Source organism: Scyliorhinus torazame, chromosome 4 (genome assembly GCF_047496885.1).
Source record: "Scyliorhinus torazame isolate Kashiwa2021f chromosome 4, sScyTor2.1, whole genome shotgun sequence".
In the NCBI taxonomy this organism is placed as follows: Eukaryota; Metazoa; Chordata; class Chondrichthyes; order Carcharhiniformes; family Scyliorhinidae; genus Scyliorhinus; species Scyliorhinus torazame.
Genome location: NC_092710.1, coordinates 142,586,564 through 142,658,652, shown reverse-complemented (window position 1 = coordinate 142,658,652; position 72,089 = coordinate 142,586,564). Strand labels below are relative to the sequence as shown.

At 45.8% G+C, this 72,089-nt stretch overlaps 1 protein-coding gene across 1 annotated transcript; it reads left to right on the top strand.

Annotated features, from left to right (window-relative positions):
• The first annotated feature begins 20,486 nt into the window (after nt 1–20,486).
• rnaseh1 (ribonuclease H1) lies at nt 20,487–45,094 on the top strand. Its single transcript, XM_072498695.1, has 8 exons — nt 20,487–20,664; nt 33,406–33,527; nt 35,116–35,277; nt 37,791–37,890; nt 40,947–41,001; nt 41,276–41,360; nt 42,596–42,720; nt 43,942–45,094. Exons 1-8 carry the CDS (start codon nt 20,561–20,563, stop codon nt 44,026–44,028), a joined length of 840 nt encoding a protein of 279 aa, XP_072354796.1. The 5' UTR covers nt 20,487–20,560; the 3' UTR covers nt 44,029–45,094.
• The last annotated feature ends 26,995 nt before the right edge of the window (nt 45,095–72,089 follow it).

Genomic DNA, 72,089 nt, shown 5'->3' with positions numbered 1-72,089 from the left:
ATAATTTCTGTTATTATCTTGCTTAAGATCACGTCTGTCTGTCTGTCCTTTATTGCCAATTCCCCTTTATAATTGGTCACCATCTGTGACTCCCCATTTTTATTTTAAACCGAATATTTGGATAGACATCTAAGAAAAATACTGACGTACTGCGAGCCGTCTCGCAGCCTGTGTGATTTACCATCCCAGTGTCTGAGGATGTAAATAGCATAGGGAAGCAACCTAAGGGTTGCCAAAACCAAACAAAAGAATTTCAAAAGTAATGAGCCAAAATGGGGTGCGTATAGTCCGCGGCAGGTAAGAAATAGGTGGGATCCCCAGGTAGGACAGTGAACAATGCCGTTTGTGCTCTACCCGAGCGTACCTGACCAGAGGGGGATCCTCAGGCAGGGCGTGGACCAATGCCGTTTCTCCACTGTTTGAGCAACCGGCAAGAACGGGTAAGAATGTGGTCGTCGTGGGGGGCTGTCTCTCGAATTAGGAGAGCAACTATGAGTCGTGTTGGCGACAAACTAGTTCCTCTGAACTATTGTCTGGGGACAAACTTGTTCCATTAACTGCCAGGGGGCGTTAAAGCAGTGGTGACGTGGGGCAGTGAAAAACTTTCGAGTTTACGAACAACACTTAACATTAACACTAACGAACAAACATTCAACAAACATGGTGCAGGTTCCATCAGAAAGGACACCGTATCTCTCCATCGGTTCCTTTTTTCTCCATCATCTGGACACCTCACTGCTCAATAGCGAACAGGGTCGCAAAGGGATTTGTTTGGTGGGAGTCAGACTCTAAGTCATCATCTTTTCCCGGCTGCCAAACTCTTGTCTGTAGTAACCGTGTAAAGCTGCTTGGGGCGAATTGGGGTCCATCTCATCATTCCGGATGAGCCTGAACGGATTGTCTTGGTGCCAGAATCGTGTGTCGTGGTTGGAGCTACTATGCTTCAATCCGTAAACGTCGGGCGGTGGGTCTGGGTCAGGGGCTTTGATATAAGTGATCTCAAATGGGTCAGTAGAATCATGCTCAGATTCGCTGGGAGTGGGGCCTGGTGCAGGGGTATAGTCGTAACGTGGTGTGCTGTGGCTATCGTCATCATGAGTGCTATCACTGTCGCTGCTGGTTGAAGGGAGAGGCGGAGTTGTGCCTCTGGGGGCGGAGTTGAAGTCGTGTCTGAGGGCGGGCCGGAGTGGTTGGGGGAGGGTAGGAAACCGTCATCTGTGGGCGGGGCGTGATCGTCTGCTGCTGCGAGCAGGATGTGGTGTGTGTGGTTATTCTGCGAGCCGTAATCCTTGAGCTGGTTTATATGAAACCATGCAGACTTACGATTGGGATAGGTTATTTTGTATACGGAGGGGCTGACTTTGTCCGAAATGGAGTACGGTCCGGAAAGTTTTGGGGAAAGGAATGAACTGGGGTTGTAAAGGGAAAGCATAACTTGTTGCCCTACTGTAAACTTAGCGGCGTGTACTGTTTTGTCGAAACAAGCCTTGCTCGGTTTCTTCCTGGTTCCAAGTCTCACTGCTGCATGCGAGTTGGGGTGCCTTTATGTTCTGTATCAGTTGTTTTACCGCATTTTCATGCGTAAGGGTTGTAACTGCGGGGCTGGCCAAATCCAGTCCTAATAAATACTCAGTGCCTTTCATGGGGCGTCCGGTCATGAGGGTGTGGGGGATGTATCCTGTGGACGTGGATACCGTGTTTCTTAAAAACATGAAAGCAAATGGGAGTACTGAATCCCAGGTGCTGTTATTTTGCTGTACCATTTTCCTGAGGGTGGCTTTCAATGTCCTATTCATTCGTTCTATAATACCACTTGACTGGGGGTGGTATGTGATATGGAACTTTTGTCTAATGCCAAAAATCGTGAGGACGTTTTTCATTACACGTCTGGTGAAATGGGAGCCTTGATCGGACTCTATACTGCGTGGGAGGCTCCATTTGTAAAGATGTGGTGTGTTAATATTTTAGCCGTTGTCTTGGCCGTATTAGTTCGCGATGGAAATGCTTCCACCCATTTTGTGAAGCTGTCTATGACCACCAACACATACTTGTAACCATTTCTGCACGGGGGTAGGGGTCTTATATAATCTATCTGGAGATTTGTCCAGGGTCCATTAACAAGGCGGGTATGACTAAGTTCAGCCTTTTTCGCATATCTGTCCGGATTGTTCTGGGCACAGATTAAGCAAGTCTCTACATGGTGCGTTCCATCGATTTTTAAATCAGGCCACCAGCAGAGCAGTCTGAGGTGGGCTAGGGTGGGTTCAATTCCTTGGTGTCCATGATTGTCATGGAACTGACAAATTATCTGGTTCCTGTCCTGGCTGAGAACCATATACATGCCATCCTTTAAAATCACACCGTCGTGTGTGGTGATTGCGTTTCTGTATTTATCATACGGGGCTGGGAAGGTTCCCTTTAAAATTTCCCTGAGTTTCTCGTCCTCTTTCTGGGCCTTCGCTAAATCCTGAATGTTGGGCTGTGAGACCAGAACTGCGTGTACTGGGGTGCTCTCGGGGGAGTTCCAAAAATAACCATGCCTGGAGCCTGCCTTCGCTAGGGCATCTGCTTCAACGTTACCGGGGGGGGGAAAGAATGGTGATGAGTGCGAACCTTAATTATGCCGTATTTCCTATCCTTCGCTGTCTCTAAGATATGGCGGAGTAATGGGACTGAGGGTAAGTGTTTACCGTCCACGGAAACAAATCCTCTTGTTTCCCAGAGTGGTAGGAATTCTGTCAAACTGTTACAGACATACAAGCTGTCTGAATAGATGTTCGCTGGGGTCGGGAACGAGTCTGGGTGGTCTACAATGTATGTAATTGCTGCTAGCTCTGCTGCCTGCGAGCCCAAGTGTCCTGGCAATTTTAAGGAAATTTCATTTAGGGCGCGTCCCTGCGCGTCCTCCACGTATATACCGCAACCGGTAATTCTCTCTCCATTTAACACTGTGGATAAGCCATCCACATAAATCTTCAGGGGTGCGCACGTGTCTGTGGGCTGGGGTTTTATCATAGAATTTACAGTGTAGGAAGCCATTCGGCTCATCGTGTCTGCACCGGCTCTTGGAAAGAGCACCCTACCCAAGGTCAACACCTCCACCCTATCCCCATAACCCAGTAACCCCACCCAACACTAAGGGCAATTTTGGACACAAAGGGCAATTTATCATGGCCAATCCACGTAACCTGCACATCTTTGGACTGTGGGAGGAAACAGGAGCACCCAGAGGAAACCCACGCACACACGGGGAGGATGTGCAGACTCCGCACAGACAATGACCCAAGCCGGAATCGAACCTGGGACCCTGGAGCTGTGAAGCAATTGTGCTATCCACAATGCTACCGTGCCTCCCCTCTGGGTCTATGGGGTGTATGACATGTTTTCCTGGGGGCTGTCTAGGGAATAAATGGGCCTGTGTTCTGTTTCGTGGTGATGATCTCACATTCATGAGGGGTGCCTGCATACTGTAAATTATCGGCAAGGAATGTGTGGGTTTTGGTTCTCTTTACCGTGATGTCCCGTCCCTGCAAAAGAAGGGTCCAACGGGCTGCGTGGATTTGGCTGACTGTGCCATCCTTAAGTCGGCCGTCTAACAATAGCTGTGTCGGGGTGTGTTCTGTGAGAATGGTGATGGGGTTGAGTCCTGTAATGTATGCAAAGTATTGCACTGCCCAAAAAAACTGCGAGCAGGTGCCTTTCACAGGCAGAAAATCCTTGCTCCACAGGGTCTAACATGCGTGAGGCGTATGCTACGGGGCGTAATTGGTTGTGGCGTTCCTGGAGGAGCACGGCCGAAAGGGTGCATGCTACTTCGATAGCGTACGGGAAAGTGGATCTTTTTAAAGCGTCCACGGCATCTGTATGGTGTGGAAGCCATTCCCAAGGTGCCTGCTTCTTGAGAAGTTCGGATCGGGGCGCTGCTTTAGTGGCGAAACCGTCAATATGGTTTCGGCAGTAGCCAACCAGTCCTAAAAATGACCGGAGGGCTGAGACATTGTGGGGAAGGGGCAATTTGACGATCAAGTCAATTCTCTTGTGCTCGATCTTGCGTTTACCATGAGTGATCACTGTACCTAAGTACATCACTTTTTCTTTCAAAATCTGGGCCTTCTTGGGTTGACTTTACAACCAATTTCTTTTGGGAGTGCAAGGAGCTCAGCGAGAAAAAAATGTGCTCTCCCTTTGTGTCTGTCTGTAGTAACAAGTCATCTACGTACTGGACCAGACAGTCGGGGCGGGAAAATTTTGCTAATCCATTTGCCAGCTGTCGGTGGAAAATGGGGGTGGGGGGGGGGGGGGGGGGGGGGAGTTGTGGAAGGCACGTCCACTTTTATTGTTGCCCTTGGAATGTAAAGGCAAATTTGTACTGGCACGCTTTAGCCAATGGAATGGACCAAAAGCCATTACTAATGTCCAAAACCGAAAATAATTTTGGCTGGAGTCCCTGTTTGAGCATGGTCTCGGGACTCGTGGCTGCGGTGGGGGCTGCTGCTGGGGTTACTTTGTTCAGTTCCCGGTAATCAATGGTCAGTCGCCATGATCCATCCGGTTTCCTGAAGGGCCAAATCGGTGCGTTGTTTGTGGAAGCTACTGATCAGAGTACGCCTTGATCCAACAAACTCTATTACTTTGGAGATTTCTCCCTCTGCTTCTTGGGGAAATCCGTACTGCTTCTGGGGTTTAGGGTCGGGACCTGTAATGTTCACAAAGCCAGCCAAATTGCTACAGTCGTGCTTGTGCTGTGCAAATGCTGCTTTATGTTCCTGCAGGACTGCCCTAACCCGTTTGTCTGCACTAATGGCACGAGGGTCGATCCAGAAGTCTCCTACTGAGCTAATCCTATTTATGTACTCTCCTACTGTGCGCGTGGCGGGGGCTCGTGCTGCCTTTGCCATTTTCCAAACACACTTGTTAACTGGGTCGAAAGAAAGGTTATGGAAGCTCATGAAATAGATCCCAAGGATATGTTCTGCTGTCTGGGGCAGATCAACTAAAACTACAGGGTGCTTAGTCGTGATGTTCCCTATTTGTATTGCTACAGGGGCTGTGATGTGTCCCTGTTGTAAATGACCTGTAAAACCGCTGAGTGTGATGGTGTCTGTTGTGGGCCACGTGTCTCGGTGAACCATCGTGGAGGAATTGAATGTGGTGCGGGACCCTCCTGTGTCCCAAAGAAATTCTACAGGTTGTCCCCGAACTTTGCCTGCTACTACCGGTCTATCGGATATGTCCCAAAGGGTGTTGCAGACCCAGGTTGGGGAGCCCGAACACAGTCTGTCGGTGCCGTTCATGTCTGCATTCTCTGAACGGGCGCTAACGCGATGGATCGGCTTTGCCCTATTCCTGTTTAGGGTGCCTGTCTGTTGGTTTCACTGCTGCTTCTGGGGCGCTTTGCACTCTCGTGTAAAGTGTCCTAGCTGTCCACAGTTGTAACATTCATGAGCCTTGGGTTGTGGGCTGTTCCTGCCCTCATTTACCCATGCGGGGTTCTGGTGTGCTTTAACTGGGTTCATTTCTGCCTGCTCTTCATCGGGTGTTATAAATGCGGTTTTGCCTGCAATTGATTGCTCCCAAGCGCGGGACAATCTCTTTAAAACCCATTTTTCATTGTGGGCCTCATCTGAGCGGTCATAATTTGTGCAAGCTTTTTGTCCTGCTTCTGTGGCGTGGAGACTAGAATTCGGGTCCATTTGGCCATATTATCTGGGGACAAATGGGCGCGGGCTAACTCCAAAAACTGCGGTGAAGTGAATCCACAAAAGTCCAGCAAACGCTGTGGGATGCTCTTATCTTTTGCCTACACTTATTTAGGCCTTCTACGGGGACTCCTCTGTTAAAGCCGATCGCATCAAGGATCGCTGTGTGCATCTCTTGGAGTGTGCCTCCTCCTACATTCTGTGGGTCGGGAAGGGCTGCTACGACTGAAGGGACGAGGCTTAAAACTTCACTTGCTCCTTTTCGTCCAGGCCTTACATGGTTGCCTGTTGTTTGACTTTCGCAAAAAATTGGTGGGGGTCTGATTTGGGAAGGAACGGTGTAATTTTTCCACACGCGTCCCATAATTGGGTCACGGTTAGCAGGGTTGTGTAAAGGAAATCTGCTTCTCCTTCTCCTGCGGCCCTGCGGTGTGTGGTTACAGGGTTCATGGGGGTGTGTTCTGCCTGTTCGGTTGGGGGTTGGGGGCGCTTTCCTTTTCTGGGGTTTTTCCTGCATACATGTCCCATGTACGTATCTATGGGCAGTCTCGTTTAATTCCTGCCAGTCGGGGCCGTTTTCCTGTTCTAATTGGGGTCCGAATGTACTTTGAAATCCATTTTGAACGGAAAGCAGAGATTGCAATTCTGCAATTTGCTTCCGCCACTTGGCATGGTTTACGGAGCTCTGCCTTTGTTCCGTTGTGGAAGTATGGAGTGCTCGTAGGCTGCTTTTAAATCATTGCATTGTTTCTGCAATTTCTCCACTTGCTGTTCTGTTTCTTGTCTTACCAAGACCGCATGTTGCGTGTCCTGGTAGGCCTTATCATATTGCGTCTGAAAACTGTTCAAATGCGCGAGACAAGACTGCCCACTTGGCATCATCCACCCCTGTCCCTTGCTGCTAACTGCTCTTTTAAATCTCGATTCTCCTTCTCTACCTCGCTCACATCTACCTCACTACTTATGTCTCTCTCCTCTATCTCTCTACGGAGTGCCCGAACGACCACCTCTGTGTCTCGCAATTGTGACAAGCAGGACACGATTGCCATCAGCTTGTGAGCTTTCCCTAAGCTCTTCTTGTGGATGTCTGACAGGTTCTCCCACCAAGTATGTCCTATACTCCCGGGTCCTGTTTCCTCATTATCGCAGAATTCACTCCAAAGGGGCCATCCTTTCCCTTGAGATATTTCCTGATCTCATCTTCCCAAACGGGACACTGTCCTACTCTACTGGTCGTTGCGACCTCGAATTCCTGGGGGTTCACAAGGCGTTCCATTGCCTTCATTGCCATTTTCTTTATCTAGGTTCTCTTCTGAGTTTGGAACAGGGGTGATAAAGTGGTGATGTAAATACGGGTATGGCTTACGCTAATTTCTGGCCTACAAAACCCCCGACACAACAAAATCTCTCAGGTTTACCTTATATCCCTGTTAGTACACATGCATTAACACACTTCCGAATCTCAGAGGCTTGATCAGTACTGTTTTGACGCTTGTGTTTTTTTCTTTTTTCAATTGGATTCTCAATTCAAATTTGGGTTCTCTCGGCATGGTTAGGCCACTTCTAAGTCGAGTTCCAACAGAGTCGCCAGTAAATATTGCTCTCTTTGGTTGGCTCTTAATTTGGCTCGGTTTAATTAGGTTTGCTCAAGAGTCGCCAGGTATCTTTCGACACTGCCACAAGGTTCAGAACCGAATACTGATCAATGACGTGATACACCAGTTAGTAAGTTCAAAAGCAATGCTCATTTATTTACACAGTCAAATCTACTCACGCATAAACTCTACAAACTAAACTACCACTATTACTAAAGCTTATACTTAGCTTCGGGTGCCCACTCAGTCAAAGGAACAATGGCCGTTGCTCGGTTCTGAGGCTGTTTACAGGATAGCAACTAGGAGCATCTATCTCGTAGCATGCGTTGACTTGGAAATTACTTGGTCTGGTGCAGCTGCTAGGCTGGTCTCTCCGCTGAGAGCCAAAGCCAAAGGAGGAAGATTCGCCCTTGGGGAATATCTTTTATACTAAAAAGGGCTTTGCGCGCTTTTGGGCAGGCCTTGAACTTGGCCTCAACTAAATGGGTCTTTCCCAATCAGTCGTATCGATCTTCCTCCAATAGAGGGGTGGTTCCTGATAGCTGGGCGCGTCCTAGGTGACTGTTGGTCTGCTTTGTCTTAGTCTCTTCTGGCGCCGGGGAGTCTGCCTTAACATTGTGTATCTAAATGTTTCTCTTTTCTCTCATTAGTATGTAGATGGCTCATTAGTATGTAGATTGTTTGGCAGTTTCAGTCCTGTCTGAGAGTTTAAGGTTCTAATCAACAGACAGCGCTTGCACCTGCTTGTTTTTTAGTATTGTCCAATTTTCCCTGCATTCTTTGCAAATGTCCATTTTGTAATCGTGACGTGGCCATCCCAGATGGCTACATCACCAACCAGATCAATGCAACAGCTCAGGCTCATCTTCACTGGCCCAACAATGCTCGCTGTACAAGAAAGCAGCTCTTACTCACTCCAAAGTCAGCAGGCACCTTTAACCAGTCATGAATCTGAAAGCACATATTTTTTGCTTACTACCAAGTTAATCGCAAAGGTACAATTTAATCTAGAGACCACATGTTATTAACGAGACTCCAAGTTGCCTCCCTGGTGCTTGGGTCAAGGATGTCTCATAGCAGTTACAGGACATTCTGGAGGGGGAGGGTGAAGAGCCATTGGTCGTGGTGCACATCGGTACCAACGACATAGGTTAAAAAAAGGAATGAGGTCCTGAAAGCAGAATATAAGGAGTAAGGTGTCATGTGAGAGTACTTTTAAGACATGGATGTTTAAGCAATGTACCTTTAAGAAAACAGTGATGTCAGAGAGTGGGTGGGGCTGAGGTCAAGGAAATAAGCTGAGAAGTCAGACCTCAAAGAGTGGTCTCAGGATTATTACCAGTGCCACGTGCTAGTCAGAGTAGAAATAGTAGAACGCATCAGGTGTATACTTACCTGAAGAGATGGTGTGAGGGGGGAGCATTTCAGATTTCTGGGGCATTGGGACTGGTTCTGGGGGAGATGGGACATGTACGAATTGGACAGGTTACACCTGGGCAGGACAAGGACTGATGCCCTGGGGTGTAGGGCCGGGAGAGGGGGTGGGGGGGGGGGTGGGGTGGAGAGATGCTAGAGCCGTTGGGGAGGATTTAAACTAATATGGCAGGGCGATAGGAACATATGTAAGGATTCAGAGCAGGGGGAATCGAGAACAAGAGAAAAAGACAGAAAAGTGATAGGCAGAGAAATCAAGGGCCTGCATCAGATAATAACACTGTAAAAAATAGTAGGGACGGGACAAGATAACTTTCAAGGACTAGCCTTAAGGTTTTGTACCTGAACAAGCAGAGCATTTGAAATAAAAATGGATGAATTAGTTGCGCAGGTAGATGTAAAGGGATATGATATAGTTGGGATTATGGAGACATGGCTCCCTGGTGAGCAAGGATGAGAACTAAACATTGAGGGCTGTTCAGTTTTTAGGAATGACAGACAGAAAGGAAAATGTGGTGGAGTTGCATTGTTGATTAAAGAAGATGTTCATACAATATTGAGGAAAGATATTAGCACAGATGATGTGGAATCTGGGTTGAGTTGAGAAACACCAAGGGGCTAAAAACATTCATGGGGTGGTATACAGACCACCAAACTGCAGTGGTAATGTTGGGTATAGTATTAGACAGGAAATCAGAGATGCATGTGATAAAGGAACATCTGTGATTATGGGTGACTTTAATCTGCATATAGATTGGGTGGCTCAAATTAGTCACAGTACAATAGAGGAAGAATTTCTGGAGCGTATACAGGATGGTTTCCTGGACCAGTATATGGAGGAACCAACAAGCGGACAGACCATCTTGGACTGGGTGTTGTGCAATAAGGAAGGCGTAGTTGGCAATCTCGTTGTGAGAACCCTAGGGGATGAGTGACCATAATACGGTAGAATTCTTTATCAAGGTGCATAGTGAGGTAGTTGATTCTGAGACCAATGTCCTGAACTTCAATAAAGGTAATTATGATGGTATGAGGCATGAGCTGGCTATGATGGACTGGAAAACATTACTGAAAGGAAGGACAACGGACAGCAATTGCAAGGATTGAAGGAGCTAATGTGAACTCCAAAAGTTGTTTATTCCTATTTGGCGCAAGAGTAGAAAGGGAACTGTGGCCAAACCATGGCTTAGAAGCGAAAGAAGAGGCATACAAATTAGCAAGAAAAAGCAATAAACCCGAGGATTGGGAACAGTTTAAAATTCAGCAAAGGCAGACCAGGGGATTGATTAAAAAGGGGGAAATATAATTTGGAAGTAAACTAGTGGGGAACATAAAACCTGACTGTAAAAGTTTCTCTAGGTGTGTAAAGAGAAAAAGATTAATAAAAATTAATGTTAGGCCCCTTAGTCAGAAACGGGGGAATTCATAACAGGGAACAAAGAAATGGCTGAGGAACTAAATTCGTACTTTGGTTCTGTCTTCACAAAGGAAGACATGAATAATGTACCCGAAGTTCTGGGAAGCACAAGTTTTAGTGAGGGAATGAAGGAAATTAGTATTAGTAAAGAAATGGTTTTGGAGAAATTAATGAGATTGAAGGCAGACAAATTTCCAGGGCCTGATAATCTTCATCCCAGAGTACTTAAGGAAATAGCCCTAGAAATAGTATATCCATTGGTGGTCATTTTCCAAAATTCTTTGGACTCTGGAATGGTTCCTACAGATTGGAGGGTAGCGAATGCAACCCCCGCAATTCAAGAAGGGAGGTAGAGAGAAAACAGGGAACAATAAAGGGGCGGCACAGTAACACAGTGGTTAGCACTATTGCTTCACAGCACGAGGGTCCCAAGTTTGATTCCCAGCTTGGGTACGGTCTGTGCAGAGTCTGCACGTTCTCCCCGTGTCTGCTTGGGTTTCCTCCGGGTGCTCCGGTTTCATCCCACAGTGCAAAGATGTGCAGGTTAGGTGGATTGGCCATTCTAAATTGCCCTTAATGTCCAAAATAGCACAGTGGGCTAAACACCTGGCTTGTAATGCAGAACAAGACCAGCAGCACGGGTTCAATTCCCGTACCGGCCTCCCCGGACATGTGCCGGAATGTGGCGACTAGGGGTTTTTCACAGTAACTTCATTGAAGCCTACTTGTGACAATAAGCAATTATTATTATTAAAATGGTTAGGTGGGGTTACTGGGAGAGGGTGAAAGTGTGGGCTAAAGTAGGGTGCTCTTTCCAAGGGTCGGTGCAGACTCGATGGGCCAAATAGCCTCCTTCTGCACTGTAAAATTCTACGATAGACCAGTGAGCCTAACATTGGTAGTAGGGAAGTTGATGGAATCTATTATCAAGGGTTTCATAGCACAGCATTTGGGAAGCAACAGTATAATCAGACAAAAAAAGTCAGCATAGAAAGGGAAATTATGCTTGACAAATCTACCGAATTCTCTGAAGATGTAATTAGTAGAGTTGACCAGGGAGAACTGGTGGATGTGGTTTATTTAGACTTTCAGAAGGCTTTCCACAAGGTATCATATGATCATAATAATCTTTATTATTGTCACAAGTACATTAACACTGAAATGAAGTTACTGTGAAGATCCCTTAGTCGCCACATTCCAGCACCTGTTCGGGTACTCGGAGGGAGAATTCAGAATATCCAATTCAACTAACAAGCACCTCTTTCGAGAGCAGATTAATATGTAATGTTAAAGCGCATGGGATTATGGGTGATGTCTTGAGATGGATAGAAAACTGGATAGCAGACAGGAAGCAAAAAGTTGGGAAAAATGGGTCTTTTTCTGATTGGCAGGCAGTGTCTATTGGGGTGCTGCAGGGATCGGTGCTAGGGCCCCAACTGTTCACATTATATATTAATAATTTGGACGAGGGAACTAAATGTATTATCCCCAAATTTGCAGATGATATGAAGTTGGCTGGAAGGGTGAGCTTTGAGGAGGATGCTTCAGCAGGATTTGGACAGGCTGAGTGAATGGACACATGCATGGCAGATGCAGTGTAATGTGGATAAATGTGAGGTTATCCGCTTTGGTCGCAAAACTAGGAAGGCAGATTATTTGAATGGGTGTAAATTGAGAGAGATGGATACTCAGTGACATCTTGATGTCCTCATGCATCAGTTGCTGAAAGTAAGCATGCTGGTACAGCAGGCAGTAAAGAAGGCAAATGGTAAGTTGGCCTTCATAGTGAGGATTTCAGTATAGGAATAGAGATGTTTTACTACAATTGTATAGGGCATTGGCGAGGCTACCCCTGGAGTATTGTGTGCAGTTTTTGTGTCCTTATCTGAGGAAGGATGTTCTTGCTATGGAGATAGTGCAGCAAAGGTTTACCAAGCTGATTCCTGGGTTGGCGGGACTATCATATGAGGAGGACTAAATCGGGTAGAATTATATTCATTGGAGTTTAGAAGAGTGAGAGGGGATCTCATAGAAACTTACAAAATTCTAACAGGATTAGACAGAGTATATTCAGAAAGAATGTTACCGATGGTGGGGGAATCCGGAACTAGGAGTCATAGTTTGAGGATAATGGGTAAACCTTTTGGGACTGAGGTGAGGAGAAATTTCTTCACCCAGAGAGTGGTGAATCTGTGGAATTCGCTGCCACGGAACGTAGTTGAGGCCAAACCGTTGTGTAATTTCAAGAAGGAATTATATATAGCCCTTGGGACTAAAGGGATAAAGAGATATGGGGGGGGGGATCAGGGTATTGAACTTGATGATCAGCCACGATCATAATGGATGGCGGAGCAGGCTCGAAGGGCCAAATGGCCTCCTGCTTCTATTTTCTATGTCTCTATATTACGAGTATGCACGATATCTCAATACATTAAAAATAGGTTCCCAATGTGCGCCGTCAAGAACCACAATCCATCTTTAATCTGCTGGCAACTTAATTTCCAACTTTCATCCTGCCGTCGGAAAGCTGACATTTTGCCACCTGCACAATTAAGTATCGCTGTCTTCATTGCAACTTCCGCCCATGTAGTAGATCAATGATTTGAACATGTGGCATTCAGCTCCAAAGTGAGATTGCCTATGTTGCATTTCTTCTTCACAACCTTAAATAACTCTCTAAAAAAGGGAAGATCCTTTCTAAAAAAGGGAAGATCCTTTCCCAAAACTGTGATTGCACACATTTCAACAAAATTACACATCCACTGTAGCAATGCAAATCCTTCGATAGCCAGACTTATTTTGAAAAACTGTCTACTCCACTTTGGTGTCAAACAAAAACTGTGCCCTTGCCTGATCTTGCATTTTTCATTAATGCAGGACAGACATCTCTGCACTGCCAGAATATATGGAAATTGAATGGAGAGGGTACAGTATAAAATACGGTCAGGCCAATCTTGCCTAGCAGTTCATGGCGCAAGCCTGCTTTACCATGAGTGAGCATAGTTACAATTTTGACGATTTAGCAAAATTGGGGATTCGTTGACACAGCGAGTATTATAACGGTGAAATCTGTCATAACTTCAAGAGATAAATTGGTTTAAATATAATTCCTTCCATTAAACGACAGGCCTGAAAACCGATATTGATTGCATTTCTCTAAAACCTAGGCTGTCGGAGTATGGAAGGTCTAATTCACAGGCCATTATGAGTTTTAAAAACATTTGTTTGCAGCTTGAAACACGGTCATCCACACTTTCCTTTGCCATGCTTATCCTCGGTTGTCCAACTCAGTGATACTACCCTTGTCTGGTTCTCATAGAATCATAGACTTTACAGTGCAGAAAGAGGCCATTCGGCCCATCGAGTCTGCACCGGCTCTTGGAAAGAGCACCCTACCCAAGGTCCACACCTCCACCCTATCCCCATAACCCAGTAACCCCACCCAACACTAAGGGCAATTTTGGACACTATGGGCAATTTAGCATGGCCAATCCACCTAACCCGCACATTTTTGGACTGTGGGAGGAAACCGGAGCACCCGGAGGAAACCCACGCACACACTGGGAGGATGTGCAGACTCCGCACAGACAGTGACCCAAGCCGGAATCGAACCTGGGACCCTGGAGCTGTGAAGCATTTGTGCTACCCACAATGCTACCGTGCTGCCCATTCTTATCTTTTTTTTAAATAAATATTTTTATTCTCCTTTTTCACATTTTCATCCAAATTTACACCCACCAACAAACAATCAACGGTAACAAACACAATGTCAATGCCCTGGCCAACAATTCCACCCTCCCACCAACCCCCAAACAACCCTCAACATTTTAAATACAAACATCAAAGAAAAGGATTCAGGAATCCACCATCCACTCGTATATAGTCTCCAACAACATACACAGTCCAACACAAGCCTCCCCGCCCCCCCCCGGCCCAACCCCAGGGCACAAGGTGGAGAAACTGACATCCACCCCAACATGATCCGCCTTCCGGCGATCAGCGAGGCGAAGGCTAAAACATCTGCCTCCGCACCCGCTTCCAACCCCAGCCGATCTGATCCCCCGAATTTGGCCTCCAGAGGACCCGTCTTAAGTCTCTCTTCTCCCAGAATCGCCCCATAAATTGCCGACACCATCCCCTTCTCGGTTCTACTCTTACCTATCCATCGTCAGAGGACCTTCAGGAATAAGGGTCTCTTCTCCCTGTTCTGTCTTTGCATTGTTAACTCTGGATTTCACCACACAATTTTCTTTGGTTCCCTTCTCTTCTTCATCTACATGCTGCCCCTTGGTGACATCATCTGTAGATGTGGAATTAGCTTTCTCATGGCTGATACCAAATCTGATTGTCCATCATCTCTCTTGACTCTTCCACTACCTCTGAGCTGTCAGACTGCTTCTGTAACCTCCAATGTTGAATATGTCACAATTCAAACAAACATACAAATTATGAGCAGGGGTAGGCCAAAATCAGTCCCTTGAGCCTGCTCCGTAATTCAATAAGATCATGGCCATTCGTCACGATCCACATTCCAGCCTACCCCAGATAACCTTTCATTCCTCTAATTAAATATTTAGAAGAACAAAGCGTTTTTTTTGCATTTGATTGGTATTTCAGGCTGAACCACATTTTTTGCAACTTCAGATTGGTAGTCAACCCAAGCCAAGCCTCTGACCCTATATCCATGTGGTGAAAATACTCCCACAGTGAAGTTAGGTAGGGAGTTCCACGATTTTGATTCTGGCGATGAAGGAACAGCTGTACATTTGCAGGTCAGAATGGTGTGTAACATCAAGGGAAACTTGGAGATGATGGTCTCTCTGTACACCTACTGCCTTGGTCTTTGTAGGTTGCAGAGATCACAGGTTTGCGACATTTTGTCAAAGGAACCTTAGGAATCTGATGTCTATTTCTACTTTCATAACATTGCCTGGCCCAAACCATGTGTTTGCTGTTGAAACTCTCAGCCATGTCCTTGTCACTTGTCCTTGTCCAGTGTTTAGCTCACTACCACTTCTCTTCGAGGAATGCCTACCCTGAAGAAGTACTGCTTTTCTCTCCAACAGGATTTCCCTATGTTCCTCCCCCCCCCCCCCCCCCCCCCACCACCCCCCACACACACTATCCACCTTCACTGCTTTCCATTTCTCTCAATGTTGGCTGTGGCTATGACTCATCTTTCATTCTCACTCCAGTTTAATAGTTCCCACTTTGTCTTTTAGCTTTGACAAAGGGTCATCTGCACTCAAAATGTTGGCTCTATTCTCACTCTACAGATGCTGCCAGACCTGCTGAGATTTTCCAGCATTTTCTCTTTGGTTTCAGATTCCAGCATCCGCAGTAATTTGCTTTTATCCTCGTCACTTCTTGGCTCGACTATTCTAATGTTCTTCTGGACTGTCTTCCATCCTCCATAAATTTCAGCTTATCCAAGTTTGTTCTCCAAATCCTATGCAGTGGTAAATCCCACCAAATCCTTCTACTTCTGTTAGCATTAGCTTTTAATTATCTCAGAATGCCTCAAATTTAAAATTATTTTCATGTTCAAATCACCTCATAACTTTGTTGCTTCCTATCGCTGTAACATTCACCAGCCCCACAAACTCCATCCAAGTTGTCTGCAACACTAATTCCAGGCTCTTGTGCATCACTTCCTCCTTTCACCTCATTTATTGGCAGTCCTGCCTTCAGCTGCTTTGGTAATCCCTCAATTAACCTCTCTCCTTCTGTAACTCTATCTCACCCTAAGGAAAGATTAGGGCCAATTAGGGACCCTATAGGTAATGTGTGTGTGCACCTGGAAGACTTGGTACAGTCCTCAAATGAATACAGAAAAGGACAATGCAGGTGTGGACATCAAGGTAGAGGAATGTGAAATATTAGAGGTAATTACCATGGAGAGAGGTTGAGCAGCCCTAAAAGTCACCAATCTTCACAGTCATCACACATTGGATCCAGAATTGACTGAGAGGGAGGAAGCAGAGGGATGTTTCTGTGACTGAAAGTCGTTCTAATGGGGCTCCGCAGGACTCAGTGTTGGGGCCTTCACTATTAATGATTTGGACTTAAATGTATGGGGTATTATCAAGAAGTCCAATGTGTGATGTATGTAAGAAATTGGTACATATAATATTGTATTATATGCATCTGATACAGTCATGTTTTTTAAATCCTGGGTTAGGGTGTGTATGCGTTGCCTGCTGTAATATTTTTTTTAAAATCCTGGTTTGAAAGACAGCCAGACTTTGTGGCTGCAAATGGTGATTATGATGTCATAAAAGTGAGATCATTCTACTTTCCAACCTGTATATTATTTTTAAAATACATTTAGAGTACCCAATTATTTTTTTACCCAATTATTTTTTTCCAGTTAAGGGGCAATTTAACGTGTCCAATCCACCTACCCTGCACATCTTTGAATTGTGGGGGTGAGACCCACGTAGACATGGGGAGAATGTACAAACTCCACATGGACAGTGATCAGGGGCTGTTAGGCAGCAGTGCTAACCACTGTGCCATCATACCACCCTCCTGTATGTTATCATAAAGAGGGATGGGTTTTCCAGAAAGTGAGTTATTCTTTAACTGAGTGATTTAACGTTCAGTCTTACTTTTCAATTGGCTTCCAACTATTTTGTTTAACACAAAGAAATGGGTAAACTGAGGGACCAATTAAAGGGACAGTCCCTTAAAGGGAAACTGTCTTGAACAAAAAGCAAATCACAAATGAAAGTTAAGACATTAAATCAAAATGTGATTAACAGGGTCAATAAGGCATCCCACACCCTGCGGTGGCCAAAGGGTACAGAAGATCTCGAGGGTGCCCATGGACACCACATGTTCCCTCTCCAGGGACACCCAGCCGTAAACATAGCCGTGGAAGAGGGACAGACAGTCGGGTCAGACAATCCCGTCCTTCCTCCCCGCACCGGGTGAACATAGAGCAGGAGCGGGGGATTGAAGTGCAAACAAAACTGCAACAAATGGCTTTTTAAAATAACTAAACAGGAAGTGCAGCCTATAGCAACCTATACTGTTGCTAAGCTTGCAGATGGTACAAAGATATGCAGAGGGACGGGTAGTATTGAGGAAGCAGGGGGGCTGCAGCAAGACTTGTAGATGGAATACAATGTGGAAAAGTGTGAGGTTGTACACTTTGGTCGGAAGAATGGAGACATAGACTATTTTCTAAATGGGAAAAGGCTTAGGAAATCAGAAGCACAAAGGGACTTAAGAGTTCTAGTTCAAGATTCTCTTAAGGTTAACGTGCAGTTTTGGTCGGCAGTTAGGAAGGCAAATGCAATGTTAGCATTCATGTCGAGAGGGCTAGAATACAAGAGCATGGATGTTCTTCTGAGGCTGTATAAGGCTCTGGTCAGACCCCATTTGGAGTATTGAGAGCCATTTTGGGCCCCGTATCTAAGGAAGGATGTGCTAGCCTTGGAAAGGGTCCAGAGGAGGTTCACAAGAATGATCCCTTGAATGAAGAGCTTGTGATATGAGGAGCGGTTGAGGACTCTGGGTCAGTACCTGTTGGGAGTTTAGAAGGATGAGAGATCTTATTGAAACTTACAGGATACTGAGGGGCCTAGAGTGGACATGGAGAGGCTGTTTCCACTAGTAGGAAAAACTAGAACCAGAGGGCACAGCCTCAGACTGAAGGACGATCCTTTAAAACTGAGATGAGGAGGAATTTGTTCAGAGGGTGGTGAATCTGTGGAGTTCTTTGTCACAAAAGGCTGTGGAGGAAAAAAAAAAAATCACTGAGTGTCTTTAAGACAGAGATAGATAGGTTATTGTTTAATATGGGGATCAGTGGTTATGGAGAGAAGGCAGGAGCATCAGGATGAGAAACACAACTGCCATGATTGAATGGCAGAGCAGACTTGATTGGCCAAATGGCCCAATGTCTTATGGTCTTATAAACCAGTGACTTGAGCTGATCTGCCCTTGCTATATTTGACCTGCAGGAGTTGATTGAAGCCACACATACATAAGTGGGCCCACCTCAGCTCTGCCTAAATTTACTCACCTGATGAAGGAGCTGCGCGCTAAAAGCTAGTGACTCCAAACAAACCTGTTGGACTTTAACCTGGTGTTGTAAGACTTGTTACTGTGCCCACCCCATTCCAACGCCAGTATCTCCACATAGTGCCTGAATTTAGACAAATAAAAGATTACTACAGCAGCAACTGAAGAGTAGGGTTACAATTCACTGCAAGTACAGGTGGTTAACACTGGATGACTTGACTGGGGGTGCCTATATATGGGCACGAACCGGCTTGAAAACTACTAAACGAGTGCAATCAGCACAATGTCGCCATCCCAAACTGGGACAAGCGCAGCCAATTGTGTAACGTGGGGGACTGCTTTGGTGAATAATTTTAAACCAGCGTAAATTATCTTTGATACCAGTGGCGACCTACACAAATGCAAAATACTGTGGATGCCGGAAAACTGAAATAAAGCAAAATACTCATCAGTAAGGTTCTCTCTCCACAGACGCAACTACGTTTAAAACTCCACAACTATTAGATTCCATTCTACCCAGTGATACGCTATGTCTATGCAATAACTCAGGCAACCCAAAGGTAATAAAAGTCGAATCAGATCTAGCTCTTTGAACAAGTATGAAAAACCCATTATAAAAATAAGTGCCGTGTTGTCTCCTCCCAGTCTCCTGGTAATATTTTATTGTAATCACAATTCAACAGTTACGACAAAGACAATTGCAAGGCACAAGGCCTCAATACACTTCAAATTAACAATTTCACAATCACATAACACAAACAGCGGCGAGGCGAGGCACAAGGCCTCGATACAAGACGACCATTTCAGAGCAAATAAGAACCACAAGGCTCAAGGCCTAAATAGATGTTTTAACAGTGACGTATCAAAAACAATCACAAGGCCTCAAAACACCTTTAAAAGATTAACAGGATAAAGTTCATCACAGGGCACAAAGCTGTGACACACTTGAAAAATGAAACTATGAAATAACAAAAACCGTTACAGGATACGATAACAACGCCAGAAGTTCATCAACATACACAGGCAGTATAAACAGATGTGGAGATGCCGGCGTTGGACTGGGGTGAGCACAGTACGAAGTCTTACAACACCAGGTTAAAGTCCAACAGGTTTGTTTCGATGTCACTAGCTTTCGGAGCGCTGCTCCTTCCTCAGGTGAATGAAGAGGTCTGTTCCAGAAACACATATATAGACAGATTCAAAGATGCCAAACAATGCTTGGAATGCGAGCATTAGCAGGTGATTAAATCTTTACAGATCCAGAGATGGGGTAACCCCAGGTTAAAGAGGTGTGAATTATACCAAGCCAGGACAGTTGGTAGGATTTCCAAGGCGGCCTTCAGGACCCGCGACAACGCAGAATCGCCGAGCAGAAACTTATAGCCAAGTTCCGCACACATGAGTGCGGCCTCAACCGGGACCTGGGATTCATGTCGCATTACATTCATCCCCCACCATCTGGCCTGCGAAATCCTACCAACTGTCCTGGCTTGAGACAATTCACATCTCTTTAACCTGGGGTTACCCCATCTCTGGATCTGTAAAGATTTAATCACCTGCTAATGGTCGCATTCCTAGCATTGTTTGGCATCTTTGAATTTGTCTATATATGTGTTTCTGGAACAGACCTCTTCATTCACCTGAGGAAGGAGCAGCGCTCCGAAAGCTAGTGACATCGAAACAAACCTGTTGGACTTTAACCTGGTGTTGTAAGACTTCGTACTGTATAAACAGAAACAACAGAAAAGAAACAGCATATCAAAAATAAACATTTACTAAATGCGGAGAACCGCCCATGTCCATACTCAATCACCACCCGTTTGTCACCCCCCGAAAGGGGTCCCCAGTTCAACGCAAACAACCGTCCAAAGCCACTTGCCAGAAAACCAGCAAGCAGCTAGTTCATTCATCGCCTCCCCTCCACCCAGCCCGGCAGCCTACACGCCGGAGGAAAGGCCTCGCTGAGAGCACAGTGGGTGTCGCTGTGGGGACAGGGCGGAGGCGACCCACGTGTGACTACTGAGAAACAAGCCATGTCTCCTCCCCTCCTCCGGGTGTCGCTGTGGGGGCGGAGGCCACCCACGTGCGTTTACGTAGAAACAAGCCATGTCTCCTCCCCGCCGCCGAATGTCGCTGTGAGGACGGGGCGGAGGATCACCCACGTGTGTTTACGTAGAAACAAGCCATGTCTCCTCCCCTCCTCCGGGTGTCGCTGTGGGAACGGGGCGGGTTTTAGTCCGGAAGTGGAAAAGCTGACGGTCTCTGACGTAATCTAATTGGCATCATCCAAACAAACAGGCGCTCGCTGGCCACGCGCTGCTCTTCGCCAATCAGCAGCTCCACGAATGGTTGGGTCCTGGGGGTAGCTGCGCAGAAGCGGGTGCATGTGGCGGCTGAGCAGGCTGGTCATGGCCTTCTCGATCAGCATGAAGGGACGGTTTTATTATGCGGTGAGGGCTGGCAGGAAGCCCGGAGTGTACGCAACCTGGTGAGTGAGAGATGGTTTCGCAGCTTGTCCTGATCTCCTCCATTGGGGATTGCAGGTCGCAGAAAGACCATTCGGCCCAGGACGAGCCTCTCCAGACTCGCCCCACTTTGCAACTCGTGGGCCCTTTCTCCTCCGTAAAACACTCGAGGAGGTTGAGAAAAATATCCCACAGGCGACCTCCCGGGCCAGCTCCACCAGCTTTCATTTGCATTGCAAAATACCTCATCAGAATTAATGGGCAGAATGGCGCTGCCCTTGACAAGGCGCCAGCGAGGTGATGTTTATAAACTGGGAAGCTTCAGTTTCATGCTCGGACTCCCAAGTTCAGCCTGTTCCTCTTTGCTTTTATTTTCAGCCCCAAAAGTGTTGAATATCTGATCTCAGTTGTTTGTTGTTGCAGGCACTTGAGAACCGCATTGGTCAGTTTAGGGTATTTGTTCTGTAAATGGGGCCAAAAGTTTTCTTGCCCAATACTGGCTTCAGTGACTTGCCTTTGGCCCAGTCCAGGACTCAGCTGGACTCTCACCCCTGCCTCCCTCTCCCTCCCATGTTCTGAGAGAACCAATGGTTTGCAACACCACATCCAACTATTCTAAATGTGATGAGGGTTATCGCCTCTACCACCCTTAAAGGCAGTGAGCTCCAGACCTCCACCTTCTGGGTGAAAAACATGCATGACTGCCCGTTAATCCTGCTGGTTATTCCTTTTTGCTAAAGGAAATGGGTCGGTCTTATCCACCCTATTTGGGCACATTTTAAGTTTATGCACATTTAAATCTTCTCTCTGAGCCTCCTTTGTTGCAAGGGTATCTTATCCACCCATCCCTTGTCGCACTGGTACAACCAAGTCACTTGTGCGGCAACTTGAATACTTACTAAAAGGACAATAGTGACCCAGTTTGGTTTTTAAACACATCGGGCAGCTTCATGGGCCAGAATTTTATGTTGAATGTACGGGCGTGTGACCAATCAAAATTGTGTGAAAAGATGTTGGGCATGCATCCCAATGTCATAACGTTCGTGGGAATGCGTGGAAGTTGGAAGCAAGCCTACTAATAATTAAGTGGACAATTGAGCTCATTAAGGAGCCAATTGTCGGTAATTGTACATGGCCTATCCACTTTTAGTGGCTGTTTTTTTGCTTTGTCCCTCAGTTTGTTTCCTTCTGTTTTGTTGGTGGACCTCAAAAGAGTGGCCTATCCACTTTTATGGTTGGTGGACAGGTTAATTGGCCAGATGGCCTTCACGTTTTTGCTACGTTTTTGCTACAAACCTATCTAGGGTGGGATACAATGTCCCAGGTGATGTAAAAGAAGTTATTTGAGTGTGAGGTGCTACAGAAAGCTGAATTTGGCTATTCGGCCCTTGGAGCCTGCTCTGCCATTCATTATAATCATGGCTGATCATCCATCTTGGTTTCCGCTTTCCCCCCATATCCTTTGATCACTTTAGCCCTAAGAGCTATATCTAACATCTTTTTGGAAACATACAATGTTTTGGCCTCAACTGCTTTCTGGGGGAAAGAGAATTCCACAGGCTCATCACTCTCTGGGTGAAGACATTTCTTCTCACTCAGTCCCAAATGGTCTACCCTATATCCTCAGACAGCCTTGGTTCTGGACTCCTGCCATCGGGAACATCCTTTCTGGTCTAGCTCTTTGAATTTTATAGGTTTCTATGCGATTTCCCCCCCTCATTCTTCTAAACTCCAGCGGATGGCATCCTAACCAATCTGCGGAGAAGGCTATGGCAGCCAAATCACTGAGTGTCTTTAAGACAGATAGATAGGTTCCTGATTATAAGGGGAATCAAGGATTATGGGGGTGGGAGGGAGGGGGGGGGGGGGGGGGTGGGGATGGGGATGCGAAACATATCAGCCATGATTGAATGGCGAAGCAGACTGGGCCGAATAGCCTAATTCTGCTCCTATGTCTTATGGTCTTGTATATCTCTATATGGGCGGCAGGGTAGTACAGTGGTTAGCACAGTTTCTTCACTCTAGGGTCCCAGGTTCGAGTCTCGCCTGGGGTGACTGCGGAGTGTGCTCGTTCTCCCCGTGTCTTTGTGGGTTTCCTCCGGGTACCCCGGTTTCCTCCCACAGTCGAAAGATGTGCAGGTTCGGTGGATTGGCCATGCTTAATTGCCCTTTGTGTCCACAAATGAAATGAAATGAAAATCGCTTATTGTCACAAGTAGGCTTCAATGCCGTTACTGTGAAAAGCCCCTAGTCGCCACATTCCGGCGCCTGTTCAGGGAGGCTGGTACGGGAATTGAACAGTGCTGCTGGCCTGCCTTGGTCTGCTTTAAAAGCCAGCAATTTAGTTACTAGATCGGGTGGAGGTGTGGGCTTAGGTAGGGTTCTTTTTCTAGGGTCTGGTGCAGACTCGATGGGCCGAATGGCCTCCTTTTGCACTGTAGATTCTATGATATCAGGCCCGCCATCCCAGCAATCAGCCTGGTAGACCATTGCTGGTCTCAACACAAGAATGTCCTTCCTCAGATGGGAGACAAAACTGCGCACTGTATTCCAGGTGTGGTCTCACCAAGGCCATGTATAATCGCATCAAGACATCCCTGCTCCAGTACTGGTTTTTCAAACATTTTTCCCAAGAACCATGCTGACAGACCTTTGAGACCATGCCCTGTTCACTTACCTTTAATGTGAAAGGGGAGCCTGATTAGTCCTCACGATCCCCCTTGAATCAAAAGGAGAGGGCAATGTGCATATCAGGTGCAGATTTCAGCCAGTTCCTTTGTGCCGTCTTAACCTTTCTGAAAATGGAAAATCCAATCTCACACATAGATCGTCAAGAAAGGCAATAGCAACAAAATGCATGTTTTACTCAGCACTGGATACTTCTGGGAGATGCAACACCAGACTGCTGACCACTTCATGGACTTTTTAACATGTTTTAATGTATTATCGATCAACTACAGCAAGGTAGTCTTTTAATTTGGAGTCAGCTCTTAAGTTAATAACTGACTTTGGGGTTTCAACCTCAAAGAAGTTTTCATCCATCACTTCTTTCAAAATCTAAAACCTCTCATGTACCAGTACTTCCTGCATATAACACACATGGGCGTTGCATCCTTACTTGCAGTGGCATTATTGACAAAACCATACTTCAGAAATCATCTTCCCGAGTTAAGTTTCTTCTTTGTAGGCTGTTAAGCAGAGGTACAGAACAATACTTGCATTGCTTTGTCCTACCCTGCCCTGGAGTTCTGCAGCAGATTCTGTTGTGATATTCTGCCCAATAGGTAAACTGCCTACTTGAGTCTCTGGCTGTCCTTTATTTTTAAGAAAACCATTCATCTTCACAGTTCACTTATTTTGCTTGCCGGAAGCTGGAAAGTGGAAGCAATATTGCTTCGTGATTGGGCGCACTTTGAAAAACCTTCTAACCCTGTTCTAACCCTGTCGCTATGAGGCCAATATACCATTTGCCATCTTCTTCGCCTGCTGCACCTGCATGATTAATTTCAGCGACTGGTGGAGAAGGACATCCATGTCATGTTGCATATTCCCCCCTCAATCTATAGCCATTCAGATAATCTACCTTCCTGTTTTTGCTACTAAAGTGGATAACCTCGCATTAACCCACAATATACAGCATCTGCCATGCATTTGCCCATTCACTCAACTTGTCCAAATCACACTGAAGCATCTCTGCATCCTCCTCACAGCTCATCCACCCACCCAGCTGTGTCATCTGCAAATTTGGAAATATAATTTTTAGGTTTCCTCATCTAAATAATTAATATATATGTTATGAATAGCTGGGGTCCCAACACTGATCCTTGTGGTACCCCACTAGTCACTACCTGCCACCGACCGATCTTTGTTTTCCTGTCTGACAACCAGTTTTCTATCTATCTGAATACACTTCACCCAATCCCATACACTTAGATTTTGCACGCTAATATCTTATGTGGAACCTTGTCTAAAGCCTTCTGAATGTCCAAATAAACCACATCCACTGGCTTCCCGTCCTCAACTCTACTCGTTACATCCTCAAAATATTCCAGTAGATAGTGGGGTTACATTAGCTATGTGGTCAGATGCTTGAATTAGCAGTATTGACACAGTTTACAGTATTTTATACAGCTGATTTCATTTTTGAAGCGCTGCAGCTCCCTGTGGCAGCTCCACAGCAATTGTCAGCCTTCAGGGAGTGCCCAGCCCAACCTCCCTTCTCTCAACGCTCTGTTATTTTGTGACTAAACTGAGAAAAACGAAACCCTTTATAATCCTTCTGCTGTCTCCATTTGCCAAATGCTAGCAAAGGATTATAGCATCAATTGTGAATCTGTGTTCTTGCAACTTGAATGATTAAACTAATATTTTGAGCTGATGGACAATTTGTGGTAAACAAGAGACCTTGTTAGCCATACTTTGCTTGGCTTAACATTACAATATATTCGATCTAAAAGTGAAAACGTGTATTGAATAGCCAGTGAAGGTTGGTCGTATATGGCATATAATCTAGTTAATGAACAGGGTTTCAATGAAATTTTATTCTCCTTGCATGAGCATACCTGCACTGAAGGATGCGATTTGGAGTATTTTTCTATCCATCATTGACTGCTCTTAGTTCAGTGATTCAAGAAGATTTCTCTCTACTGTATGCCACAGGTGCACTCCTTATTGTGAAAATGCCAGCTTCTTTTGGCAGTATGCTTGGGCTGTTGCTTTCAGACTAATCGTCACAAAGGCGGGAGGGTGTGATAAAATTGTGATACGGGAATTATAGGTCTCTGGCAGAAAAGAATTACATTGAATTCAAATACTACACCTAATGGGAAATACATTTTTAATCGAATTGATCTAGTCGATCAAATGTGGTCTTCAGATGGAATTGATTAGAAGTTGGAGGATAATTGGTTTAAGTGTGCAGATATAATTCATTCTTTGTTTTTAACATTTTGTTACAATCCCCTTATAGACCAATAACTTTAAAAGAAATGCAAACTCCCAGTTAATAGATCAAAGACTGTAACAAGATTTAGCATTTTAAGACTTTGACTGTAACAAGCCAACCTAGAGCAATATTGACTAATCCATATCTGTGCAAGCAATTCATAATTTAAACTACCAAACAAAAATGTTAATTTTAACACAACCAAAAATCCCACTTCACATTTAAATATTATACCTTTCCTTAGGTAGAGATTCAGTTCTCCCAGAACCAGTCCAAAGTGATTATTTCTTGTGACGGTTTACTTCAGTTTCTTTCCTCTCCCAGCCTGGTAACTTTAACACCAGAATTTATTACACAGTGAGGATTTTCACTGGAGTGTCTGCTTCTAGTTCAACGTAGGCAAATCTAACTTGTATTATATCCTTGCGAATTTGGTCTTTTCAATCCAAGCATAACCTTTCAGCTGCATTCCTGCATGGTGACCTGTTCTGTGTGGTGACCTGTAGAGTCTTTGTGTCCCTAGCTGTTTGTTCTCTCTGATCCTGGCAGACTGACTTGAGTGGGGGATTCAGTAATAGTTTAGAAAACTATTGATGGACCAAGTTACAAGCTTTTCTAAGGATTCTTATGCCCCACTCAAGGCCTTCTCCATGGCAACATGAATCACATAGTCATTGTATTCAAGTAAAAATGCTAATTAGCTTTTCTTTACCCCCCAACTGTATTCTATCATGAAAGTTTAAAGTATAACTGCTTACAATCCAACATTTTCAATTCCTTCCTGGGACTTTGGAGATTAGCAATCTAGCCACTGTAAACTCATTCTGCTGCCATTGTCTCCAAGTTTTGAACACCTTACACTTTCTCGCCAGTGAAATCTTTAACTGCCATATCATCCAGGCCTGTTGTCAGGCAGACAGTTCACATGACCCCCTTCATTTTACCCTAAGTTAAAAGCAAAGTCCCCATTTTTAAACCACATACTTGTAACAATTTCCACTTGCCAGGTTACAGTAACATCCTCCTGTCACTGGCAGCAGTACCTACCCCCTCAGGATTATGTAATTGCAGTCTGTGAAATTTACATAGGCAGCTTTCATAATATGGGTGGAAAATAAGATTTAGCAATGGCGGGGAAAAGAAGTTGACAGTTAGTGTGCAGAAGTAAGTAAATTAATAACCCCACAGCAAACTTGAAATGGGATCAACTCAAAGGATTTGTATTTTTGCACACAATTAAACTGTGGGAGGAGGGTAGCAACCTTGTTCATACAACCTAGCAAACTGTTCATACAGGAAAATAGAGATATACAGTAGAAAGACCACAGAGTAAAGTCATATTGTTTCACGAGGGTCCAGAGTTCAGAACCAAAGACCGATGATATATTCAATGATATATTGCTTCACAGAGTTTTAATTCACTTTTTCAGTAGAGTTGACTTTACACTATGAAATAGGCTTGTGGCGTTCCGGATGCGGCGATGCGGAGCTAAGCCGCGCGTTTCGGCAGCTCCTGCGAAAACAGACTTTCGGGCTCTCCAGAGGAGCCCCAACGGAGCTTTTTTCAGATTAATCCCGTGTGGGAAGGAGCAGTGAGGTCCCCCCCCCTACAATATTTGGCAGGGAGCAGCGGTGGAGCAATGAGGGAAGAGGCCATGGAGCAGAGATCAAAACGAGGGGAAGAAGGCAAGATGGCAGAGAGCGAGCAGCGTGGGGGCCAGACCAGCAGGAGTTCCTCATGAGATGTGTGGAGGTGCTGAAAAAGGAGGTGCTGGCACCGATGCTATTGGCGATCGTGGGGCTGAAGGAGACCCAGAAGACCCAGGCGGTGGAGCTTCGTGAGGTGAACGATAAAGTGAACACCAACGAGGACGATATCCTGGGCCTGGCGGCAAAAGTGGAGGCGCACGAGGCGGTGCACAGGAGGTGGGCCGAGAGAATTGAGGTCCTGGAGAACAGGTCGAGGAGGAAGAACCTCCGGATTCTGGGTCTTCCTGAAGGAGTGGAGGGAGCTGATGCAGGGGCGTACGTGAGTACGATGCTCCATTCGCTGATGGGTGCGGAGGCCTCTCCGACCCCCCTGGAGCTGGAAGGGGCTCACTGGGTCCTGGCGAGGAGACCCAAGGCAGATGAGCCGCCAAGGGCGATAGTGACAAGGTTCCATCGCTTCGTGGACAAAAAGCGTGCTGAGATGGGCAAAGAAGGTGCGGAGCAGCAGATTTGAGAACGCGGTGATCCGAGCATACCAGGATTGGAGCACGGAGGTGGCAAAGAGGAGAGCTGGCTTCAACCGGGCCAAGGCGGTGCTGCATAGAAAAAGAGTCAGGTTCGGCATGCTGCAGCCTGCGCGACTGTGGGTCACTTATCAGGACAGACACCATTATTTTGAAACGCCAGAAGAGGCTAGGACCTTTATACAGATGGAAAAACTGGACTCAAACTGAGGGGATGTGGTTGTATATGGGGTTGTAAATATGGGTAAAGAATATTTTGTGGGTGGGATGTGGGTAGAGTTCTGGTTAAAATTCCTAAAATTTCTTTTCTTTTCTGTAGACAAAATGATGATGATGGGGAATGTGGGCGTCGGTCCTGGAGGGAGGTGAGACGGGGATGTGGGAACTGGGATGATGGCTGCAACAGGAGCTGTGCCACGGGGCGGGGCTGGTTCAGGAAAGAGCGGGCTTTTTTCCCGTGCCAAAAAGGGGGGGGGGGGGAGATGGAGGAAGGTAAGGAGGAGGAGGGACTCCCCCACGGGGAGATCAACGGGAAGGCGGGGTCAGCAGAGGTCAGCTGACTCACGGAAGTAATATGGGGGGAGCAAAAGTGCTAGATGTGGATCTTGGGGGGGGGGGAGAAGGATTCTAGGGTTGCTGCTGCACTGTCCGAGGGGGAACTGAAAATGGAAGAGGTGGTCGGGGCAAGGGTTCCCCGCCTGGGGGACTGGAGGTGTGGGAGGCGCGAGCACGGGACTGGCCTAAGATAGGAGATGGCTAGTCGGCGGCGGGGGGGGGGGGGGGGGGGGGTTAACCCCCCCAATCCGGCTGTAAATGGTCCGGTTAAGAGGGCCCGAGTGTTTGTGCACCTAAAGGGACTGCAGGCAGACGTGGCCATGCTTCAGGAGACATATCTGAAGGTGGCAGATCAGGTCAGTTTAAGGAAGGGATGGGTGGGACAGGTGTTCCATTCAGGGCTGGATGCGAAGAATAGAGGGGTGGCAATACTGGTGGGAAAGCGGGTGTCGTTTGAGGCCAAGAACATAGTAGCGGACAAGGGAGGCCGATACGTGATGGTGAGTGGTAGGTTGCAGGGGACGGAGGTGGTACTGGTGAATGTATATGCCCAAACTGGGACGATGCTGGATTCATGAAACAGATGTTTGGGTGTATTCCGGACCTGGAGGTAGGGAGTTTGATAATGGGTGGGGATTTTAACACTGTGCTGGACCCAGCATTAGATCGTTGCAGATCAAGGACAGGGAGGAGGCCGGCTGCGGCCAAGGTACTTGGGGGTTTATGGATCAGATGGGGGGAGTAGATCTGTGGAGATTTGCCAGATCTTTGGCCAGAGAATTTTCTTTTTTCTTCCACATACATGAGGCCTACTGCCGGATAGATTTTTTGGTTTTGGGCAGGGCACTAATCCCGAAAGTGGAGGGAACGGAGTATTCGGCCATAGCCATTTCAGACCATGCCCCGCACTGGGTGGAGCTGGAGCTGGGGGAGGAGAGGGACCAACGCCCGTTGTGGAGGTTGGATGTGGGACTGCTGGCAGACAAGGAAGTGTGAGGGAGGGTGCGGGGGTGTATTGAAAGATATCTGGAGGCTAACGACAACGGGGAGGTGCAGGTGGGAGTAGTATGGGAGGCGCTGAAGGCGGTGGTCAGGGGAGAGTTAATCTCCATCAGGGCTCACAGGGTGAAGAGAGAGGGCAGGGAAAGGGAGAGGTTAGTGGGGGAGATTTTAAGGGTGGACAGGAGCTATGCAGAGGCTCCGGATGAGGGACTACTCGGGGAGAGACGAAGTCTCCAGACGGAGTTCGACCTGTTGACCACAGGGAAGGCAGAGGCACAGTGGAGGAAGGCACAGGGGGCGATGTATGAATATGGGGAGAAGGCGAGCCGGATGCTGGCACACCAGCTCCGTAAGAGGATGGCAGCGAGGGAAATAGGTGGAGTCAAAGATGTCAGGGGAACTACGGTGCGGAGTGCAGGGAAAGTGAATGAGGCTTTTAAGGCCTTTTACGAGGAACTGTATAGGTCCCAGCCCCCAGGGGGAAAAGAGGGGATGCGGCGATTCTTGGATCAGTTGAGGTTCCCAAGGGTGGAGGTGCAGGAGGTGGCGGGTCTGGGGGCGCCAATTGGGGTGGAGGAGCTGGTTAAGGACTGGGAGCATGCAGGCAGGGAAGGCCCCGGGGCTGGATGGGTTCCCGGTGGAGTTCTACAGGAAGTATGTAGACCTGTTAGCCCCGTTGCTGGTAAGGACCTTCAATGAATCAAGGGAGGCAATGTCGGAGGCGACGATCTCTTTGATCTGAAAGCGGGATAATGACCCACTGCAATGTGGGTCATATAGACCGATCTCGCTCCTTAATGTAGATGCTAAGTTGCTGGCAAAAATGTTGGCCATGAGGATTGAGAACCGTGTCCCGGGGTGATTCACGAGGACCAGACGGGATTCGTAAAGGGTAGGCAGTTAAACACTAATGCGCGAAGGCTCTTAAATGTGATAATGATGCCATCGGTGGAGGGAGAAGCGGAGATAGTGACAGCCATGGACGCGGAGAAGGCCTTTGATCGGGTAGAGTGGGTGTATCTCTGGGAAGTGTTGAGGAGGTTTGGGTTCGGGGGAGGGTTTATTAATTGGGTTAAGCTCCTGTATAAAGCCCCGGTGGCGAGTGTGGTCACGAACCGGCGGAGGTCGGAGTATTTCCGGCTGTATCGAGGGACGAGGCAGGGGTGCCCCCTGTCCCCTCTGCTAATCGCATTAGCAATTGAACCTTTGTCCATGGCGTTAAGGGAATCGGTGAAATGGAAGGGGGTGGTTCGAGGAGGAGAGGAACATAGAGTGTCACTGTATGCAATCGACCTGTTGCTGTATGTGACGGATCCAGTGGAGGGGATGGTTGAGGTAATGCAGATCCTACGGGAGTTTGGAGATTTTTCGGGCTATGAGCTATGTGGGAAAGAGTGAGCTCTTTGTGATCCATCCGGGGGACCAGGGAAGAGGGATAGAGGACCTAGCGTTGAGGAGGGCGGAAAGGAGCTTTCGATATTTGGGGATTCGGGTAGCTAGGAGTTGGGGGGCAATGCACAAACTTAATTTGACGCAGTTGGTGAAACAGATGGAGGAGGATTTTAAAAGGTGGGACATCTTGCCACTCTCGCTGGCGGGTAGGGTACAGTCGGTAAAAATTTTGGTCCTCCCGCGATTTCTTTTTGTATTCCAATGCCTCCCGATTGTGATCACTAAGGCCTTTTTTAAGAGGGTAAGCAGGAGCATTACGGGATTTGTGTGGGTGAGCAAGGCCCCGCGGGTAAGGAGGGGGTTCTTGGAGCGTAGCAAAGATGAGCAGGGTTGGCATTGCCGAATCTGGGTGGTTATTATTGGGCCGCCAACGTGGCAATGATCTGTAAGTGGGTGATGGAGGGAGAGGGGCCAGCGTGGAAGAGGTTGGAGATGGCGTCCTGTAAAGAAACGAGCCTGGGGGCGCTGGTGACGGCACCGCTGCCGCTCTCGCTGACAAGGTACACCACGAGCCCAGTGGTGGCGGCAACGCTAAAGACCTGGGGCAGTGGAGACGGCACAGGGGTGCAACGGGAGCCTCGGTGTGGTCCCCGATCAGAGACAACCATCGGTTTGTCCCAGGTAGGATGGAATGGGTTTTCGGAGCTGGCATCGGGTAGGGATTTGAAGAATGGGGGACCTGTTCATTGACGGGACGTTCGCGAGCTTAGGGGCGCTGGAGGAGAAGTTTGGGCTACCCCCGGGAAACGCTTTCAGGTACATGCAAGTGAGGGCGTTTGTGAGGCGGCAGGTGAGGGAATTCCCGCTACTCCCGGCACACGGGATTCAAGATAGGGTGATTTCGGCGTATGGGTCGGAGAGGGCAAGGTATCGGCGATATACCAGGAGATGAAAGAAGAGGGGGAGGCTTTGGTAGTGGAGCTGAAGGATAAATGGGAAGAGGAGTTGGGGGAGGAGATTGAGGAGGGGCTATGGGCTGATGCCCTAAGTAGGGTTAATTCCTCTTCCTCGTGTGCCAGGCTTAGCCTGATACAATTTAAGGTGGTTCATAGAGCGCATATGACGGGGGCGAGGCTGAGTAGGTTCTTTGGGGTGGAGGACAGATGTGGGAGGTGCTCAGGAAGTCCGGCAAACCATGTCCATATGTTTTGGTCATGTCCGGCACTGGAGGGGTTCTGGAGGGGAGTTGCGGGAACAGTATCTAAGGTGGTGATAGTCCGGGTCAAGCCAAGCTGGGGGCTAGCACTATTTGGAGTAGTGGACGAGCCGGGAGTGCAGGAGGCGAAAGAGGCCGGCATTCTGGCCTTTGCGTCCCTAGTAGCCCGGCGAAGGATCTTGTTAATGTGGAAGGAGGCGAAGCCCCCCAGCGTGGAGGCCTGGATAAATGATATGGCTGGGTTTAACAAGTTGGAAAGGATAAAGTTTGCCTTGGGAGGGTCTGCGCAGGGGTTCTACAGGCGGTGGCAACCGTTCCTAGACCATCACGCAGAGCATTAGATGAAGGTCGGACAGCAGCAGCAGCAACCCTGGGGGGAGGGGGGGGGCGGGGAAAGGGGGTTCCTGTGGGGGGCATGTGAGCAAGAAAGCACATGAATGATCCGGAAACTGACATGTGCGGGAAAAATCCATTGTACAAAGTTCTGTATTTTATTGACTTGCCAAGTTCATGTCTTGCCACGCAAGTTCTTTTCTTTGTTCGGGGGGCGGGGGGGTTGTTTGTAAGGTGGAAAATATTGTTATTGAAAAATTTCTTAATAACAATATATTTTTTTTAAAAAAAGAAATAGGCTTCTGGCGATTAATCAGACTTCTAGGTGATTGTACAGAAGTTCCAGTAGTAACTGTGTACCTGGATCAGGTACTCTGTGATGCTGTTAGTTAGATGTAAAATGGCAGACAGCGTTTGTAGTACATTAAGGCAATGTAACTGGCTCTACCAGTTCGAGGCCCATGTCACATGACCCCTAATCTTTGCACATCGTCTTTGATGAGGGGTGTGTATCCTCGTCTGGGTCCGCGAGATGGTTAAATGTCTCAACTATTAAGAAATGATAGGAAGGTGGGTTGGGGGTGGGGGGGGGGGGGGGGGGTCCTTCGTCCTAGCAGACACGTAGACTCCAGTTGGCCAACTTGGGTTATGATATGCAGATAGTCTTTCTCTTTTAATTTGGTCTGTAAGGCCCCAGGGGGATTTTTAGTGCCTCTTCGGGGTCACCAAGATGCAAATTTATTTGGCACTATGGGAAAGTCCCTTTGATCAGGAGTTGCAGATATAGATTCAGCTTTTTTTTATCAGTTTGTTCAGTTTATAACATTTTAGAAATAGCCATGAGGATATCTGTATACTTTAAAAATAGACTGAGGTCTTAGACCCCTCACAATAACATTGGTTTGGGTTGAGATGAGTGGATTGCCTTCTTATCCAGCACATTACCCAGCCCAGTGTCTTTTTATTGATGCTTTAGTTTTATGGCAGATTTTTAACACTTAAGAATCGAGAATTTTATAAAATAATACTAAAGAATTGTGACATTATTTCTCATGTGTTTCTCTCATGGTATACTTTATCATCTTAGGGATGAATGTAAAGAACAAGTTGAAAAATTTCCTTCTGCCAGTTTTAAGAAGTTTGCTGCTGAAGAAGATGCATGGTCTTTTGTAGGTACTGTGGCTTCAAGTTCACAAGCTGCCTCAACAGGTAAAGCACACATTTTATATATATATATATATATATATATATATATATATATATTTATACATGTTTGAATATATAACAAAGTATGGGGGGGTGACCCTTCAACATAACAGCAACATTAAACACTGCAGATAAAGGTTAGAAAACAGCATTGATCTTTCCTTGGATGAAGCATGGAGTATTAAATTTAAACTAACTAAAGTATGTAGAAGAGTAGAGGCTCTGAAGGAGGAAAAGCCGTACTGTCATGAGGAACTGGGATGAATAATGAGATATTTAAATATTTACCAGTTTGTGATCTCCATTGCACAACAATGTTTGGTAACGAGGCAGAAGGTAGTGTGGGCAGTAATATTGGATTTTTAGCATTTTAAATTGGAGGACAGTCAAGTAGCAGAGAGCTGTGATTTCTTTTTATAAGAAATATGTTGATACTGCTAAAGATTCTGAATGTCACGGACATGATTCTATTTTGCAATTTAGCGTGGCCAATCCACCTAACCGGCACATCTTTGGGTTGTGGGGGCGAAACCATCGCAGATACGGGGAGAATGTGCATACTCCACACTGACAGTGACCCAGGGCCGGGATTCGAACCCGGGTCCTCAGTGCCGCAGTCCCAGTGCTAACCACTGCGCCACCGTGCTGCCCCTCCATGTTCCTTATTGAAGGTGTTGACCGGGCAGCAGTGTGGTGGCCTAGTGGTTAGCACAGCTGCCTCACTGTGTTGATGTCCCAGGTTCGATCCCGGCTCTGGGTCATTGTCCGTGTGGAGTTTGCACATTCTCCCCGTGTCTGCGTGGGTTTCGCTCCCACAACCCAAAAATGTGCAGAGTAGGTGGATTAGCCATACTAAATTACCCCTTAATTGGAAAAAATAATTGGGTAATCTAAATTTTAAAAAAAAAAGAATATTGAAGGTGTTGACTCTGTTGATGACCTTCAGTATACAAGTGACTATTATTCACAAGGACTACATCAGTTCGAAAAGGTCTCTCGAGGTAAACTAAGGATGCACAATAAGTTCTGCCTTAGTTGGAAAACAAGAATTGGGTACTGGCAGTTTTAAATTGACAATGACCAATAGCAGTCTGTTTTGTCATGGGACATCAAAGCCAAGTTCATTTTCTGTACATGCACAGAGGACAGCAGTCATTCAAGCCCTACTGATTTTATTTTCCTTTTGGTCTCCTGCCTCCCAACACAGGATCGCAAGATGAATTTTAGTGCCACACCTGTAACCATGGCTGAATTCTGCTACCTTGATCTTGGGACCTCTCTGATTTGGCCTATAAAATGATTTGACAGTCCAGTTCAAGGAACCTATTTAGTGATGACAAGGCAGAGGTTAAAACATAGCCAAATGTGCTGGACCCTCCTTGCTCTTTTCATGTAATCTTCCTGGAAATTGAAGACTATTTGAGTACTTCCATCAGATAGACTTGCAAATAGTATTTTTTTCCATCTCTTGTTACTTACTTAAAACTTGTTCCCGCCTTGTGAACAAATCACATCACTGGAGAATCTATCTTTAAATCTGCATATTTTAATTAAATTGCAATAAAACTAATCATTCAAAACTTTTCTTTAGAATATAGTGGCCAAAGCAAGCCTGCCAATGAGGAGTTGAAACGAGAGGCCAGTAGTGGGGAAAAACATTCACTGTCATTTGATGCTGATGATGAGCCATGCACAAAACGTTACAAAAGCGCAAAATCATTCAGTGACTCAGAAAAGAAGTTTACCTATATGGGTAAGTGAAAGCATTGCCTTGTTATTCCACATATATTAAGGGACTTTAAGTTTGGATTGATTGTATGGGTTTTTTGCATACAAGATTATATGGAAGCTGTTTTTAGTTGACTTCGGCTACTAAAATATGCTAAGATAAAAATCCAGAGAAGAAATTAATTATCCATTTGTGATGGATGGTTTGCATGTCACCTAACAAGCACCAGCTCATGACAGGCTGGTCTTCACAAATCGAAAGGGGTTCCACTCAAGCATACAACTGGTGTTTATGGTGATTGGAGGAAGGCTTGGGGAGATGTCAGAGGCAGGTTCTTTACACAGAGAGTGGTGGGTGCGTGGAATGCAATGCCAGCAGAGGTGGTGGAGTCTGAGCCATTAGGGACATTTAAGCAACTCTTGGACAGGCACATGGACAGCAGTAAATTGAAGGGGTGTAAGTTACGTTGGCCTTGGATTAGGATAAATGGTCGGCACAACATCACGGGCCGAGGGGCCTGTACTGTGCTGTACTGCTCTTGTGTTCTATTTAACCATTTTGAACATGGCAGCTATGTACTACTTTGTTAATGCATTACATTTTTTCCTCCCCTTCTCATTGATTCCAGTAATTGGAGCTTATTTTAACATTTCCTGTTTAGGCTGCCAATTAATTATTTTGTCCAGTGCCCTTTGCTTTCCTTATCTGAAAAATGTGAAAAACATTGAACCTTTTGCTTTACTGGTTGAATTATTTCAGTAATCCATCATTAATTTCTCCTTCATTGCCTGGGTGAAAAGTATTCAGTCTGTTGGATCTTCTGTGAAGCAGAAGGAATCTGTTGTTGAAAATGGTTGGCAGGTTGTAGGCTGATAGATCGATGCCCATTGAAGAATAATATAAAATAAAGTGGTAAATTGCGAAGAAACTAGAACATATAAATAAGTGGTGGCTTATTGATACAATTTGAGGATTTATTTGCACTAACTCGGACAGCATGTTCATTAAGACAACTATGGTCACTATTTTTAACTGCATGAAATATTTGTAGCTAAATTTAATTTAAATATTCTCTATTTTGAGGCTAATTCAACCCTCAATCATTTGGTATTCAACAGCTGAGTGGGATGTCAAATGATAGAGTTAAACAGTCAAATTATAACCCGTATTAAGCACTCTATCGAGTGTAATCTCACTCACCCATCTGTCCTTGCTCATTTACATTGACTCCTGGTCACTCAGTACCTAAAAATTAAAACCTGTGTTCTTCATTGTCTTTTTCTCTGAACACTTCAACTCTACAGCTTATCTCTCGCACCATTTTTGGCTGTGCGTTCAAAGCACCTGGATCCCATGATGGGAATCCCTGTCCAAAACCATTTCACCCCTCCTTTAAGACACACATTACAGTCCACCATTTCAATCAAGCCTTTGGCTACCCCACCTAATATTTCATTCTTTTCCTCAGCATTTTAAAAATTCACTTTGACATGTTTCTGTGTCAACAATCCAATTTCAAATTGTTGTGCTGTAGATTAGTTGCATGTTTATCTTCCTTTCAAGAGCAAGATGTTAAGATACCCATTGAGACCAATAATCTTTAACGAGATATAAATTTCTGAATGACCAACCTAAAGGGTCATGTGACAATTCTCATAATTTAAGACTTTTACTGTAAGAAACAAAAGTTAACTAATGCACTAGGCTACAGAAAAGGTACTCCCCATTAACTTTGTTAACAAAATTGAAAACCCCCACTCCACATTTAAATATTATACTGTGCTCTTATAGAGATGTAGTCTTGTGTAGTATCGTCCCAAAATCCTCCTGACATAGCAGGATCTCTTCACCATGCCCCACCAGGATGATGCTTCCCATGTCTTTTTTTTTGAAAGGAAGTTTCATCACAATATCCCAAGCACAATATTCCAAGCACAATTCAATAAACTTCCGTAGCAAGGCACACTCTGGTGACTCCTTGGTGTTTAAATCTCCACAAGCCTCATCCCTTCATGCAAGATTAATACAAGAGCAGTCCTTTTTCCTCTGGTTGGCATAACAGTCCTTGCTTTCGGTAATCTTCCCAAAATCTCCCTGTAGGTTGACTTTTGTGTCTCTAAACAGCGAGGCCAGCTGCCTCCTCCGTTGTGTCCAGGTGTAAAAAAAAATGTACCTTATTTTCAATGGGTTTCATTTGGAGTTGGTCTCCATAACAACGAGGTCAAGTGGATTTGTCTCATGGCAAAATTAGTATGAGATCATATACTCCTCACTAAAATAGTCCATTTGTTACCTTGAATTAAAGGAGACAGTTTTAAGTACAAAATCTTGTCAATGATCTCATTCATAAAGTAGAAAACTAATGCCAGTGTGCAAATAAATAATTATAACTCCCTTGGGCTGAAAATATAAACTGTTTTCAGAGTTCTGCTGTGTTTTGGCTATAAGCATTTGTTTAAGGGCATACTTATTTTCCAAGTGTTCATCAGGTGTCATTATTATGAACAAAATTCACGGGGTTCTGCTTCTTTGATCAGGTGATGCTGTTGCAGTTTATACAGATGGCTGCTGTTCAGGAAACGGGCAAAATCGAGCTCGGGCTGGAATTGGTGTGTACTGGGGACCTGGTCATTCCCTGTAAGTAATAGAATTTATTTTCCATTTGGAAAAATATCAATGTATTTCCAAAACAATCGGCAATTGAAATGATTTGCAGGTGAACATTTTTTTTACTATGCTTATATTTTAATTCTGTAAGTTCTCCATTGTAATCAGGCAGTTTTCAATGAGTATTTGATCTCATCAAATACAAATGAGTATTTGATCTTCTGGGATAATATCTATTGTAGTAACCCTGGTTTAGCTATGATGGCCAACTTTGATTGTTCAACTCTGCCCCAGTGCTGATGCATCTTGGGGATTCCTACAACTGTAATGATGGAACCTGATAGCTTCACGTATATAGGCCCACAATCACCAGAAATCTTACTCCATGCTGAAATAACATGCATATAGCAAAAGCTGCAGCTGTAACATCAATCTAAGCATGAGTGCATGGAACAACAACCTAAATGAAAACACCAAATTGCACGTCGACCAAGCTTGCGCTCTCAGCCCTCTGTCCAGGTCTCACTACAATGGGATAATGTACAATGCAAGACAGAGTAAGGCTGAACACTTTTCTTCCCACCCTCACTGTCTCAGACATATCCTCGGCATCTCTTATGGGGCCAAGGACACCAACTCAAAGGTGCTGAAGCATGCTAATTTTATCAGTATACAATCATTGCTAAGTCAACAACATCTGCACTTGTTCAACCAGGTTGGCTGGATAGATATCTGATGGATAACAGCCAATCTAAGGCATGTGCAGTGAACTAACCACACAGTCAAAACCCACAGGGCATCCATAACTTTGCTACAAGAGTGACTGTAAGTGAGATATGAAGATGGCAGGTGGGAGACGGTTGCTGATGGCCATGACCTTCAGAGGCTGACTGGAAGGGCATTGGAAGAGGTGAGCAGAAACAAAAAAGCCAAGAACAGTACCAGGGGAAAATAGAGGCCAACAACAATGCATCTTATCAGACCACTGTCATCTTCTGCAGCAAAAGCAGCAGAGGTTGCTATGCCATAGTGGGTCTCCTGAGCATTACCAGGTGATGTTTAACACTATTGACTACCATGGAACAAACATTCGTCTCGTGATGGACGGCTATCTTTTAGGGATGAAGCACCGAGCAGGGTTCTTTTGTGGAGCTTTTGAGGTATGGATGATGCCTTGTAAATGAAGGATAGATGAGGAAAATAGGACAAAATAACTCAAAGGCATTATCCCTCTCTAGAGCATACCAGAGATTTGCTGTGCTCAAAGTTCAGTAAGTGTTCTTGCTTCTTAATGTAGAGCTAAATAATAATTTGCAATATACCATGACATCTATTTCACTTTTCCAAAGTCCTGAGATACCATAGGTCTTTGCCTGCAACCATATTCCTTCCTGTAAATGTAAGAGGTTTGGACTTTTTAGTCTCATTTTTTTTCAGTGCTCTTTTCTACCATTTTAAAAAAAAAAATTCATTTTCTCCCAAATTTACACCCACCAACAATAAACAATAATCAGTAACAAATATGTCAATCCCCATATCAATGACAATGATCCCATCCTCCCACCAAACCCCAAACATTAGCCCGCATATTCACAAAAACAAATGACAAAAAGGAATTGGGGATCACCCATAGTCGCCATTAACACACACAGCCCCCCTCCCCTCAGTCCTCCCAACCACATGCCCCAACTAATGTTCGATGTTATCCAGTTCTTGAAAGTGCATAATGAATAATGCCCATAAATTGTAGAACCCCTCCATCCTTCCCCTCAGTTCAAACTTAACCTTCTCAAGAGTCAAGAATTCCAACAGGTCCCCCCGCCATGCCAGGGCACAGGGTGGAGAGGTTGCTCTCCAACCTATCAGGATCTGCCTTCGAGCGATCAACGAGGCGAAGGCTACAACATCTGCCTTCGCACCCGTTTCCAACCCTGGCTGGTCCGACACCCCGAGGGCCCGGGTCCAGTTTCACGTGCACCACTTGAGAAATTACCCTAAAAGCCTTCTTCCAGTAATCCTTTTAGCTTTGGACAGGACCAAAGAATATGAACGTGATTAGCGCCCCCCCCCCCCCCCCCCCCCCCCCCCCCCCGCAACATCCACACACATCTTCTACTCCTTCAAAGAATCGGCTCACCCTCGCCCACATGAGGTGTGCTCTATATACCACCTTCAGCTATATCAGCCCCAACCTCGCGCACGAGGTGGAGGCATTCACTCTCCGGAGCACCTCACCAGAACCCCCCCTCCATATCCTCTCCCAACTCTTCCTCCCACTTTGCTTTGATCCCTTCCAGTGGTGCCCTCTCCTCTTCCAAAATAGCTCCGTAAACCGCTGACACTACCCCCTTCTCCAGTCCCCCTGTCTTCAGCACCTCTTCTAGCAATGTGGAGGCCGGCTCCACCGGGAAGCTCTGTATCTCCTTTCTGGCAAAATCTTGAACCTGCATGTATCTAAACATTTCCCCCTGCTCCAGCCCACACTTTTCTTCCAGCTCCTTCAATCCTGCAAACCGACCCTCAGAAACAAATCTTTGTGTCTTAATCCCCATCTCCCATTTCTGAAAATTTCCATCCCACCTCCCTGGCTTAAATCTATGGTTCCCCCGAATCGGCATTTCCCTTGACCCTGCTCCCAACCCGAAGTGTTGGCGAAACTGCCCCCAAATTCTCAATGAAACTATTATTACCGGACTCCCTGATTATTTCCCCGGGCTATCGGGAGCGGCGCTGTTGCTAGTGCTTTCAATCCCGACCCCCTGCACAAACTTTCCTCATTCTGACCCACTGGGAATCAACCCCTCTGACCCAGCTCCACACCTTCGCCGCCCAGTAGTAATACATCAGGTTCGGAAGACCGAAACCCCTGCCTGCCTTCCCCTCTGTAGCAGCATCTTTCTAACTCTGGCCACCTTCCCTCCCCATATGAACGAAGTAATCCTTCCCTCAATCTCTGAAAAAAGCCTTTGGCAGGAAAATCGGCAGGCATTGAAAAATAAACACAAATCGCGGCAACCGCTCATTTTAACTGCCTGTACCCGACCCACTCTTTTCTACCATTGATCTTTCTTAACTTTATTTCTCAGCAACCTGAGTGAAAGACTTTCAGGAAGACAGACCAACCAAAGGGCGGAAATAGTTGTAAGTATTTGGTATGGGAAAATCTATCTAAAATGTTGCCAAGTCTCATTTGTGTAAGAATAAATATGCATACGTTTTTATTGTGATTGCATCCATTATCTATTTTAATAAGAATTTAGTTTGTTGGCTAAACCGTTCTCAGCCTGCTGTCACAATTACGACATGCACACTGGATTTGTAAAACATGCAAAGCTATCGAACAATACTTTTCTAACAATATTTGAACTAAAAGTTACTAAAATTGCTTGTTCTAGTTATATTTTTCCTTGTTTAGGCAGCTTGTCGCGCAATCGAGCAGGCCAAGGAACTAAATATTGAAAAACTGGTTATTTTCACAGATAGCATGTTTACAATTAATGGTAAGTAGCTCAAACCTATAAAGTGATGTCAAAGCCTTATTATGCCCGTATGTGGAACACCTAACTTACCATAAAGTCAAACTATGAACTTCCAATATCTTTTTGCATTTATAAACTTGAAAGCACTGATTCATGGTGACCCCCTCCATGTTACTGTGAGCCTACGCAGAGTGTCAACTTTCCACAAGTGAGGAACATCATGTACTAAGCGCATGCAGTTTCTAGCTGGATGGTGACTAGGAATAGGAATGAGCTTTTTTTTTCTTTAACACAAGTGACTGAGATTTGTTGTTCAATATTTTTGCCCTGATCTTAGCAGCTACTCCGTTAAGACAATGGATCAAACCCAAGATCTGTCAGAGCTGCATACTTCTGTATACATATAGTTGTTCAGGAATACATTGCATTTTTGTTTGAAACTAATGTATTGGTGCTCTGCATCTGCACCATCTTATTTTATCACAGATTGCATTTTGATTTTGTCATTACATTCATTTTTACTTGGCTCAAAAATCAACTTAAGCAGCACTACATCTGTAAGCTTAAATATTTAACCCTTCCACGACTGGCATAGTGCAGCTGCAATTTGCATTATCTCCCAAGATACACTAAGTTGCCAAGTGATCCATGGTCGAACTTCTGAATCCAACAACTTCTACCGCCAAAAAGAATAAGCATAGTAGCTACATGGTAATATAATCATCTATCTCTAAGTGGCACTCAATTCTGCCTTGGACATGCATTGCTGTTTCTTCAGCATTGCTGGGTCAAAATTCTGAATCTTTCTACATTACAGCATTGTTGGGAGTACTTTTGCCACATGGAGTCATAAAAGAAAGAGACTCCACAACCTTGGGGCAACCAATAAGTTGCCACTTCTACAAGTGTCCACATCATGAGGACTATACTTTAAAACAGAGTTAATTTCTGTTTCTGCTTACTATTTGGTAATTTCTGCCAGGAAATGCACTGTTGAAGATCAGGCTCTTGCTCTCTGCTTGTGCTGTTTAATAGTCTGCTGATGCTTTCCTTGCATTTGATTTGCTGAAATGATTAGAAAGAGTAACTATAAGGCTGTGCCCTTTAGATTGAACTTGTGCAAAGGATTTGTTTCCAAATCGGCTGCTGTTACCTACATTACAATTACAGCGGTAACTACAAGTACTTTCTAAGTATTTTCAAAAGTCCTAAGCTTTTGAAAGATGCCAAGAAATGAAAATTTGTTCTTCCAATAGGCATCACAAAGTGGATCAAATCTTGGAAGATTAATGGCTGGAAGCCTAGTTCTGGAGGATCAGTAATCAACAAAGAGGACTTTCAAAGACTTGACAAATTGACCTCTGGTATAAATATTGAATGGGTATGGAATTTTTGTTCGAAGCCAAACATCAAAGAAAAATATTGAGAATTGATCTGATGTTCATATTCCCCTCTGCTGTGTGGTATGGGGTAAATAGAATCCCCCAAATGACCATAAGCTAACTAATCGTATGTAGTTGCTGGATGATATTAATCTTTTATATTGCGTTAATTTACAAGAGAAAAATATTAAAATTACTTAAATTCTTTTCATTTTCTACGTGACCCTAATGTTAAATGTAATGGGTGAAAGAATTTTAAAGTTTTGCCACTTCAAAATCTCTAAATATTTATCCTTGTTTTCCAGAAGCTTCGAGCTATGACCATTTTCTGTATCATTGTATTCTTTTTAAAATTTAATTTATAAATTTTAAGAGTATCCAAATAATTTTTTTCCAATTAAGGGGCAATTAAGCATGGCCAATCCACCTACCCTGCACATCTTTTGGGTTGTGGGGGTGAGAGCCACGCAGACTCGGGGAAAACGTGCAACCTCCACATGGTCAGTGACCCAGAGCCGGGATCGAACCTGGGACCTCAGCACCTTGAGGCAGCAATGCGCACCACTGCGCCACCCTTGTATTATTGTATTCTGACTATTTAAATTGTGTTTTCCTATTTGGGAATATCCTAAAAAATCTTGGAAACCGTCCAGTGAGCCACTAATGGAAATTGCAATTACGATTTATCAAAACTCTTTCTCACAATTGCTACCTGTATTGTTACTCAACAACAAGTAAAATAATTGTCCCTCTTTCCTTGGGCTGTTTGCTTGTCACTGTATTCTGATCTTTTGTCTCACCATCTCTTGGCTCCATCTCTTGGCTGCCTCTCTTCTGCTTGCTCATGTCTCACACATTTGATCACTGTATTTCCTTTTCTGTATGATCTTCATGTCTACTGCCTTTTCTCAATTTCCCTCACTGCTTCTCTCTTTTTTTTTTTCTTTTTCATTGTTTTCCCTTCTTTGTGTCCCCCTTTTTCAACTCTTATGAAAACAGATCAGATAGAAGGTCTCGCCCTCTAGTTGGGGAAATTAGATTTGCATTTACATTAGGGTTGTCACCAGTTTTAAATCAATCCGTTATTATTTTCATTGATCTGCATTTCAAAATCCAATTCCTAAACTAAAAGTTATTTTCTCCAACCTATGAATTATGAAACTTGATGTTCACAACACTGGAGTGTCTCGATGTATTACTTGTTTCTCCTTGTTTTGCAGATGCATGTGCCTGGTCATGCTGGTTTCACAGGAAATGAAGCAGCAGATAGTCTAGCTAAGGATGGAGCCACCAAGCCACCATGTTAACTAACACTGACAAATGCACTTTGCAGTTAACATTTATGCATCGATGCAAATCTGAAATGTGTGCATCAAACTGATGCAAAACAAATTTTATTTAGTTATCTGTTTATTGTAAAGCTTCCTTGCAGTGACTCAAACAATGCTTTTTATTAGGGGTAATCTTCCAACTTCAAGCTGCACTGTTGGAGAGCTGCTTCTGCTGCCAATAATGTATACTAGGAATTTATTGTAGTTATCAAGTTCCTGAAATTCCAAAACTGCTAGTGGTGAGTCTTCTTGCCAGTAATGCAAAAGTTCGAAATGTGTTTTATTTTTTGTGAGGAAAACAAACTTCTATTTTCTCATTGAGCTGTCAGGATTTGCAATCGAGAAGTATGCCATCATTTTTTTTTCTCTGAAGCTTCTAATGCTCATTTGAGCTGGTTGCTAAAGTTGCAGAATAGAAAACATTTAGGGAATTTATTTTCATCTTTCTAACTCTTCCTGTGTTTGGTTTTCCCCTTGGGAAAATTTCCAATCAAAATCAAAAATGGCCAAGCTTTCCAAATATGTATCATTGTGAATGTGAACCAGTCTCTTTCCCTCATTAGCACAAAGCATGTTGCTATTTCTAACTTACTACGTTGCAGTCCTACAAATAAGTGTACATTATAATTGTGGGTTTTCACACATGTTCATGTGAATCATTTGCATTATTTTTTTTAAGTGATTTGGTTGTACATAATGTTATAATTTTTTTGATTTGGATTGGTGTATAAGGTTCCAATCTAAATTCAGGGTGGTCCTTAAATGTTCAAACAATACACATTTTTGATTCCTGTTTTGAGTTTTCTTTTGTCTAATCATTTAAATTAAGTTTTATTTTTGTAAGTTCTGTTTTATCATAGTAATGAACTTGTGCATGAGCCCAGTCACAAAAGGTTGATGAGTTGACTTTTGATTTTACATAATATATTACAATATGATACAGAAATCAACAATAACAAGAGAAATCTCTTTTTAGAGTTGGCCTGTTTTGTACATGGATTTGTTTCCAGACTCCAATTCAATAAATTTTCTATTTTTGATAGATTTTAGTCTTTTTTTTGCTATTCAAGAACCTAATAATTTGTACAATAATTCTTTGTCACACCAGAATACTTCTGAAAGTACACTGAAACTGCTTGACTGATGGTCTAGAATCTCAACCTAACTCATTAAACCATAATGCTTACATCAGAATACTCAGGACAGCTACAACACTGGCATCTATGCAACAATATGGAAAATTGCCAGGTACATCTTATCCATGAAAACCAAGACAAATCTAGTCTGCCCAATTAACGGCTCATCAGCAAAGTGATGGAAGATGTCGATGATGCCTTCCATCAAGCAGCACTCGCACATCAATAACATGCTGACTGAACCATGTTTATGTTCTCCCAGTGCCACTCAGAACCTGACCTCATTAAAGTCTTCCAGATATAGAAAAAAGGGCTAAACTCAAAAGGTGAGGTGAGACTGACTGTCCTGGATGTCAAGGCAGCATTTGACTGTGTGGCATCAAATCCCCTACCAAAACTGAAATAATGGGAATTGGAGAAAACCCTCCACTGGTTGGAATCATATTAAAATGATGATTATGGTTGTTGGAGGCCAATCATCTCAGTCCCAGGACTTCACTGCAGGAGTTCCTCAGGGTAGTATTCTAGACCCTGTCAGTGGTCTTCATTCCATCATAAACTCAGAGTGGGGATGTTCACTGATTGCACTGTTCAGTACCATGTACATGTGTGACTTCTCATTTTAAAGACGTTTGTATCCATATTTCGATTTATTATCATGTACACTGATTTTCAGTGAAAATTTTGTTCTGCGTACAGTCCAGGAAGATCGCTCCATACATGAAAACATACAATAAATACACAAAACATACAATAAATACACAATGTTGATACATAAATATGGACATCGGGTGATGCATGCAGAAGGTAGTGCTACAACTGAGAGAAGATGCGTAGAAACATTAGTTCAGTCCATAATAGGGCCATTCAGAAATCTGGTAATAGTGGGCAAGAAACAGTTTGTGAATCTATTGATGTGTATTCTCAAACTTTTGTATCTTCTGCCCATGGAAAAGGGTGGAAGAGAGAATAACCCGGGTGGAAGGGGTCTTTGATTATGCTGCCTGCTTTCCCAAGGTAGCGGGAGGTGTGGACAGAGTCGATGGATGGGAGGGGGGCTCGGGTGATGCACTGGGCTTTGTTCACGACTCTAGTTTCTTATGGTCTTGGGCCGAGCAGTTGATATGCTAAGCTGTGATGCAGCCAGATGGGATGCTTTGGTACATCTATAAAAATTGGTAAGAGTCATTGTGGACATACTTAATTTCCTTAATTTTTTGAGGAAGTATAGGCGCTGTTCTTTCTTGGTCGTAGCGTGGGTGGACCAGAACAGATTGTTGGTGATGTTTATACCTAGGAATTTGAAGCTGTCAACCATCTCCACCTGGGCACCAGTGGCACCGACAGGGTGTGGATGACCAGCTCATTTGTTTTGCTGACATTGAGGGAGAGGTTGTCATTGCACCATGCCACTAAGTTCTTTATTTCCCTCCTGGTGCTTGTCTTTGTTTGAGATCCGATCTGCTACGGTTGCAGATGGAGTTGGAACCAAACTTTGCCACACAGTCGTGTGTGTGTATAAGGAGTGTAGTAGGGGGCTAAGTACACAGCCTTGCAGGGCCCTGATATTGAGGACTATTGTGGAGGAGGTTTATCCTTACTGATTGCGGTCTGTGGGTCAGGAAGCAGAGGAACCTGTTGCAGAGGAAGGAGCCATGTCCTAGGTTTTGGTGTTTGGTCAATGAATAGGAGTCTGATGTAGTTTCCCTGTCGAGATGCTCCAGGGATGAGTGTAGGGCCAGGGAGCAAGACCTGGAGCAACATTCACGCAGTGAGACCTGGACAACATTCAGTTTTGGATTGAAAAGTTGCAAGTAACATTTGTGCAACTGCTGCCAGGCAATGGCCATTTCCAATAATAACGAATCTAGCCATCTCTTCTTGACATTCAAAGACATAATCATTTCTGAATTATCAACAGTCTTGGGATTACCATTGATCAGAAACTGAACTGGATCAGCCATATAAATACTGTGGGCTGGATTCTCCGCACCCTCGCGATGCAATCGGGGGTGGAGGATTCATGTTCCTGCAGGAAATCGGGACCGGCGGTTGTTCACCGATTCTGCGGGCCTTGAAAAGCTGCCTGGGAACAACCTAGGGCCATTGCCAGAGGCCCACTCAGCCATTCTCTGCCCCCGACCGGCTGAAGTTCCGACGGCATGGAACTAATGTGCTCCAGTTAGTCGGGATACTCGCGTGTGGCTGCGGACTCAGTCTGCGGCCACTCTGGTCGGGGGCAGGCTGATCGGAGGTTGGGGGGAGCCTTATAGGCGGTCAGAGAATGCTTGTGTGGGGGTTAAGGGTCGGGCGCGTGGCCGATCGGGGGGGGGTCTCTTTTTTGGGTCTAGGTCCGAGTCTGCCATGGAGCACGGCACGGCCGCTGAAGCCTGTCGCCGTGCACATGCGCGGCCTCTGACCCGGAAGTGCGGGTGCCCGTATCTGCAGCAAAAGATGCGCAATCTTCTCCAGTTCCCTGCTCGCCCCCTGCAGAGCTGGGAATTCGTGTCCCTTTGATCCAAGTTTTTCTGGCTTAAAACTCTACCATTTTGATGCCTGAGTGGGGACGTAGTCCCAATAATGGAGAATCCAGCCCAATGTGTCAATAAGAGCAGGTTAGAGTCTGGGAAGTCTGCAGTGAGTAACCGTCTGATTCCCCAAAGCCTGTAACTCACCACTGACTCTGCTTGTCTACCATCATTGGCACCCCACCTGCCAACTTAAAATATTAATTTTGTTGGCCACCAACTCAGTGGCACCAGTGTATTATATCCAGGATGCACTGCAGCACATCTTTTGCTCCTTTGACAGTACTTTCCAAACCTGCAATCTCGACCATGTAGAAAGACGGTGAATAGATGCATAGGGATGCTTCCCCTTAAGTTTCCCTCCAAGCCATACACCATTCTGACTTGGGACTCGTTTTACCATTCCTTCATTGTCATAGCGTCAAACTCATGGAACTCGCTTCCTAACAGCACTGTGGTTGTACCTGTTCTAGGCGGATCAACACCACTTTCTCTAGACATTGCAGGCACCAAACGTTGGGCATTGCTATCAAGATTATGTCCCATAGGATTAACTAAATCCTGTATAACAAAGGCAGACAGAGTAAATATTTAAAAATCTAGAGCAGGTAGTTGGATCTCCAAGAAAAGTCCTCTATATTTGTGCCACCGATACCAATGCACAGACCTACTGCACAACTTGAGTATCGCAATGCATTTTATTAAATGTTGCTTATGCTCATTAGGTGTCAAGGTTTCTTGGTGGAGGTAAGGATTTTGGGTTGAGTTTTTTTGGAATGATTGAATTAAATTATTTAATGACCGTGTTTGCAGGAAAATTAATTCAAAATATGTCCGGTGATTTTAAAGGCCCATATTGCAACTTGAACAGACTTTTGGGCATAAAATTACAATGTGGTTATTTTGTTTTAATTCGGCCAGAGTTTAGTGATAAATAGTTAAATGGACTCTCCCAAGTTACTACTTCAGAACCAATGAAAGTGCAGTCTACATTGTTCTGGTTTATGTAAATGATTTTGGTGGCATAATTCTGATTACGTTTCCCCACTCGTCATCCCAAATAACTTCCAGTTACTATAAATGATATCAGGAGCCACAAAGTTGATGCCTGAGGCTGATAAATTACCGCTTTGTGTGCTGCCACCAAAGGTTGATCATTCTTTGCCTCCAAATCAATCTCTCCAGTCGTTGAAGGTTCAATCAGGACATTAGCCACCTAATGTTGGGATATGAATTTTCCAATGGGAATCCCTATAAAGTCATGAAGAAGAGGATGAAGACAGAATGGAGGCTCTTATTGAGGCATCACAGACGGTGTCTCTTAGCTGCATGCTCACCAAGGTCGAGCAATCTAGAGACCAAGCCTTATGATCTCAAATCTGATCATGGCAGATGGGAATTTGAATTAAATTAATTCAGTAAATCACAAATTTAAAAAGTAGTATCAGTAATGGTAATGATGAAACGGCCAGATTTCCAGTGCACTCGTGTCTTACTCAGTCTGGCCTGCAAGCTGGTTATCTCAAATTGCTCAGCAAGTCAACAGGGTTGTATTCAAGAGGGCCGGTCACCTTAAAGGCAATTAGAGCTGCACGATCGACTCTGGTTTTAGTAGCAATGATTTTGTATTCATCCCAAGGATGAATATAAATAAACATTGTATCAAGTCAAAGTCATTTTTACCATAATTTCTTTCTGACTATCTTTCTAGGTAGCATCAATTCCTTTCTGCACTCTGGAGCCTTCTTTTAGCTTCAACTGGAGTACTGCAGTGCCCAGAACTGGATGCAATGCAGTACTCCAGTTGAGGCTGAAAGTGTTTTCCAAATGTTCATCTTAACTTCCTTACTTTTTGTACTCTATGTCCCTATTTCAAAAGACCAGCTGCTCATTATTTTATCAAGATCGTCAGTGAAGTCTTATTCTGAAGGGCTGTGCAATTCATATCATTCCCAATGGAAGCAGACAAACAAAAGCCATCCATTACTACAGATTTCCAGGGGTAACAGAACTTGTGATATTCAAGGCCCAAGTTACAACCTCCTCAGTTTTATGAAGAAGAATTCTATGTGATCATTAATCCACTTTTGGCACTGTGGGCAGTTCTTAGGATGGTGCAGGTTGCTGCTTAAATAAATCACCAGAAGCAAACAACTGTTATCTTAGGCACAAGTTCAGATGTTCATTTCATGGTAGTGGAACAATGTCAGGATTAGTGGGAGCAAGAAAGGCAAAATAAGGCCAAAAGTGTAAAAACAATCAGTGCAACTAAAGGCTTAGGAAAACAAGAAAATTACTGATGTGTCCTGGAATTGGCAGAGAGCGGTTTAAATATTATAAGAGAGTTAATGGTCATGTTAATTCACCCTATAAAGTTCGGGAGGGTTTAAACTAGTATGTCAGGGAGGTGGGAACCGGAGCACTAGGCCAACAAGTTTAGAGGCTGGGGAAGAGCTTGGGACTAAGTCAAATATAGCTAAGAGGGTGAGCAGGCAGAGGGAAGTCGCTGATCTCAGTGGACCATGAGGTCTGGAGTGTGTTTACTTCAACAAAAGAAATATAAAGGGTAAGACGGATGAACCTAGAACTGGGATTAACGTGGGGAATTATGATATTGTTGCTATTACGGAGACATGGTTAAAGGAGGGACAGGACATGCAGCTTAATGAATCCTTCAACTCCTATTTAACTAATCTTAGACTGCTAGCGGAATCCTGCAACTTCGGTGATATCACTGACTTTATGATCGGAGACCAAATCGTTTTGGGAGTTTACTCTGATCCTCTGAGAGAGCAGTTACTGAAGATCAAGCATATGACCCTGCCAGTCACGATTGAAACATGCACAGTGCATGAGCACGCTGAAAATCGCTATTCCCAGCACAAAATGGCAGAAAATGATAATCGAGCCTCCCACGAGGCGGAGAGTGTGCAGGCCATCTCCCAGATGCAGCGCCTCAACATTGACGTAAGCGGCCATTTCGCACGCTCTTCCCGGGGCCCGACGCATGCGCGATGCGAACGGGATACCGAAGCGGCCGAAACCCGCACTGCGCAGGTGTAGACGTCTGCGAACCGCACTGCGCATGTACAACAACGCACAGAGTGTCAGGACACAGACGTCATGACGTGTTCAAACTGTGGCACCGCACATTTAAAGAAACACTGCCATGCAAGAGGCAGATGCTGTTTCAACTGCGGGAAGCCAGGCCACTATGCAGTCCTGTGCAGATCTGCACCACCAGTCAGGAGCCAGCGCTCCCAATTCCGACGATGGTGCATCCAGAGTGTGCAACAACGCCTACAGGATTCTGATCCCGTCAGTGCAACGGATCCAGATGAATGCCTGGACAATGCCTACCGTGTGGGCATTATTACGAAGTGTGAATATGCCACACCAGACACATCGCAAGTCCAATCGATCCTAGCTGTGGATTTCGAGGATGAATGGCGAGCAGTGATGAAGGTCAACCACTGCCCCATCCAGTTCAAGCTGGACACAGGTGCCTCTGCCAAACCTCCTGTCACAGGCAGACATCAAACGCATTAAGAAGCCCCCCACAGTCCTTCCAGCTGCCTGCAAGCTCCTGGATTACAACGGGAATGCCATCACGGCACTGGGATCCTGCCATCTGCACGTATCCAATTGACATACACAAGCACGGTTACGCTTTGAAATTGTTTTTAAAAAAAATATTTATTAAAGTTTTTTAACACAATTTTTCTCCCTTACAAACAATAACACCCCCCCCCCCACCCCCCGTAACAAAAAGAAAACGAGAAATTGCGCAGAGCAAGATATATACATGGCAAAATGATATATTTACACAGCTTTGTACACTGGCCCTCGCCTGTACGTGCCAGTTTCCCCAACCCTTCATGTTATCTCTTGCTCATCCACCCTCCCAGGCAGTCCCCCCTCTCCCCCCACTCCCAGGACGTCCCCCCCCCCCCCCCCCCAAGGTTGCTGCTGCTGACCGACCTTCCTCTAACGCTCCGCAAGATAGTCTAGGAACGGTTGCCACCGCCTGTAAAACCCCTGCGCAGACCCTCTCAAGGCGAACTTAATCATCTCCAACTTTATGAACCCAGCCATATCATTTATCCAGGCCTCCAGGCTGGGGGGCTTCGCCTCCTTCCACATGAGCAAGATCCTTCACCGGGCTACTAGGGACGCAAAGGCCAGAATGCCGGCCTCTTTCGCCTCCTGCACTCCCGGTTCGTCCACTACTCCAAATATTGCTAGCCCCCAGCTTGGCTTGACCCGGACTTTCACCACCTGAGATATTGCTCCCGCCACTCCTCTCCAGAACCCCTCCAGTGTCGGGCATGACCAAAACATATGGACGTGGTTCGCCGGGCTCCCTGAGCACCTTCCACATCTGTCCTCTACCCCAAAGAACCTACTCAACCTCGCCCCCGTCAAGTGCGCTCTGTGGACCACCTTAAATTATATCAGGCTGAGCCTGGCACACGAGGAGGAGGAATTAACCCTACCTAGGGCATCAGCCCACAGACCTTCCTCGATCTCTTCCCCCAGCTCCTCCTTCCATTTACCCTTCAACTCTTCTACCAGCGCTTCCCCCTCTTCTTTCAACTCCTGGTGTATTTCCGACACCTTGCCCTCCCCGACCCATACACCCGAGATCACCTATCTTGAACTTCTTGTGCCGGGAGCAACGGGAATTCCCTCACCTGTCGCCTCACAAAAGCCCTCACCTGCATATATCTAAAGGCATTTCCCGGGGGTAACTCAAACTTCTCCTCCAGTGCCCCTAGGCTCACAAACGCCCCGTCGATGAACAGGTCCCCCATTCTTCCAATCCCCGCCCGATGCCAGCTCTGGAACCCCCCGTCCATCTTCCCTGGGACAAACCGGTGGTTACCCCTGATCGGGGACCACACTGATGCTCCCATTGCACCCCGGTGCCGTCTCCACTGGCCCCAGATCCTTAGCGTTGCTGCCACAACCGGGCTCGTGGTATACTTTGTCGGCGAGAGCGGCAGCGGTGCCGTCACCAACGCCCCCAGGCTCGTTCCTTTACAGGATGCCATCTCCATCCTCTTCCATGCCGCCCCCTCTCCCTCCATAACCCACTTGCGGATCATCGCCACATTTGCTGCCCAGTAGTAGCTCCCCAGGTTTGGCAGCGCCAACCCTCCTCGGTCCCTACTGCGTTCCAGGAACCCTCTCCTTACTCTCGGGGTCTTATTCGCCCACACAGACCCCATAATACACCTGCCTACTCTCTTAAAAAAGGCCTTAGTGATCACGATGGGAAGGCACTGAAACACAAACAGAAACCTCGGAAGGACCACCATTTTGACCGACTGCACTCTACCCGCCAGCGAGAGCGGTAACATGTCCCATCTTTTGAAATCCTCTTCCATTTGCTCCACCAACCTTGTCAGATTCAGTTTATGTAGGGTCCCCCAACTCCTGGCTATCTGGATCCCCAGATACCGAAAGCTCCCCTCCACCCTCCTCAGCGGTAGGTCCCCTATCCCTCTTTCTTGGTCCCCCGCCTGTAATACAAAGAGCTCACTCTTCCCTACATTGAGCTTATAGCCCGAAAACTCCCCAAACTCCCTTAGAGTCTGCATGACCTCCACCATCCCCTCCATTGGATCCGCCACGTACAGCAACAGGTCATCTGCATATAGCTACATCCGATGCTCTTCTCCCCCTCGGACCACCCCCTTCCATTTATTAGACTCGCTTTGAAATTGTTAAGCCGGACAGGGCATCCCTACTGGGTGCGCAAGCCTGCAAGCAGCTAAACCTCATTCAAAGGGTTTATACCACAACATCCTCCCATGTGGATCTTCAGGCCGGCATCGACGACCAGTATGCAAATGTGTTCCATGGGATGGGCATGCTGCCGTATCGATACAAGATTCTGCTACGACCTGAAGCCAAGCCAGTGGTGCACGCACCACGCCATATCCCTGCTCCACTGAGAGAGCGCCTGAAGGCACAGCTCAAGGATCTACAGCAAAAAGGCATCATATCCAACGTCACCGAACCGATTGACTGGGTCAGCTCGATGGTGTGCGTAAAGAAGCCTTCACCTCGTAAAGATACTGCTACAATTGCATGCCATTTGGCATCATTTCGGCTTCGGAGATATTCTATCACATCATGGAGCAGATGATGGAAGGCATTGAAGGGGTTTGTGCGTACCTGGACGACATCATCATATGGTCCACGACCCCTGAAGAACATGTGTCCCGTCTCCAGAAGGTATTCCGCCATGTACATGCCAATGGCCTGAAGTTAAACAGGTCCAAATGTTGTTTTGGCACATCGACGCTCAAGTTCCTAGGCGACCAGATCTCACAGCATGGTGTGCGCCCAGCCACAGACAAAATCAAGGCCATCGAGGCGATGAAGGTCCCTGAGGACAAAAAGGCGGTGCTGCGCTTCTTGGGTATGGTCAATTTATTGGGCAAGTTCATTCCAAACATGGCCTTACATACCACGGCCCTACGAAACCTGGTGAAAAAGTCAACTGCCTTTGAGTGGAAGGCGGCACACCAGACAGAGTGGCTGGAGCTGAAAGCCAAGCTCACCACTGCACCAGTCCTGGCATTCTTCGACCCGGACCGGGAGACAAAGATATCCACAGATGCGAGTCAGGATGGCATCGGTGCGGTGTTGCTTCAATGAGATGACACATCATCCTGGGCACCAGTAGCCTACGCATCAAGGGCGATGACGCCCACTGAAACCAGATATGCTCAGATTGAGAAGGAGTGCTTGGGTCTTCTCACCGGCATCTTCAAATTTCATGATTATGTCTACGGCCTGTCGACATTCACTGTCGAGACGGATCATAGGCTTCTGGTCCACATCATCCACAAGGACCTGAACAACATGACGCCTTGGTTGCAGAGAATCCTGCTTAAACTTAGGAGGTATGACTTCAACTTGGTGTACACACCTGGCAAGGAGCTCATTATCGCTGATGTACAGTGCAGACTTTGTTTGCACTGAATGCTGAATTTGGTGCTTTTTGAGTGCTATAGTGAGAGTTTGGTGACCGAGGGAGTATAAGGCTTCATTTTTATCTAAAGTTTAGTCTTTCTTTTATTTAGTTAATTAACTTAAAAGTTGCTGTTTGATTTAGAAGAAGGTGAATTTTCAATCAGCTTTCAACAGGCTTCTACTTCTAGGCACTTGCAGCTGGAGCTTGTTAATTAGTTAATTGGATTAGGCCAGTTTTTCAGAGGCTAGATTCACAGTATAAAAGTGATCCCCTACAGTGCAGACTTTGTTTGCACTGAGTGCTGAATTTGGTGCTTTTTGAGTGCTATAGTGAGAGTTTGGTGACCGAGGGAGTATAAGGCTTCATTTTTATCTAAAGTTTAGTCTTTCTTTTATTTAGTTAATTAACTTAAAAGTTGCTGTTTGATTTAGAAGAAGGTGAATTTTCAATCAGCTTTCAACAGGCTTCTACTTCTAGGCACTTGCAGCTGCAGCTTGTTAATTAGTTAATTGGATTAGGCCAGTTTTTCAGAGGCTAGATTCACAGTATAAAAGTGATCCCCTACAGTGCAGACTTTGTTTGCACTGAGTGCTGAATTTGGTGCTTTTTGAGTGCTATAGTGAGAGTTTGGTGACCGAGGGAGTATAAGGCTTCATTTTTATCTAAAGTTTAGTCTTTCTTTTATTTAGTTAATTAACTTAAAAGTTGCTGTTTGATTTAGAAGAAGGTGAATTTTCAATCAGCTTTAAACAGGCTTCTACTTCTAGGCACTTGCAGCTGCAGCTTGTTAATTAGTTAATTGGATTAGGCCAGTTTTTCAGAGGCTAGATTCACAGTATAAAAGTGATCCCCTACAGTGCAGACTTTGTTTGCACTGAGTGCTGAATTTGGTGCTTTTTGAGTGCTATAGTGAGAGTTTGGTGACCGAGGGAGTATAAGGCTTCATTTTTATCTAAAGTTTAGTCTTTCTTTTATTTAGTTAATTAACTTAAAAGTTGCTGTTTGATTTAGAAGAAGGTGAATTTTCAATCAGCTTTAAACAGGCTTCTACTTCTAGGCACTTGCAGCTGCAGCTTGTTAATTAGTTAATTGGATTAGGCCAGTTTTTCAGAGGCTAGATTCACAGTATAAAAGTGATCCCCTACAGTGCAGACTTTGTTTGCACTGAGTGCTGAATTTGGTGCTTTTTGAGTGCTATAGTGAGAGTTTGGTGACCGAGGGAGTATAAGGCTTCATTTTTATCTAAAGTTTAGTCTTTCTTTTATTTAGTTAATTAACTTAAAAGTTGCTGTTTGATTTAGAAGAAGGTGAATTTTCAATCAGCTTTAAACAGGCTTCTACTTCTAGGCACTTGCAGCTGCAGCTTGTTAATTAGTTAATTGGATTAGGCCAGTTTTTCAGAGGCTAGATTCACAGTATAAAAGTGATCCCCTACAGTGCAGACTTTGTTTGCACTGAGTGCTGAATTTGGTGCTTTTTGAGTGCTATAGTGAGAGTTTGGTGACCGAGGGAGTTAGGTGAGGAGGGAGTAAGGTGCTCCTTTCATTTTGTTTCCGACGTTTCCGCAAAGAGTGCGAAGAGAGCCAGGAGTTTACAAGAAGTGTAGCAGAGTCGGAGGGCGGAGATCTAGTTAGTCCACACGGCAGCTATATTCTGTAAGGTAAGAGGGGATGGAGGCTAGGCCAGTTACATGCTCCTCCTGTAGGATGTGGGTGGTGAGGGATACCACCGGTGTCCCCACTGACTATACCTGCGGGAAGTGCACCCAACTTCAGCTCCTCAAAGACCGTGTTAGGGAACTAGAGCTGAAGCTGGATGAACTTCGGATCATCCGGGAGGCAGAGGGGGTGATTGAGAAGAGTTACAGGGAGGTAACCACACCCAAGGTACAGGACAAGAATAGCTGGGTTACAGTCAGGGGGAAAAAAACAAACAGGCAGACAGTGCAGGGATCCCTCGTGGCCGTTCCCCTTCAAAACAAGTATACCGTTTTGGATGCTGTTGGGGGGGATGACCTACCGGGGGAAGGCCCTAGCGGCCAGGTCTCTGGCACTGAGTCTGGCTCTGGGGCTCAGAAGGGAAGGGGGGAGAATAGAAAAGCAATAGTTGTAGGAGATTCAATGGTTAGGGGAATAGATAGGAGATTCTGTGGTCGCGAGCGAGACTCCCGGAAGGTATGTTGCCTCCCGGGTGCCAGGGCCAGGGATGTCTCGGATCGTGTCTTCAGGATCCTTAAGGGGGAGGGGGAGCAGCCAGAAGTCGTGGTGCACATTGGTACCAACGACATAGGTAGGAAAAGGGGTGTGGAGGTAATAAACAAGTTTAGGGAGTTAGGCTGGAAGTTGAAAGCCAGGACAGACAGAGTTGTCGTCTCTGGTTTGTTGCCGGTGCCACGTGATAGCGAGGCTAGGAATAGGGAGAGAGTGCAGTTGAACACGTGGCTGCAGGAATGGTGCAGGAGGGAGGGCTTCAGGTATTTGGATAATTGGAGCGCATTCTGGGGAAGGTGGGACCTGTACAAGCAGGACGGGTTGCATCTGAACCAGAGGGGCACCAATATCCTGGGAGGGAGGTTTGCTAGTACTCTTCGGGAGGGTTTAAACTAATTTGGCAGGGGAATGGGAACCGGATTTGTAGTCCAGCAACTAAGCTAGCCGATATTCAGGACGCCAAAGCATGTAATGAGGCAGTGGGGAAGGGAACACTGACAAAGGAGAGTATTTGCAGGCACGGAGATGGGTTGAAGTGTGTATACTTCAACGCAAGAAGCATCAGGAATAAGGTGGGTGAACTTAAGGCATGGATCGGTACTTGGGACTACGATGTGGTGGCCATCACGGAAACTTGGATAGAAGAGGGGCAGAAATGGTTGTTGGAGGTCCCTGGGTATAGATGTTTCAATAAGATTAGGGAGGGTGGTAAAAGAGGTGGGGGGGGTGGCATTATTAATTAGAGATAGTATAACAGCTGCAGAAAGGCAGATCGAGGAGTATCACCCTATTGAGGTAGTATGGGTTGAAGTCAGAAATAGGAAAGGAGCAGTCACCTTGTTAGGAGTTTTCTATAGGCCCCCCAATAGTAGCAGAGATGTGGAGGAACAGATTGGGAAACAGATTTTGGAAAGGTGCAGAAGTCATAGGGTAGTAGTCATGGGCGACTTTAACTTCCCAAATATTGAGTGGAAACTCTTTAGATCAAATAGTTTGGATGGGGTGGTGTTTGTGCAGTGTGTCCAGGAAGCTTTTCTAACACAGTATGTAGATTGTCCGACCAGAGGAGGGGCAATATTAGATTTAGTACTGGGTAATGAACCAGGGCAAGTGATAGATTTGTTAGTGGGGGAGCATTTTGGAGATAGTGACCACAATTCTGTGACTTTCACTTTAGTAATGGAGAGGGATAGATACGTGCAACAGGGCAAGGTTTACAATTGGGGGAAGGGTAAATACGATGTTGTCAGACAAGAATTGAAGTGCATAAGTTGGGAACATAGGCTGGCAGGGAAGGACACAAGTGAAATGTGGAACTTGTTCAAGGAACAGGTGCTACGTGTCCTTGATATGTATGTCCCTGTCAGGCAGGGAAGAGATGGTCGAGTGAGGGAACCATGGTTGACAAGAGAGGTTGAATGTCTTGTTAAGAGGAAAAAGGTGACTTATGTAAGGCTGAGGAAACAAGGTTCAGACAGGGCATTGGAGGGATACAAGATAGCCAGGAGGGAACTGAAGAAAGGGATTAGGAGAGCTAAGAGAGGGCATGAACAATCTTTGGCGGGTAGGATCAAGGAAAACCCCAAGGCCTTTTACACATATGTGAGAAATATGAGAATGACTAGAGCGAGGGTAGGTCCGATCAAGGACAGTAGCGGGAGATTGTGTATTGAGTCTGAAGAGATAGGAGAGGTCTTGAATGAGTACTTTTCTTCTGTATTTACAAATGAGAGGGGTGATATTGTTGGAGAGGACAGTGTGAAACAGATTGGTAAGCTCGAGGAAATACTTGTTAGGAAGGAAGATGTGTTGGGCATTTTGAAAAACTTGAGGATAGACAAGTCCCCCGGGCCTGACGGGATATATCCAAGGATTCTATGGGAAGCAAGAGATGAAATTGCAGAGCCGTTGGCAATGATCTTTTCGTCCTCACTGTCAACAGGGGTGGTACCAGGGGATTGGAGAGTGGCGAATGTCGTGCCCCTGTTCAAAAAAGGGACTAGGGATAACCCTGGGAATTACAGGCCAGTTAGTCTTACTTCGGTGGTAAGCAAAGTAATGGAAAGGGTACTGAAGGATAGGATTTCTGAGCATCTGGAAAGACACTGCTTGATTAGGGATAGTCAGCACGGATTTGTGAGGGGTAGGTCTTGCCTTACAAATCTTATTGAATTCTTTGAGGAGGTGACCAAGCATGTGGATGAAGGTAAAGCAGTGGATGTAGTGTACATGGATTTTAGTAAGGCATTTGATAAAGTTCCCCATAGTAGGCTTCTGCACAAAGTAAGGAGGCATGGGATAGTGGGAAATTTGGCCAGTTGGATAACGAACTGGCTAACCGATAGAAGTCAGAGAGTGGTGGTGGATGGCAAATATTCAGCCTGGATCCCAGTTACCAGTGGTGTACCGCAGGGATCAGTTCTGGGTCCTCTGCTGTTTGTGATTTTCATTAATGACTTGGATGAGGGAGTTGAAGGGTGGGTCAGTAAATTTGCAGACGATACGAAGATTGGTGGAGTTGTGGATAGTAAGGAGGGCTGTTGTCGGCTGCAAAGAGACATAGATAGGATGCAGAGCTGGGCTGAGAAGTGGCAGATGGAGTTTAACCCTGAAAAGTGTGAGGTTGTCCATTTTGGAAGGACAAATATGAATGCGGAATACAGGGTTAACGGTAGAGTTCTTGGCATTGTGGAGGAGCAGCGAGACCTTGGGGTCTATGTTCATACATCTTTGAAAGTTGCCACTCAAGTGGATAGAGCTGTGAAGAAGGCCTATGGTGTGCTCGCGTTCATTAACAGAGGGATTGAATTTAAGAGCCGTGAGGTGATGATGCAGCTGTACAAAACTTTGGTAAGGCCACATTTGGAGTACTGTGTACAGTTCTGGTCGCCTCATTTTAGGAAGGATGTGGAAGCTCTGGAAAAGGTGCAAAGAAGATTTACCAGGATGTTGCCTGGAATGGAGAGTAGGTCTTACGAGGAAAGGTTGAGGGTGCTAGGCCTTTTCTCATTAGAGCGGAGAAGGATGAGGGGCGACTTGATAGAGGTTTATAAGATGATCAGGGGAATAGATAGAGTAGACAGTCAGAGACTTTTTCCCCAGGTGGAACACACCATTACAAGGGGACATAAATTTAAGGTGAAAGGTGGAAGATATAGGAGGGATATCAGAGGTAGGTTCTTTACCCAGAGAGTAGTGGGGGCATGGAATGCACTGCCTGTGGAAGTAGTTGAGTCGGAAACATTAGGGACCTTCAAGCAGCTGTTGGATAGGTACATGGATTACGGGAAAATGATATAGTGTAGATTTATTTGTTCTTAAGGGCAGCACGGTAGCATTGTGGATAGCACAATTGCTTCACAGATCCATGGTCCCAGGTTCGATTCCGGCTTGGGTCATTGTCTGTGCGGAGTCTGCACGTCAAAGAACAAACAAAGAACAAAGAAATGTACAGCACAGGAACAGGCCCTTCGGCCCTCCAAGCCCGTGCCGACCATACTGCCCGACTAAACTACAATCTTCTACACTTCCTGGGTCCGTATCCTTCTATTCCCATCCTATTCATATATTTGTCAAGATGCCCCTTAAATGTCCCTATCGTCCCTGCCTCCACTACCTCCTCCGGTAGTGAGTTCCAGGCACCCACTACCCTCTGCGTAAAAAACTTGCCTCGTACATCTACTCTAAACTTTGCCCCTCTCACCTTAAACCTATGCCCCCTAGTAATTGACCCCTCTACCCTGGGGAAAAGCCTCTGACTATCCACTCTGTCTATGCCCCTCATAATTTTGTATACCTCTATCAGGTCGCCCCTCAACCTCCTTCGTTCCAGTGAGAACAAACCGAGTTTATTCAACCGCTCCTCATAGCTTATGCCCTCCATACCAGGCAACATTCTGGTAAATCTCTTCTGCACCCTCTCTAAAGCCTCCACATCCTTCTGGTAGTGTGGCGACCAGAATTGAACACTATACTCCAAGTGTGGCCTAACTAAGGTTCTATACAGCTGCAACATGACTTGCCAATTCTTATACTCAATGCCCCGGCCAATGAAGGCAAGCATGCCGTATGCCTTCTTGACTACCTTCTCCACCTGTGTAGCCCCTTTCAGTGATCTGTGGACCTGTACTCCTAGATCTCTTTGACTTTCAATACTCTTGAGGGTTCTACCATTCACTGTATATTCCCTACCTGCATTAGCCCTTCCAAAATGCATTACCTCACATTTGTCCAGGTTAAACTCCATCTGCCATCTCTCCGCCCAAGTCTCCAGACAATCTAAATCCTGCTGTATCCTCAGACAGTCCTCATCGCTATCCGCAATTCCACCAACCTTTGTGTCGTCTGCAAACTTACTAATCAGACCAGTTACATTTTCCTCCAAATCATTTATATATACTACAAAGAGCAAAGGTCCCAGCACTGATCCCTGTGGAACACCACTGGTCACAGCCCTCCAATTAGAAAAGCATCCCTCCATTGCTACCCTCTGCCTTCTATGGCCTAGCCAGTTCTGTATCCACATTGCCAGTTCACCCCTGATCCCGTGTGACTTCACCTTTTGTACTAGTCTACCATGAGGGACCTTGTCAAAGGCCTTACTGAAGTCCATATAGACAACATCTACTGCCCTACCTGCATCAATCATCTTAGTGACCTCCTCGAAAAACTCTATCAAGTTAGTGAGACACGACCTCCCCTTCACAAAACCGTGCTGCCTCTCACTAATACGTCCATTTGCTTCCAAATGGGAGTAGATCCTGTCTCGAAGAATTCTCTCCAGTAATTTCCCTACCACTGAAGTAAGGCTCACCGGCCTGTAGTTCCCGGGATTATCCCTGCCACCCTTCTTAAACAGAGGAACAACATTGGCTATTCTCCAGTCCTCCGGGACATCCCCTGAAGACAGCGAGGATCCAAAGATTTCTGTCAAGGCCTCAGCAATTTCCTCTCCAGCCTCCTTCAGTATTCTGGGGTAGATCCCATCCGGCCCTGGGGACTTATCTACCTTAATATTTTTTAAGACACCCAACACCTCGTCTTTTTGGATCACAATGTGACCCAGGCTATCTACACCCCCTTCTCCAGACTCAACATCTACCAATTCCTTCTCTTTGGTGAATACTGATGCAAAGTATTCATTTAGTACCTCGCCCATTTCCTCTGGCTCCACACATAGATTCCCTTGCCTATCCTTCAGTGGGCCAACCCTTTCCCTGGCTACCCTCTTGCTTTTTATGTAAGTGTAAAAAGCCTTGGGATTTTCCTTAACCCTATTTGCCAATGACTTTTCATGACCCCTTCTAGCCCTCCTGACTCCCTGCTTAAGTTCCTTCCTACTTTCCTTATATGCCACACAGGCTTCGTCTGTTCCCAGCCTTTTAGCCCTGACAAATGCCTCCTTTTTCTTTTTGACGAGGCCTACAATATCATTCGTCATCCAAGGTTCCCGAAAATTGCCGTATTTGTCTTTCTTCCTCACAGGAACATGCCTGTCCTGTATTCCTATCAACTGACACTTGAAAGCCTCCCACATGTCAGATGTTGATTTGCCCTCAAACATCCGCCCCCAATCTATGCTCTTCAGTTCCCGCCTAATATTGTTATAATTAGCCTTCCCCCAATTTAGCACATTCATCCTCGGACCACTCTTATCCTTGTCCACCAGTACTTTAAAACTTACTGAATTGTGGTCACTGTTACCGAAATGCTCCCCTACTGAAACATCTACCACCTGGCCGGGCTCATTCCCCAATACCAGGTCCAGTACCGCCTCTTCCCTAGTTGGACTGTTTACATATTGTTTTAAGAAGCCCTCCTGGATGCTCCTTACAAACTCTGCCCCGTCTAAGCCCCTGGCACTAAGTGAGTCCCAGTCAATATTGGGGAAGTTGAAGTCTCCCATCACCACAACCCTGTTGTTTTTACTCTTTTCCAAAATCTGTCTACCTATCTGCTCCTCTATCTCCCGCTGGCTGTTGGGAGGCCTGTAGTATACCCCCAACATTGTGACTGCACCCTTCTTATTCCTGATCTCTACCCATATAGCCTCACTGCCCTCTGAGGTGTCCTCTCGCTGTATAGCTGTGATACTCTCCTGAACAAGTAGCGCAACTCCGCCTCCCCTTTTACATCCCCCTCTATCCCGCCTGAAACATCTAAAACCTGGAACGTTTAGCTGCCAATCCTGCCCTTCCCTCAACCAGGTCTCTGTAATGGCAACAACATCATAGTTCCAAGTAGTAATCCAAGCTCTAAGTTCATCTGCCTTACCCGTAATGCTCCTTGCATTAAAACATATGCACTTCAGGCCACCAGACCCGCTGTGTTCAGCAACTTCTCCCCGTCTGCTCTGCCTCAGAGCCACACTGTCCATATTCCCTAGTTCTCCCTCAACGCTCTCACCTTCTGACCTATTGCTCCCGTGCCCACCCCCCTGCCATACTAGTTTAAACCCTCCCGTGTGACACTAGCAAATCTCGCGGCCAGGATATTTATGCCTCTCCGGTTTAGATGCAACGTCCTCCCAGTGTCTGCGTGGGTTTCCTCCGGGTGCTCCGGTTTCCTCCCACAGTCCAAAGATGTACGGGTTAGGTGAATTGGCCAATGATAAATTGCCCTTAATGTCCAAATTGCCCTTGGTGTTGGGTGGAGGTGTTGAGTTTGGGTAGGGTGCTCTTCCCAAGAGCTGGTGCAGACTCGGGGGGCCGAATGGCCTCCTTCTGCACTGTAAATTCAATGATAATCTATGATTAATCTAGGACAAAGGTTCGGCACAACATCGTGGGCCGAAGGGCCTGTTCTGTGCTGTATTTTCTATGTTCTATTGTACCGCTCCGTCATCTCACCCAGTGAGCCGCTGGAGATCATCCAGCACATCGAATCGCAGGTGCAGCTGTGTGCGAGCACTCTCCCGGCGACAGATAAGAAGGTAGTTCTCATCCGTGATGAGACAGGCAAAAACCCCCTCTTGCAGTGCGTCATCGACAACCTCACCAATGGCTGGCAGAAAGGGCAGTGCCCACAATTTTACAATGTGAAGGATGACCTGACGGTGATTGATGGTATCCTCCTCAAGCTGGACAGGATTGTCATTCCGCTCAGTCTCCAGAGCTTGGTGCTGCGCCAGATTCATGAGGGACACCTGGGCGTCGAGAAGTGCAGACGCAGAACCCGGCAAGCTGTCTACTGGCCCGGCATCAGCCAGGACATCACGAACATGGTCCTGAACTGTGCTACCTGTCAGCGGTTCCTGCCAGCGCAGAGCAAGGAAACGCTCCAACAGCACGACATAGTGACCTCTCCGTGGTCCAAGGTTGGCATCGATCTCTTTCATGCGAATGGTCACGACTACGTATTGATCATCGACTATTTCTCGAATTACCCTGAGGTGCTGAAGCTCCCGGACCTCACCTCTTGGACCGTCATCAAAGCCTGTAAGGAGACGTTCTCAAAGCATGGCATCCCAATCACCGTCATGAGTGACAATGGCCCGTTCTTTAATAGTTGAGAATGGTCCACGTTTGCCAGGTCATACAATTTCCAGCATGTCACCTCCAGTCCGCACTTTCCGCAGTCCAATGGAAAAGTCGAGAAAGGGGTGCACATTGTGAAACAGCTCATCTGCAAGGCCGCGGACTCTGCTTCTGACATAGACCTTGCACTGCTCGCGTACAGGGCGATTCCATTGTCCACTGGCATGTCGCCGGCGCAACTCCTGATGAACAGGGACCTGTGGACGACGCTTCCAGCCAAACAGTGAACTACTACTGGGCGGTGAACATTGCCATAGGTAATGGGAGAGGGGTTGGCATGGGGGCAAATGGAGGCAGCTTCTTGTAGGGAAATAGCTTAAGGGCATTGTTAACAGTGCCTCTGCCGTTCTTGTCGGCCAGGCACTCCGTGAGCCCAGTAGTGGTGTCGGCCTTGAGGGTGTGGGGGCAATGGAGGCAGCATTTGGGACTGGAGGGTGCCTCGGAGTGGGCACCTATTTGTGATAATCATAGATTTTCACCGGGGGGGGGGGGATGTTTAGATGTGAGGTTTCGGGGGTTGTGGCAGGCAGGGATCGAGTGATTCACTGACCTGTTTGCAGGAGGCAGTTTCACGAAATTGGAGGGCTTGGAGGAAGAGTACGAGCTGCCCAGGGGTCACGGTTTCACGGTTCAAGATTTTGTGAGGAGAGACGTGCCGTCTTTCCCTGGGTTACCACCCTTGGGGTTGCACGATAAGGTACTGTCAAAGGAGGCGATAGGGGAGGGGAAGTTGTCCAAAGTCTATAAGGAGCTGATAGGTTGGGAGGGGGCGTGGTGGGGGAAATAAAGCGGAAGAGGGAGGAGGAACTGGATGGGGAGGTGGAGGCCAGGACATGGGCTGAGGCCCTGCAGAGGGTTAATACGTACTCGTTGGGGAGGTCACGGCCGGAGGAGGCACTCAAGACGGTGGTTCGAGGGGAGTTTATTTCAATTTGGGTGCATAAGGAGAAGGTGGAACGGGCAGAGGTGGCAAGACTGGTAGAGGAGGGAGGGCTTGAAGGCAAGGCAGTCCGGTAAAGCCCCGGGGCCGGATGGGTACCCGGTGGTGATGTGTTGGGTGTTCTGGATCCGTGGAACACATACAGGCCACCAACACTTAAAATAGTGCAACACTATTTTATTAAGTTAAAAACTGTTGAACATGCTTTCACTGTGGGTTAACACAATGTTAGATTAAACTAAAGACCTATGCCTTGTCCGAACCAGTCTATGCACTCAGCACATGGTGAAGAACTGTGCTGTAAGCTGTAAGCTCTGTCCTTGTAGGAGGCTGCATCCCGAATGAACGGGAACTCTCTTTATAGTGAGTGTGCTCTAACTAGTGATTGGCTGCGGTGTTGTGTGTGTTGATTGGTCTTGCTGTGTGTCCATCAGTGTGTGTGTATCTGCACCATGATATACTGGTGTACATCATGACAGGTGGAATTCAACAAAAAATTCTCGGGGATATTAGGGCCGTTGCTGGTCAAGGTTTTCAATGAGGCGAGAGATAGAGGGGTGCTGCCTCCGGCGATGTCACAGGCCACTATTTTGTTAATATTGAAGCGGGACAAGAACCCGGAGCTATGCGGGTCATATAGGCCGATCTCACTGCTTAATGTGGACGCCAAGCTGCTGGCCAAAGTGTTGGCCTCCAGGATTGAAGATTGTGTTCCGTGGTGATTATGGAGGATCAAACCGGGTTTGTCAAGGGCAGGCAGTTGGTGGCCAATATAAGAAGGTTGCTTAACCTGATTATGATGCCCGCGGAGAGTAGGGAGTTTGAGGTAGTTGTGGCCATGGATCCTGAGAAGGTGTTCGACCGGGTGGAATGGGAATATCTATGGGAGGTGTTGGGCCGATTTGGGTACGGTAGGTGCTTTATTGACTAGGTTAGGCTGTTGTACCAGGCCCCGGAGGCTAGTGTAAGGACGAATAGGGCGACCTTGGACTATTTCAGACTGTACCGGGGGACAAGACAGGGATGCCTCCTCTACCCACTGCTGTTTGAGTTGGCTATAGAGCCGCTGGTGATTGCTGGGTCGGCGGGGGGTGGGGGGGGAGGGGGGGGGGGGTGGAGGTGGAGCAAAGGGTCTCGCTGTACGTGGACGACCTGCTCTTTTATATGTAGCAGATCCAGGGGCAGGGATGGGTGAATTCATGGCGACTCTGGAGGAATTTGGCCGGTTTTCGGGATATAAACTGAATATGACAAAGAGTGAGATATTTGTAGTCCAGGCAAGGGGACAGGAGGGTCGGGTGAGGGAGTTACCGTTTAGGTTAGTGGGGGACAGATTTAGGTACTTAGGGATACAAGTGGCGCACGACTGGGGACGGTTACATAAATTGAACTTGTCCTGGTTGTTTGAGCAGATGGGGGGCAGGTTTCGGAGAGGGGATGCGATACCGCTGTCGCTGGCTGGGAGGGTGCAGACAATTAAGATGACGGTCCTACCAAGATTTTTATTGTATTCCAATGCCTCCCAATTTTCATCGCGCGGTCCTTTTTTAAGAGGGTTAACAAAATCATTCTGGACTTTGTCTGGGCGGGTAAGTCCCTGCAAGTGAAGAAGGTGATGCTTGAGAGGAATCGGAAGGAGGGGGGGCTTGCCTTCCCAAATTTCAATAATTATTACTGTTATGTGCGAGTACCTTTAAGACATGGATGTTTAAGCAATGTACCTTTAAGAAAACAGTGATGTCAGAGAGTGGGTGTAGCTGAGCTCACGTCAGCCATTTTGAAGTTTCAGTTTGGAGGAAAAGAGTTTGGGGAGTGTCTGTGTTTTGCAGTGAGCTGGATTTGCTGTGATCTCTGCCATGAAAGACTATCTCTGGATCATTTAGGTGATTTAAACTCATAATAGTAAAGCCTTTAACCTGATGTCATTCTGTTTAAAGGTGTTAAGTCTCTTGGAAGTTTGAAGGAACATTTTGAGGAATTATTTACTGTTGTAATATTTTCGGAGTTATCTTTGAAGTAAAGGGTGTTAAAAGATCCAAAGTTTATTTAAGATGTTAAGTTGAGTTTATGGAATAAACATTATTTTGTGTTTAAAAGCCCACGTGTCCATAATTGTAATCCCACACCTAGGGAACAAGCCATGTGCTCGGAAAAGCAACAAATACATTAAAGGGGGAGGTTGGTTGAACTCCATGATACATTTTGGGGTTCTAAAAATGCCTCGCCCATAACAATTGGGGGCTCGAGGGGGGATAAAAGTCTATCTATTGGATTGGCTTTTGTGAACTTAAAGGCAGTGGAGGATTGTTGCTTTTCCGGTGTGGTATTTTAGTTTAAGTGGGGAGTGTGTTGTGGACAATGGCTCTTTCAGAGGCTCAGAAGTTCTTGGGGGTGGAGACTGTCACACGCATTACTTTACAGACAGAGACGAAAAGCAGACTGTTGGGTCTGGCAAAAACATTGCAGTTAACATTACCTGACAAAATGCGAAAAGATGAGGTAATTATGGCGGTGGTTAAGCATTTAAAGTTGCCTGAGATAGAGTTTGACTCAATGGAAATGGCAAAAATTCAGTTGCAAATTAAACAAATGGAACATGAGAAAGAATTAAGGCAGCTTGAATACGAAAGAGAGAGAGCGGGGGAAAAAAAGAGAAAGAGATAGAGAGGAAAAAGAAAAGGAGAGAGAAGAAAGAAACAAAGAAAGAGATAGATAGGAAAGGGAAAAAGAGAGAGAGTTTGAACTTCGGAAAATGGCTCTGAAACATGAAACTCAGTTAACATTGGCAGACGCAAAGGGACACGTACAGTTGGAGGAGATGGATGAGGATAATGAGACAGAGCGTCACAGTCGAAGACGTGGTGGGGATCTATTTAAATATGTCCAAGCATTGCCAAGGTTTGACGAGAAGGAGGTAGAAGCCTTTTTCATTTCATTTGAGAAGGTAGCTAAACAAATGCAATGGCCACAGGACATTTGGGTATTACTGATTCAAACAAAGATGGTAGGGAGGGCGAGTGAAGTGTTTGCATCACTACCGGAGGAGATATCTGGAACGTATGAGGAGGTGAAGAAATCCATCTTAAGTGCATATGAGCTAGTGCCTGAAGCTTGCAGACAAAGGTTTAGAAATTTAAGGAAAGAATTTGGTCAAACATACATGGAGTTTGAAAGGCTCAAACAGAGTAATTTTGAGAGGTGGATAAGGGCTTTGAAAATAGACCAAACGTATGAAGCTCTCAGAGAAATTATACTTTTGGAGGAGTTTAAAAATTCAATTCATGATGTAGTGAGAACTCATGTGGAAGAACAGAGGGTTAAAACTGCGAGATTAGCAGCGGAAATGGCAGATGATTATGAATTAGTTCATAAACCAAAGATTGGTTTCCGACATCAGTTTCAGCCGGTGAGGGATAGAAACTGGGGACATGAGAAATACTCAAGTGGTAAAGGTAAAGGTGATCTGACGGGAGACAATAAAGAGAGTGTACCTCAGATTAAAAAAGAAATCCAGGAGGGTGGAAAAGAAATGAAAAGTTTCAGATGTTTTCACTGTAATAAACTAGGCCATGTAAAGTCACAGTGTTGGTGGTTGAAGAAAAGCACTGGGAAGGCTGATGTGGTAAAACAGGATAAGACAGTGGGGGTTGTCAGAGTGGTAAAGTAAAGCCCAAGGGAAGCAAAGGAGGTGCAAACAATTGTATAGCCTGTTCAAGAAGTAATTCTTAAGAAGGTGCCAGATGTATTTAAAGAATTTATTTATGTGGGTAAAGTTTACTCATGTGTATCAGGAGGAGCAGGGAAAGAAGTCACAATTTTAAGAGATACAGGGGCTAGTCAATCTTTAATGGTAAGAGATGAGGAATTATGTAGTTTGGGAAGAATGTTGCCAGAAAAGGTGTGATATGTGGAATTCAGGGTGAGAGGAGTAGCGTTCCATTATATAAGGTAAGGTTGGAAAGTCCAGTGAAGAGTGGTGAAGTGGTAGTAGGATTAATAGATAAACGATCTTGTCCAGGAATGCAGTTTATCTTGGGTAATGATATAGCTGGATCGCAGGTGGGAGTGAATCCTACTGTGGTTGATAAGCCAGTGGAAAATCAGACAACTGAAAGGTTGAAGGACGAATATGCTGGGATTTTTCTGGATTGTGTAGTAACAAGGTCGCAAAGTCACAGGTTGAGACAAGAGGAGAAATCAAAGAGTGAAGATGAAGTTGAAGTGCAATTATTAGAAACGATTTTTGATCAGATGTTGAAAAAGAACAAGAACAGGTGGAGGATGAGGCGGATATGTTTAGTTCAGGAAAAGTGACGGCGTTACAACAGAAAGATGTAGAAATAAAACGGATATATCAGAAAGTATATACGGAAGAGGAATCTGAGAGTATACCAGGGTGTTATTACCGTAAAAGTGATGTCTTGATGATAAAATGGAGACCTGTACATATGCAGGCGGATGAAAAGTGGGCAGAAGTTCATCAAGTAGTATTGACGGGAGGGTATAGAAAGGAGGTGTTGCGAGTTGCACATGAGGTACCAGTGGGAGGTCATTTGGGAATAAGGAAAACCCAAGCTAAAATCCAGAAACATTTTTATTGGCCTGGACTACATAAAGATGAAGTTAAATTTTGTCAATCATGTCACACCTGTTAAGTGATAGAGAATCCTCAAGCAGTGATAAAACCAGCACCCTTAATACCCATTCCAGCATTTGAGGAACCTTTTACGAGGGTCATAATTGATTGTGTAGGACCGCTTCCTAAAACAAAAAGTGGGAATCAATGTCTTTTGACTATAATGGATGTGTCTACTCGGTTTCCAGAGGCCATTCCAGTACATAATATTACAGCTAAAAGAATTGTGGAGGAGTTACTTAGATTCTTTACTAGATATGGACTACCCACAGAAATTCAATCGGATCGAGGATCAAATTTTACTTCAAAGTTATTCAAAGAAATTATGGATAGCTTAGGAATAAAACAATTTAAATCAACTGCGTACCATCCGGAATCGCAGTGAACGTTAGAAAGGTGGCATCAGACATTAAAGACAATGTTGAGGGCTTATTGTCAAGATTATGCAGAGGATTGGGATAAAGGAATTCCATTTGTACTGTTTGCAATTAGGGATGCACCTAATGAGTCTACCAAATTTAGTCCTTTTGCAATAATTTTTGGTCATGAGGTAAGAGGACCACTTAAATTGATTAAGGAAAAATTGGTGGGTGAGAAATCGGAAATTACACTATTGGATTACGTGTCAAATTTTAGGGAACGATTAAATAGAGCAGGTGAATTGGCTAGACAACATTTAAAAGTTGCACAAAATGTGATGAAACGGGTAGCGGACAAGAAATCCAAAGTTCGTAGTTTTGCCAGTGGAGATAAAGTTTTAGTGTTGTTACCAGTGGTAGGTGAGCCTTTAAAATTTAGGTTTTGTGGACATTATCAGATTGAAAGGAAATTAAGTGAGGTGAATTATGTGGTAACAATACCTGTCATGTGAGAGTACCTATAAGACATGATGTTTAAGCCATGTACCTTTGAGAAAACAGTGATGTCATAGAGTGGGTGGAGCTCAGTCAGTTCAGCCATTTTTGAAGTTTCCGTTTTAAAAAATGCCAAGCTGGTTTTGCTGAGAGCAGCTTCAAAGTGCCTGGCTGTTTTGCTGTCAGCCATCTTCTGGCGAACGCGCTGCTGTTGCATTCTGTGTAGTACCGAGCATGGTTGGTTGTGGGTACCAGAATGGATGGCACAGTGGTCCTGAGGGCGCGACCCATCAACAGCTGGGCTGGTGAGAGGCCAGTGGCTAGTGGGGCCGAGCGATAGGCCAGCAGGGCTAGGCAGAAATCCGATCCGGCAGCAGCAGCCTTGCAGAGGAGCCGCTTGATGATGTGAACACCCTTCTCCGCCTTTCCAATGGACTGGGGATGCAGAGGGCTGGACGTCACGTGTCTGAAGCCATACGAAGCAGCAAAGGACGACCATTCCTGGCTGGCAAAACAGGGCCCATTGTCCGGCATGACAGTAATCGGAATGCCGTGGCGAGCGAAGGTGTCTTTGCAGGCCCTGATGACAGCAGACAATGTCAAATTGTGCAGGCGTATGACCTCTGGATAGTTTGAAAAGTAATCAATGACGATTACATAGTCCCTGCCAAGCACGTGAAAAAGGTCCACACCCACCTTCGCCCAGGGGGACGTCACCAGCTCATGGGGCTGAAGCGTCTCAGGAGGCTGCGCCGGTTGAAACCTTTGGCAGGTGGGGCAGTTGAGCACCATATTGGCAATGTCATCATTGATGCCTGGCCAGTATACCGCCTCTCGGGCCCTCCGTCTGCACTTCTCGACCCCCAGATGGCCCTCGTGTAGTTGGTCGAGGACCAGCTTGTGCATGCTGTGCGGAATCACAATCCGGTACAGCTTTAGGAGAACACCATCAATGACGGCCAAGTCGTCTCGGACATTGCAGAACTGCGGGCACTGTCCTTTGAGCCACCCTCCCGTCATGTGGCGCATCACCCGTTGTAAAAGGGGGTCAGCCGCAGCCTCCTGGCGAATACGGGCCAGACTGGAATTGTCAGCTGGCAGATTTGCCGATGTGAAGGCCACCTGCGCTTCGACCTGACAGACGAACCCCTCCGAATCGGGCTGTGTGCTCACTGCTCTAGATAGGGCATCCGCAATGATAAGGTCCTTT

Coding starts and splice junctions, on each gene's coding strand:
- rnaseh1 (XM_072498695.1), top strand. CDS start 20,561: ATGTGGCGGCTGAGCAGGCTGGTCATGGCCTTCTCGATCAGCATGAAG. Junction 41,002..41,275: donor ACCAAAGGGCGGAAATAGTT/GTAAGTATTTGG, acceptor TTCCTTGTTTAG/GCAGCTTGTCGCGCAATCGA. Junction 42,721..43,941: donor CTGGTATAAATATTGAATGG/GTATGGAATTTT, acceptor CTTGTTTTGCAG/ATGCATGTGCCTGGTCATGC.